Here is a 72,089-nt window from a genome sequence, read left to right on the forward strand (position 1 = left end):
ATCAACTGAGCTAGTTAATATCTACTAGCACGTACTATAATACTGTAGAACAACAATTTAAGAGGAGTAGAGAATGATGTACCTGAGGCCAAGACAAGCAAGAAAACAAGAACAAAGACTACAAAGGGCTTCATGGACTTCCTTGACTTATACTTGAGCAAAAGAGAACTTCGAATTGATTTAGGAAAATAGATGAACACTATTTAACTTATTTAGATTATGAATTAAACACTACAACTACAATTTATTTTATATGAGAAGAGATATTAGACAAATGGAGACGTTGGAACACTCTATGTGTTAACCAAGCTACACGTACATGCCATAACATCATATTTTGACACGTTTTTTGGTTCATCTTGAACCCATGTGAGATTGTGAGGTAGGCTTTGAAAAGGGATACTGATGCACAAGTTTCTAAACAAGTGAAAATTGTTTTCTAATTGCTGAGAATTAGTTCGCTCTAATGCCCGTAAAACGTCGCATCGTAAAATAAGGCTATAAAAGTAGTTAATTATTAGGTGTACTACGAATTAAAGTGAGTGTTCATAGATTGCAAGAATGGATTGTCCTCTTATCTTTGATAGGATATGGTGTTGTTGTGTAACAAGGCCTCTAGGAGAGTTAGATACTGTGAAAATGCATTGCCGTGCTCAGAATGGTTAAGACTTAACCTTCTGTAAAAGTTTAACAGTTGAACTTAGTAATCCGAGAAACACTTCTGGACCTAATAAGGATGGCTTGGATCTTACCTTATGTTCAGCAAGTAACACTAAGCGACAAATAAAGGAATGTGAATGCACACTTGTCTGAATGACAAGTGGGAGACTGAAGGAAATGTGTCATTCATCCAAGGTGCATTAGTCTAATATCAAGGTTCAGATTAATTACAAACAATTAATTCAGTGAGATCAAGTGATCGGAACAGCTAGCTGGAGCAATGCTTCCGATCAGTGAGTTCTAATCTATATTAGGCTCACAGCTTACTCTTGACTGAACCTATAAGGTCACCAATGGCATGTAACAGATCACCGTATTTAATGAATCAGAAATTCATTTAATAGCTTTTCGGGAATTAGTTTGGAAAAACATAAATATACGATATGACGTTGGATCGGAATCGTATATCGTATCGCGAATATTCATAAGCTAGACGAAACGAATAATCGCATCGTACAACGGTGATTCGTCAGGTACGATACGATAAATAATAGCCGTAAGGCGTTGGTCACGAATACGAGCCGCAACGAACCTGTCGGCCCATCGAGCCAAGCGCGCATGCGCGCAAGGCCCAACGAGCCAGCAGCTCGCATGCAGCGAGAAGCCAGCCCGCAAGGCCGGCTATGTGCGCGCGTGGAGTGCAGCAAGGCAGCGAGCAAAGTAGTGAGGCCCACGGCTGCGATGCCCGCGTGATGCTATGGGCTTCGGTGTGCGTGTGTTGTGGCTGGTTGAGGCCTTGTGCCTTGGCCGGTCACATTATATACTAAGGGTTATAACTTATAACACACAACACACAACTAATGTATTACCAACCCTAACCTAATTCTAATATTACGTAAGTTCAGTTTTGCCTTCGTTCATACTGTTTTTCCCAAAAAGCAAAACACTCTTGAGCATTGTCTAAGCTACGAATCTAAAGACGGATCTGAACGTGTCGGTGAACCAAATAGAGGAACGACGATTGGAGTTCTTTGTTCGTGTTCGTGAATCGATAAACTAGGGAAAACACGCTTCGAATGTAAGTTTGCTTAATCTCTACTTTATACATGCTTCCTGACTTTGGGGATTGTTCCGCACATGTTAATATGTATTTAACTGTATTCCCCTACACGTTCTGTTACACCATAATACTTCTGGCATTAAATCTGCCCATTTTCCCTTATAGTCTTCCAATTTCTATTTTAATGCCGCCATGTTTTGCTTGTTAGTTGCCTCTGCCTGGCCATTGCTTTGAGGATGGCAGGCTGACGAGTGTGCAAACTTTACTCTGTATAGCCCAAGGAAACATTGTATTGGTACGGTGCACAGTCGAATTGTGTTCCATGATCAAAGATTGTTGCTTGTGGGAAGCCAAACCGTGTTATTATATTCTACCATATGAACTTTTTCACCTAGTTAGCCGTTATCTTTGCCACTGGCTCTGCTTCGATCCACTTTGTGAAATAGTCAACTGCCACAATCATGAATTTACGTTCTCTTGTTGCCAAGTAAAATGGCCCAAATAGCCCAAATTTAGTGACACGAAAAATCCCAAAATTGACGTTTTGCAAACTTTGGGCTCTTGATTGATCTCAAGTCATAGAATCATATTCATGTTCATTCAATTTGACTAGACTCGTTTGATCCATATCACATATTTACGGGGGCCAGGCGGGCCTAATGTTGAAAGGGTTTTGAGTTTCAAATTTGGTTTCAACTCCAAATGAATTTGTTGTGACTCAATTGGACGACACAATTTAGATGGTGTATATGTATCATGGTGCACACGAAGCATAATAAACCTTAAGAATACAAGTGTTTAGCTAAAAGAAGATTACCTTACATGAAAATAACATAATTTATTTATATTTACGGAGTATATTTTTAATTAAGTAAAATAACACAACGTATATTTCTAGATAACAAAAAAGTGAATAATATATCACACGTTCTTATGTCATATTATTTTCCTTGTGTACATACTTCCTCCATTTTTAATACTCGCAACGTTTAGATTTTTGACACTGTTCACAAATTCTACTTTGATTATTGTTGATGATTTATAAGTAAGATAAAAACATAATCATGTTGGATCTTGTTAGATTCGTCTCAATGTGTATTTCTAAAATATCATTTTTTCTATAATTTTTTACTTGTGCATTGGCATGCGTGAAAGTGATCAGCGTTGCGAGTAAAAATAAACGGTGGAAATATATTATTTGGGTGTACCATACTTAAGTCCATAGATTGACATGGCCATAGTGTTTGCCCAACACAACATGAGAGGTCGTTACTCGTTAGTGAGGCACGCCAGGCCGTGGGTTGTAAAAGACATCATTTTTTAATTAAGGTGCCCGTAGACACTAAACACGTTTTCGTATGAGTCGTGATGTGTATGGGCCTGCACAATCTGACTTGACGTCTTGGGCCGCTTGGCATGAATTTTCCTTGGCCCATTTTAAATTCGGACCAGTAAAACATGTGTTCCACTAGCCTCACACCTCACACCTCACACCTCACACATACTAATCACTCCATTTATATCAAAGCACGTGATTATTGTTACCTTTCATAATCGTTGGATTCGTAGCCACTATCCTCGTGGCCTACTAGGTTAAAACTTAAAAGCCATTATATTCCCAAGCTCAAATGTAAAACATACTTCCTAATAATAACTAGTCTTTAGGCGAGTCCGGATCCTCTAGGGTTTTAATAAAACTCTACAAGGTAGAGTTGTATCTAAACCATACATTTTAAAACAGCGCGTCTCCTGTGAGACCAGTCACACATCAACTTGATGGTGTGACGAGCGCGAAACCAATAGCTTACCTCTCCTAAAGCTATAAAAAAAAATAACAGATCTAAACTATAGAAGTAATATACCTAAACTAAAAAAGTACCTCCTCTAAAAAATAAAAAATAAAAAGTAACATGTCTAAACTATAGAAGTAACATACCTAAACTAAAAATGTACCTCTCCTAAAACTATTCCGTATAAAAAAAAAGTAACATGTCTAAACTATAGAAGTAACATACCTAAACTAAAAATATACCTCATCTAAAATTATAAAAAAAAAAGTAACATGTCTAAACTATAGAAGTAACATACCTAAACTAAAAAAAATACCTCTTCTAAAATTATTTTTTTAAAAAAGTAACATATCTAAACTATAGAAGTAACATACCTAAATTAAGAAGGTATTTCCCCTAAAACTACTCCGTATAAAAAAAGTAACATGTATAAACTATAGAAATAACATACCTAAACTAAAAAAAGTAATTCCTCTAAAATTATATAAAAAAAAGTAACATGTTTAAACTATAGAAGTAACATACCTAAACTAAGAAGGTATCTCCCTTAAAACTACTCCGTATAAAAAAAGTAACATGTATAAACTATAGAAGTAACATACCTAAACTAAAAAAAGTACCTCCTCTAAAATTATATAAAAAAAAGTAACGTGTCTAAACTATAGAAGTAACATATATACCTAAATTCGCAAGTGTGAACTGGTCTCACCATCAGTTGATGGTGAGGGCAGTCTCATATAAGAATTTGGGTTTTAAAATCAATGGTTCATATTGATGTGAAAAAATAGGGAGAATTTTGGAAAGATAATATATGAACCATTGATTTTTCATTCAATGGTTGATATGCTCAAACTCTACTTTGTAAAGTTATTTTAGAACTCTAGAGGATCCAAAACCTCTTTAGGCCAATTTAGAACTAAAATAAAGAAATTATTCAAGGTACAAAATTATCCTAGTATTACAAATTATAGTCCGAAAATTGAGGATCGAATCATTGCTAATTTTCACACTACATTTTCACAAACTCTACTTATTCAAATCCTAGCAAAAATACTCATATCATTTAATTTGAAAAAAAAGTAATGATCCTACAATTGAATATCAATTTAAGGTTGTTTTTCCTTTGGTAATTTTTTTTCGAGTTTCTCTTCACTTGGTTGATGGAAAATGTATTGTATCTTTCGTCTTCCTGATTAATAGGTAAGGAATTAAAGCCCGTTTTACCCAGTTCAAGAAGAGCATCTTAAAATCTTCAAATCGCCAACATGTATTATTTTAGAAAATAGCTACAACTTTACTCAACATTCCAAACTATATGTATACCTAATTTGTATTTCTTAATTAACGGAACTAAACTGAGTCAATTCACCTACCAAGTTCCTCATGTTTTTGTTTTGATATATAAGTTTTCTCAGAGTTCAATTAGAAACAATCAATCCAACCAATTTCTCTAATCTCATATACTTGACCAATCTCAAATTTATCTAATCTCATATAATCATCTACAATAATTGCATAAAACACCCAAAATCTTCCAAAAAAATCGAATTACCTGCTTAAGATGCCTATTCTGTAGCAAATCCAGTTGTATGGGTTCCTGTAATCGTCACCAAATAATCAATTAATATAAATTCCATGAAAAATTCCCAATTAATCAATTTAAACAATTGACGAATAAGATGAATAAGATTGAAAAAGCAGTTAACATGACTTCACATAATTATAAAATTAAAAATAATAGTAAACATGAATTCACACAATCACCATGAAGTAAAAATTAAGATTAAAAAAAAAACCAACAAAATATGGAACATTACCTAATACTTACTGCACACATATCAACTCCCATAAGCTCCACATTCTAATAGCCTTACAAATCAAATAAATAAAATGGAATAGCAACCCATATATTTATAGCAGGGGGATGGATACAAAAGAAAAACTCAAAATACTTTGGATTAAAGTCTTTATTAATTAAGTGATTAATTAATTGATTCATAAATTAATAAAATTCTTGGTGCAAAACGGATGAATACAAAAGTTGGAGAGGGAAGGAGTGCATTATCATTGATTTTAAGGGTAAATTATATTAAATGGATTAAATTAAATGAGAGAGTAAAGGTTGGAGATGAATGAGGGGGGGGGATAGGGAAAGACTTAAGGACTCAAAAGGTTGGGGTGAAAACTGAAAAGGTTGGACATGTAGTAGGAAGAGAAGACACGTGGCAAGTAGAAGAATAGGATAGCAACAACAAAGTGACACATGGCATATATGGTTTTAGTTTTTAAATACTAGGTAATTGATATAGATATACGAGTAACTAATGTTTAAAGGGCTCCTAAATTCTAATGTTTCTTTTTATCCATCTAAAAAAAAAGTTATTATCGTCAACAATATTCATAATAATATAAATATTAATTTCCATTATACCCTTAAATTTATGTACGTGCAGACGTGCTACAACTTACAACTCCATTCAAGCAATATACTTTTTATATTCATCTAGCATATTTTGCGAGTATATTTAACAAATTAAATCAATACGTACTCGTGTAGTCATCTAGCATATTCTGCGAATATATTTGACAAATTAAATCGTACTCGTGTAGTCGTATAAATTAAGGAAAATGATACGATAAAAGTTGCTTTGTTCAACACAAACAACGATCGATGACATGACATTAGCTACGTACCCCTTTTAATCATAGTAAACGGACGTACAATAATATTATTGCATGATGTACTACAGTTATCTAGATTCATGCAATAAAAATAACACTCTTTATTTTTCACAAACACATAACATTCGGCCAGTACAATTTTCGCAACCCGGGCCGTTACATTTTCAAGACAATTACGTACTCTTTCCGTCCCTTTTTAATTAGCAAGGCCTAGTGCAAAAGCATCTCCGGCGAAGGCCTTTGCAATCACCTCCTGGGAATCCTTCAGTTTGGCAAACACTTTCACAGTTTCTGTTGGTAGCGCATGGTCCTTTGAATTTGTGACTTGGTGATTCGCATGTTCTGGCTTCTGCTACCCTTGGCCCAACGTCTTTACCATAACAAAAAAAAGGAAATTAGTAAATTGATAAAATAAAATACAGTCACTATAAGAAATAGTACCATTAACGATGGAAAATCCCGTCGCTAAATGCCAATAATCGTTGATTAGCGACGGGATTTTCTGTCGCAAATCCATCATAAAAGGGGTTGTCATTAATGAAAAATCTCGTCGTTAACCCGTTGTAAACGACATTTGTGACTGTTGTTCCCGTCTTTGTTTGGTGGTTTGTCCCCGTCGCAAAAGGCTTTTGCAACGGAATTTTTGACCCGTCGTTATTAGGTTATCGTTAAAGATACAGATTCTTGTATTGAATAAAATTAATAAAATTTTGCAAAAATCAAAGTTTCATTGCACAAACATTTGAGAACGTGACAACTCTCCTCGTTCGTTTTTTCTATAACAAGAGAAAGTAGAGTTTTGAAGAGTATAATATGTGGATTAAACCTTTTACGGAGTACATTAAACTCGGGGATTAAGATTAACCAACATTTGTATATGCCGATTGTTTTGTACCATGATATATTGTTGTGAACCAAAAGGTATATATATATTATGCTCCGGCCTCATCTTAGATCATTGTTACAAAAATCATTGAACATTTACAGTGGTGGATCTAGAAATTGTGCTAAACAGGATCACTATTATTAAAATTAATGAAAAAGCAACTAATGTACGGAGTAAGTACTTTTTAATATGAATTAATGAAAAATCAACTAAAATTATGCAAATATTTTTAGTTAAGTGGGTTCAAGTGACCCTACTTGTTATGCATTGGCTACGTCACTGAGCATTTGAACCATGAAAAAGAATTTCTCGGTATGTACTTATACCAAGTTAATAACAATAATTATATGAGTAGTAATATTATCCAAGGAGATTATGTTGTGCGTTATATCATAGTAATTAAATTTGACAAGATAATATTTGTATTTAATTTATTATGTTATTGATTTAATTTGTACCTGCGGCCAAGACAAGGAGGACGACCAGAAAAACAGCAGTGAAAGGCCTCATTATTGGCTGCTTCAAACTTATGCTCTAGAAAGAAAATATACGTCGAGAGAAAAATATGGAAAATGTGTTTATGTGATAGTGTGATACAACTCACGACTTCCATAGAGGCTTATTTATATAGGAAATATATTGCCCTAAAAGAAAAAGGGCCAAAGACCTAATATTAGGAACTTATTTAATGAAATTTCTATAAGTGCAACTTCATGCATGTGGACTCACCTAATCACTACTAAATTTATGAAAGTTAATATAATTGTTTAAATAGATAAATTTTCATTAGGCATGCAGTTAGGCTCGATCCTGATATTTTTAATGCAAATTGAAAGTTAAGAGTTCTATCATGTACATTTTGTTAACGTGTACGGAGTAAAGGATTTTGAAATCCTTCTTGGGTAACATCGGGCATGGGATAACGGAATAACGTGGTCATTAAACGCTTTGGAAATTATTCTAATTATTAGGTACAAAGTATATATATCTTAAAATACCACGACCTTATCATTTAAGGTACGACGCGATCGAATAGATTCCATAACAGAGCCAATATGATTCCGAATAAGAGAAATAATGAACCTCCATGTAAAAACTAATTTGAATTATATTTTAGCAATGAAGAGGGAGGAAAACACAATACTCCACTTTTGGGGTCAAGGCTCGACCATTTTGGTTTAGATTTGTTGCAGAGAGTAACTTGGACAACACGTTATGCAAAACGGCCCGATTTGCAGAAATACCAATGAAAGAACACATAAGGAAGATAATAGTGGCAACCCATAAGGAGTTGTGCGCTATCATAACGTAGATACCGATCATGAATTGAATGCCACCATGGTGCCATATAGGGATTGCATGAGTATATACACTTCGATCGACCAATAAATATAACATACGGAGTATCATGGTTCGAAACAATAGACATTAGACCATATCAAGCAGAACACACCGGCATTTTTTTTTGTTTGACAAAAGCACAACACCAACATTGACGTACATATATTATATACTATAATAGTTATCTTTTTGGTAGAATTTTAATGTTATTGTAATTCTATCCCTAATTCTACCCCTTATACTATTATTATCTTATTTTGACTCTTAGTAATGTTATTTGTTATTATCTTTTACCAATTTTTTATTTTTATTTTAATAAATATGTATTAGTTATATATTTCCTGACGTGTAAACCCTACGTGGACGCTCTCTTGAAAAAACTCCCCTTTGAAATTTTATGTTGATAGTGCGATATGGATGAACATATAAAGTCATATATTTATAACAAAAAAAATATAGTTTAATGTAAGTAAAATTCTAATGTAAATATCGTAGGATAAAATTTTCACACGTAGAATTAGAGTTCGACGTCTAAGTAAACGTCCTAAGAAAATGTACGTTTCAAACTGTTAATACGGAGTAATTGCGATTTGGATAGCAAGAGTGTTTACGTCATCTTGGGTTTTCATTGATTATGTCTATCTTTTAAAAGGAGTGTTTATGTCTAAAAGGGGTTTTCAATTTTTCATTGTTTAGGTGGTCTATCTTTTAAAAGGGGATCGGTTTTCATATACGGTAATGTATTTTTATTATTTTTGTTTTATTATTAATTAATTAATTTAATTATAATTTAATTATACTCGATGACGTGAAAATTCTATATGGCGCTCCGAAAATTCTTCAAAAAACTCCTATTTATATATATATATATTAAATTATAAAAAGTTGACATTTTGAAATACTATGCATTTCTGACTAGATAAACCTATCATGATATTAATTATTTGATTCAAAAAGAAAAAGAAAATGAGGAAAGAAAAAAGCAAGCCAGCCAGCCAATGTGGACTAGTGAAAAAGAGTGACTAGTGTTTTTTTTTTTTTCTTCCTGTTTTTTATTATTTTAAAGTGGGTTGAAAAAGAGTGGGCCTTACATTATGTCCCAAAAAAGATGGGTTGATTAAAACTAGACAAAGTAAGGTGCGTTGTCTAGGGTACGAAGTTGTCTTCATGCCTGCACCTTCACGAGTCCATTACTCGTGCATTATTGTGATTCAGTATCTAAACGGGCCCCTATCATTTAATCGTTTCCTATGTTTGATTACTTTTTCACCAACCCACCTTCAAATAATTCAAATTCATGATGAATCGGATTATAATCTCAAACTAGTATTTAGGCCCGAGCGATGTCCCGGATTATTTCGTGAATAACAATAATTATCATATTTTTTTAATGAAATTTTGTTTGAGTGTTTTCAGAAGATATTTTTTCTATATTATATTAATATTAGTGTTGAAATTAGAGATTGCAAGTTCGGAGCTTATGCAAACCATATATCTCTTTTTGAAATGAAAATGGATATAGCATGGATATCTCCACTAATTAAACAAAAATTTGTTTAGCCGAACTGTGGAAATGAGAGCACTTTAATTCTAATCTTATATTCTGACCTCCATTAGGTGAAACATCCTTGCAAAAAAAATTATGAATGGCCAAGATTTGAGAATTCTACCTCTTGTTCAAAACAAGCGTATTCAATCACTATGTCAAAAAAATTTAATATGTACATCCCTCGGTTCTTTTTACTTGCAACACCTTATTTTTCACGTTTGCCAATGCAAGACTTGAATAATTAATATCTTTAACTATCAATAAGTACAAATTATAAACAATTGACATATGAAAAATATATATTAAACTAACAAGATACCACATGAATATGTTTTTCCTAAGTATATACTGAGTATCATCTCTATTATATAAGGAAACGGCTAGGACGGTGTAAATACTCATTGGCCTATTTCACCCTTTACTAAAATTATAAAAATTAAAATAAATTTAATACAAAACTTTTTTATATTACAATGTATTACGTAAAAGGGAATCAATTTAAAAGATACATATCAAAATCACCAAATATTTAAAACTAAGAAAAAAAAATGAATAAAAAAGTAATTAACCAAATAAGTGTGATTGTGTGTGCGCTTTGAAATTATAAGCACGCATCACATGCATAGAAAATTAGTAAAAAATAAATATGGGCTGGGCCGTTTGGATGTTGTGGTGTCGTCAGAATGAAAAAAGGAGTGAAACAAGTCTGATATTGATAAACCGTACCACATGACCGGTTTGTTTTTTGGCAGTAGGCAATTTGGCTCCGTCTTGCCAATTGCTATAGAGCCCATAGAGGCATAGACCATAGTACACAAACTTCAGGGGTTCGCATTGATTTTTTTTTACCCTGTTTAATATCTACTATTATCTCCGTTCTTAAATGATTTTTATGTTTACTATTTACACGGTAATTAAGAAATATTTTTTTTTAACGCAAAAACGGAGAATATTATATTAGCATGTCATCGTTTATGGCTCTTTACAAAAGATTGTCGGGCAATACCCAAAAACTTGTAGCCCGATCCATGATAAAATGCAAACAACTATACTACCCAAATCTAGATTACCAAAAACTACCCCACCCTTTAACTTTACAATCCCTTCACTGCTTTGCATCCAAATAGGGTTGGGGGGGAAAGCTAAACCAACTACTCGCCCGTCCGCGAAACTTCTTGTCCATGTTGCTTGTCACGAACCACATTTAGAGTCTTTGTAGTAACTGTCGTTGGGATTGTGCCGAACATTATCTCTCTGGTAACTGTCACCACTGCATCCTCCTCTGGGGGTGTCTTTTCCAAATCAATAACTGATGCTGATTTTCCTTGCGTGTTAGACGATTGACCTTCATCCCTCAAGCCTCGCCTTGCTTGCTGAAAGCTCTGTCTGGTAATTAAGGAATATTGGTGAACATGTAATGGTGGATTGGTGGGGTAACAAATGGGGAAATGAGTGATTATAAATTGTACAACAATGTGAGAGGATGAAAATTAATATTTCGTATTAAAGTATTGCGAGTGGGTAAGCTATGGTGGATTCTTATAATAAAACATTACAAGTTGCATGTTAAAGTGAGCCAAATGAGAGTATAAATGTTTAATTTATATGTTAAAAATTGTATAAAGTAAAGTGTAAAAAACTTTCTAGAACATACTAAAACGGAAAACATAAAGAACTTTCATAAACGGAGTAATTCATATCTACTAAAGGTGAATATTCTTTATTTAAACTAGTGTTGGCGCAAATTATGTATGCTAAACACAATGGTGGATCAAGAAATTATATATTAAGTGGGGTTATTGTTGAAAAATTAAAGACAATAACGAAGGAATTAGGCATGGTAAAACCACACCTTTAATATCTATCTACTAAAGGTGAATATCTTTATTTAAGCTAGTGTTAACACGAATTATGTATGCGTAACACAATGGTGGATCAAGAAATTATATATTAAGTGGGATAATAGTTGAAAAATTAAAGACAACTACGGAGGAATTAGGCGTGGTAAAACCACAACTTTAATATCCTCATTTAAAATACAAATTAAATTGGACGAGATGATATATAAAATAGTGAGACGATTTTCTTGAGTCACACCTTGGCTATTCCTTGCTTAAAATTAATTTTATTAATTGATCCAACTATTTTTTATTGATAACTAGATTAGATCCCGTGCACGCACGGATTTTGATCATTTTTTTCACAAAATATTTAACTGAATATATCTCCCAAATTACTGCATAGTTATAACATTTATAACATACTCGTTTAAATGTATTCATATTCATCTAATTGCATATTTAAAATGTTAATATGGTAATTTGACCAAAATATTGAGTGATATATTTTCCATTACTAATATAGCGATTGACTAAAATATTGCCAATTTAGAATAATTATTATTACGTCGTATCTATTATTGCCATAATTTATAAACTAAATATATTTTGTTTCCATACATAAATAGTTTATATAAAAAAGGTAGAGAATAAAACTAAAATCAAACAGATACACTTTTTTTAGGAAAGTAATTTTTGACCGGAAAAAATCGCACCAGAAATTGACACGTGTCATTCCTGGTGTCTCTTTTAATATATAGTAATAGATTGATTTTTCCTTGTTACTTTTTATTTTCAAGGGAAAAGTTAAGCAACCGGTTTATATCACAACTTGATTTGATATAAAATGCATGCTTAACTTTTCTCTCAAACAGAAGTAGCAAAGCAAGTTGGTTTTTTTTGTAGTCGGAATGATTGTGGAATACATATTGGGTACGGTGGAGGCGGCAAGTGGTGGGTTCAAGTAGTCCGAATTTGATGTTGGGTTCAAGTTTAATTAGTTAATGCGAGAAAGTTTCATTGATCAGTGCTGGCATTGAAAATGTGAATGTTACAGTGACTAGATCGAACAAGCTAAAATTAAAGTATATGAAATACGAAATAACGTAATAAGTTAAAAAAGAACATTACGTTCAAACATAGACGTAACATAACTACATAAATACATAAGATAGTTAAATCAAGTTCTTACGAAATTACTTCTATCACAAATCTTTATATAACTCCAATCGAACTTCAAACAAAAAACACGTACATGCATCATTTCATTAATAGTAATCGATTGGGGTAGTGGTGATTAACAAAGTAACATACTCCGTACAATGGTACAACCGAGTGATTCAAACATATAGATGCTACAATTTTATTATCGTTCAACTAATAACCATACATATATGATATATCCACCTCTCAACTACAAGGTTAAGGATGGAAATTGCACACACTTAATTAACATTAATTATGTTAATTAATTAAACGCAGGGTCCCGTGCACATACATCTTCTGCGAAAGCCTTTACATTCACCACCTGAAAATCGTTCGCTGTTGCAAGTGTTCTCACAATTCCTGCTGCTAGTACAAATTCCCTTGAACCTATGACTTGGTGATGAACACATTCTTGCTTCTACTACTCTTGGCCCTATGTCTTTTTTATTCATAACAAGGAGAAAAAATGATCGAGTTAGATAACTACGTCACATACTGCTAAGTTACGGTAAGATGTCAAAAGATATGCTCGATATACTATAAGATACTCAGTATATGTTTAAATTTCATTTCTTAACACATCATAAAACAAAAACAAAAACAAAAAATCGTAAATGGTCAAGGAAATCAACATGTTTGTTTTATAAGAGACGGGGTTTGATAGATCCAATGTCTCTAGTAGTAGTACGGCCAGTGAAAATCCTCGATCATCATCTTAAAACATATTTCTAAATGAATAGTGTGAAAAGTCAAAATGATGCAGATATTAAGAAACGAAGAAGCATTAAAAATTTATGAAAGTAAGTGGTTAATTATGTGACATACACTATATAAACTAATTTAGAATTTATAGAGAAGACGTGATTAGTTTTCTTATTATTCGAACTTTAATTTGATACTTCATACGACGTACAAGGATCGAAAAATAATGACATTATAAGTTATAAGTTTTAGAAAGGAAGAGGAATAAAATGTACCTGTGGCCAAAACAAGGAAGAGCACAAGGAAAAGAGCAGCAAAAGGCCTCATTGATTGCTTCATAATTAAGCTCTTAATTAAGAAGATGTTTAGTGAAATTAACTTGTAGAAGTTGTATTTGGTGAGTGAGCAAGATAACAACACTAGAGGTTACTTATATAGGATTAGATATTTGTGGTTCCAATATTATAATTGTGATCACCCATCCCTTTTATGTGGCTCATATCAAAACTATTTCTTTTCCAATTAAAAAAGATAAAGAAGAAAAAATACTTTCTCATAAATTGTCAATTAATTGGCGGTAGGGTTGAGCACAACACGGTACCCTGTTAAAATTTCAGAAATCAGAATCATATCGGAACTTGTTGCAACAGGTTTCTAAAAATGGGAACCGGAATCGAAACCGAAACACTGTTGTAACAGGTTCCTGAAAATGAGAACCGGAACCGGAACCTGTTCTAAGGTTCTAATTCAGGGTACCCTGTCATTTAAAACTTCAAATAAAATATTGATAATTTATTGGACAAAATATGTACTTTATGCTTTGGGCTTTAATTGTTTTATAGATTAGGCTTAAATTGTAATTCTATATTTATATGTTCCAAAGATTAGCTTGGATTGTTTTATATTTTGGACATAGAAAACATTTTTATTTGTCCCGGTCCCTTATTTTGGGTACTTCAATTCATATTAGAATTGATATGTACAAGGTACCCAACAAGGTACCCATTCCGGAAATTGAGAACCGAAACCGGAACCTGTTGCAACAGGTTCCCGATTTCGTTATCCGGAACCAGAACCTGCACAACAGGTTCCGATTCCGAAACCTCAGGTTCCTAACAGGTTCCAATTTCGATTCAGGGTACCCTGACATTTTTTCTCACCCGGGTCATCCCTAATTGGTGCTACCGGGCCCATTTACCTTTGGTAAAGAATTTGAATGTACATGTGATCAAAATAAGAAGGTAATTTTCCCTTAAAAAGGTTAGAAGGTGGATAATTTTTTACCGCAAATTAGATTATGGACATATTGTGCACAATAATTATTACGCAATGAAGGTATACAAATGTACGTAGCATATGTAACTAAAAGAACATGCGATTATAGTAGATAGAAACGAGATTTTTTTTTATATGATTTTTTTTAAAAAAATATACAAAGTAATTCATATGATGCACTTTTGTCATAATATCATAGTGAGTATAGTGCACATATGTCCATAACTGAGGACATCACTTGTGCTCTTTTGCTAAACAATGAGTATTGTTATGCACCTTTGTTCATTTTCTATGTCTATAGTCCGGATTATACACCTGTGTTCATTTAATTTGCAACACAATGAGTATCATACACATATGTCCATATTCCAATCTATACACCTGTATTCATTTGCTACACAGTGAGCATCGTGATGTCCATGGTCCACGCTGTACATTTGTGTGCATTTGTGTGTATATGTCCATAGTCTAGGTTGTACACTTGTGTTCATTTCCTACGCAGTACATGAGTATCGTGCACATATATCCATAATCCACGCATTGAGTTTTATACCCCTAAAAATGAAGACTATTCAATTCTCATATTTCGTATTAACTTGTACTTTTCAAATATCTAAAATTTGCACGAAGTAGTTGTTAATAAAACGAAATTAAAGATAAACGTAAATAATACTTTCAACTTTGTTAATGAATTGTAGCTTTCATTAATTTATTAGTGTAGCATAGTACTACTACTTAATTTGCATATTGCAAAGTTACCACAACTATAATACAAGTATTAGTACACACTTTGTATATAAGATTATATATAGATATACATAGTATACTGCATCCACTCGATTGTGGATGAATGAAGATGATGTAAAGAGAACACGTGCGTCAAATTGCTTTTATTTTTAATGCAAATTTTAACCAATGTCAAGCTGATTATTGATGACGAGGAACGCGCACGTGGCACACCATCGGTTAATTAAGCGCAAGGCTTGGTGCACATACATCTTCTACGAAAACCTTGACAACTTCCTCCAGAAAATTTCACAGAATTGCAATTAGTTTCACAATTCCTGCTGCTAAAACATATTCCTTTGAACGTGGGACTTGGACTAGCACATATCCTTGCTTCTGCTACTTTTGTACTTACCTCTGCTCCCCATATACAAAAAAATGTGTTAGATTCATGAAAATTGGAAACAAATAGTGTATATGTACTGAGTATTAGTTTAGATGAATTTGCATCAGAAATGATATGGTAGAAAAATTAATGTAAATTGGCCTGGCCTGGCATGACACATGCCTGTTGTAATGGCCACGCCATTCCATGGACATCATTTTTGAAATTTGGCAAGAGCCCGACACAAGTACAATGAGCCGACACGCTTATTTTTTAAACAATAACAAAAAATGTCTTAAAATTAGTAAGAGAGTCAAGCCAGTTAGCTAGCACGGGACGATCCACCCCAACATGATACGTGGGACGGGATGTGCATACACCTCATTAATGAAAGAGAAGCACGAGCCCGACACTGACCCTATACTTAGACAAGTAGCTAACAAACAAAAGAATTCCTCCATCTTTTTTTGAATTATTGTTGCTTTTTGACATCATTGTTCTTTCAAAATAATATTCAAGAAAAGGAACTTGCAAAGGCAAAAAGTGACTAATGCTTTATTCTTGAAATTCTTTATCTCAAATGGATGCGTAAAACAAAAATATTAATTTAAAAGAAGGTAAGAATAGAATTATGAACCTGTTGTCAAGACGAGTAAGAACACAAGGAAGAAAGCAACAAATGGCCTCATTGACATCTTCATAATTTGCAAAAAGAATAGCTTTTGTTTTAAAATACTAATGTATAAAATTGTTTTGCAAATTAACTAACATAAACAAAAAATTATTTACAGGAGAAAATGATTCATAATTAAAAGTTACTACATTCCAAATTAATATGGAACACTTGTTTTACGGATTTATCTCGCTACCTAGAACACTAGAAGCTAACGCGTAAATTTAATCCAATCAATTAAAAATAGACCTTACATTATGGATTAACACAAATTAACTAGATTTTTTTTGATAATGTGGTTTAAAATTAACCTCTCTAGAGAAATTAAATCTGGAGTTTACTAAATTCGAGTCCGATCCAATGATCGGCAATAAATATGGAGTTTACTAAATTGGCGTTCCATCCCTAATTGTGGATGGGCAATAAATCTAGAGTACGGTGTCCCCAATCATCATTGGTGGGCGATATTCACAAGCATTTACAAATAAAAGGTTCTCAATTATACACAACAAAATTAAGTTACAATCCATAACATTTTTGTGTTTATAGACACGTTCATAATAAGTGTGGTACTACATGTAATTACATAGTACATTGTAATTATAAAATATACAAATTTATATTTATAAGTATTGAACAACTAACAAAATTAGATTATCAATTCAATATTTCATTTTGGATAAAAAGGGGAAAATAAGTAAAAATAAACAAATACGGATTACATGAATTTGAGTAACTAAAAAAATTGAAGGTAAAATCAAGTGGGGTCAGATATATATATATATATATATATATATATATATATATATATATATATATATATATATATATATATATATATATATATATATATATATATATATATATATATATATATATATATATATATATATATATGTCGGGTTAAAACCAAGTCAGTTCAATATTAAGCCGGTTAGATAATAATTCGGGTCAAATCAGATCGGGTCAAATCGATGTCGGTTAAATAACAGTTCAGGTCAAACCAAATCGGGTCAAATCATATACTTACTGGGTAAAATTGGTGTCCGTTGGAGTTCTGGTCTGGTCAAACCGGTATTAGGTGGAGTTTGGGTCAAATCCAACCGGTGAAGGGTGAAGTTCAGGTCGGATCAAACTGGTTATTGGTGGAGTTCAAATCGGATGAAACGGGTGTCAGGTAGAGTTAAATCGGTTAAAGATCGGGTTTGGGTCCTCGATTTCCGGGTCAAACCAGTTCGGTTATAGTTCGAAACATATGGTTTTTCCGAGTCGGGTCTACATCCGCCCCTAATTACGCAAGAAAGGTATACAAATGTACGTAGTAGTATATGTAGTTAAAAGAACATGGGATTATATTAGATAGAAACAAGATATTTTTTATAGGAATATTTTTTAAAAAAACATACAGAGTAATTCATATGATGCGCTTTTGTCATAATATCATAGTGAGTATAGTGCACATGTGTCCATAATTGAGGACATCACATGTGTCCTTTCGCTAAACAATGAGTATTGCTGTACACCTTTGTTCATTTGCTATGTCTATAGGCCGTATTATACACATGTGTTCATTTAATTTGCTACACAATGAATATCATGCACATATGTCCATATTTCAGTCTATACACATGTGTCCATTTGCTACATAGCTAGCATCGTGATGTCCATGGTCCACGTTGTACGTTTGTGTTCATTTGTCACACAATGGCATTGTGTACACATATGTCCATAATCTAGGTTGTACACTTGTGTTCATTTCCTACGCAGTACATGGTTTTCGTGCACATATGTCCATAATCCACGCATTGAGTTTTATACCCCTAAAAATGACAACCATTCTCTTATTTTCGTATTAACTTGTACTTTTCAAATATCTAAATTTGGCACGAAATAGTTGTTATTAAACGAAATCTAATATATGTATATAAAAGAGGCATATTTTCTTAATTATTAGAGCGCCATGTAGGAAATATAATGGATGGTTTCGGCCAATGAAAAATAAGATTTCTAATTTAATAAGATTTCTAATTTATTTTTGAATTAAAAAAATTGAGTGCCAAGTAGATAATTAATTAGGTGTCACATGGATATTTTAATTAATTAATTACCAATATATACAACTCCATCCAAAATCAAACACTCTAATAATTAAAAAATAAATCTAAAATAAAATTCATCCAAAATCAAATACTAATTAATCTAAATTAAAGTTCAATCCAAAATCAAACACTAATCAAATATTAGAGCGCCACGTAGGAAATATAATGGTTTTGACAAATGAAAAATAAGATTTCGGAATTATTTTTGAATTATAAAATTCGAGTGCCACGTAGATAAAAGTTAGGTGCCACGTAGATATTTTAGTTATTTAATTAATAATATTACGCATACACAGTTTTCCAAAATTAAACACGCTAATAATTAAAAAATAAATCTAAAATGAAATTCAATCCAAAATATAAAAAAAATCTAATCAAATATATAAAATATTGCATTTTTATTTTTAACTTAACAATTTAATAGAATTCGTGCATCACACGGGCTAAAATCTAGTTACTAATATATACAACTCTATCCAAAATCAAACACTCTAATAATTAAAAAAAATAACTCTAAAATAAAATTCATCCAGAATAGAACACTAATCTGAAATAAATTCAATCTTAAATCAAATATTAATCCAATATTAGAGCACCACATAGGAAATCTAATTGTTTCAGCCAAAGAAAAATAAGATTTCGAAATTACTTTTTGAATTAAAAAATCAAGTGCCATGTAGATAAATAATTAGGTTCCACATATATATTTTTATTAATTAATTACTAATATTACGCATATAAAATTTCATCCAAAATAAAATACTATAATGATTTAAAAATAAATCTAAAATGAAATTCAATCCAAAATAAAAAAAAATAATCTTACCTAATTTATAAAATATAGCAATTGGTATATATAGGAGTTTTATTTTAACTTAACAATCTAATCTAATCTATTAACAATCTAATCTAATCTAATCTATTCTCAAACCGCCGTGCATCGCACGGGCTAAAAACTAATATATATAAATAAAGGAGGCATATTTACTGAGCTATTAGAGCGCCACGTAGAAAATCTCATGGTTTCGACCAATGAAAAATAAGATTTTCAATTTATTTTTGAATTAAAAAAAATTGAGTACCATATAGATAATGTGTCATGTAGATATTTTATTTAATTCATTAATTATTAATATATTCAACTCCATCCAAAATCAAACACCCTAACAATTATAAAAAAAAACTAAAATAAAATTCATCCAAAATCAAACACTAATCTCAAAAAAATTTAATCCAGAATCAAACACTAATCCAATATTAGAGCGTCCCTTAGGAAATCTAATGGTTTCGGTCAATAAAAAAATAAGATTTCGAAATTATTTTTCAATTGCAAAAGTTGAATGACACGTAGATAAATAATTAGGTGCCACATATATATTTTTATTAATTAATTACTAATATTACGCATATACAACTTCATTAAAAATCAAACACTCTAAAAGTTAAAAAATAAATATAATACGGAATTCAATCCAAAATAAAAAAAAAAACTAATCTAATCTAATATATAAAATAAAGCAGTTGGTATATTGAAAATCTAATCTAATATATTAAAAATCGTGTAGGTTTTTTTTTTCTTTTTTTTTTTCCATTTGCATTTGCTCTTGTAGTGGTATTTTTTGTATTTTGTATAGTTTGTACATTGAATTTTGTATGTAAGTTATGAGAGCTTGATGAATCTTGTTTAAGACTCAAGAAAGTCTCTAACTTGTCCAATTTGTCAAGTGTGTGATCAACTAGGTTTGACTTGATCTTTTCATTCCCCCCCCCCCCCAAAAGGGGAGCCAAATCCTAGGTGCACACAAATGATGTAATTGAATTTGAACATAGAAAATCAAAGCTCAAAATATAAGAAAGTGCACAAAATACCCGTACAGCTTTCAAATATTAAACTTCGATGGATTCGCCACCAAACATTTTAAGGGTCCCGTTTGGAAGGACCAAAGTTGACTCTTTTTGGACAAGGCATTGAATCTTGAAACCGAATGTGTGAGATTCGGGTACGGGAACGAACCGCTTATTTTGGTAGGCTTTAGAAACACATTCAAACACAAGACAAAGATTGTTTTGCTAAATCCTAATTATGGCACTAGGTTGGTTGAATCATGCATTTAGAAACATTTAAAGTGCTAGTTGTACATGGTCACTTTTCTTTAAAGTTAATTCAAGGAACCTATGGCCGGTTTGTCCAAAAATTATCTTTGTTAAGCGTGATATAACCTTTTGTATATTTTTGTATTTAGCATGTTGGGTGATGAAAGCAATAAACACATAAAGCATCATCACAAATAGAAAATGAATTATTGAAATGCGTACAAAACCACATCGCCTTGGAAAGGCGAGTAAAGAGTGCGGTATTGAAATTGCGGTATTAAAATTGTACTATTGCATTTGATATCCGAACGCCAAGCAACTTCTTAATAATAAGTGTGCCCAACACGGATTCAATTCTCTAGAAAATCTAAAATATAATTTAATCCAAAATAAAACATTAATCCAATATTAGAGCTCCACGTAAGAAATCTAATGGTTTCGGCCAAAGAAAAATTAGATTTCGAAATTATTTTTGAATTATAAAAGTCGAGTGCCACGTAGACAAATAATTAGGTGCCACGTAGATATTTTTAATTATTTAATTATTTAATTATTAATATTACGCATGTACAGTTTCATCCAAAATCAAACACGCTAATAATTAAAAAATATATCTAAAATGAAATTCAATCCAAAATAAAAAAAACTACTATAATCTAATATATAAAATATAGCAATTGGTGTATATAAGAGATTTTTTTAAACTTAACAATTTAATAGAATCCGTGCATCGCACAGGCTAAAATCTAGTTAAAGATAAGCGTAAATAATACTTGCAACTTTCTTAATGAATTGTAGTTTTCATTAATTTATTAGTTCGAAATTTGAACATTGCAAAGTTACCACAACTATAATACAAGTATTAGTACACACTTTGTATATAAGATTATATATAGATATACATAGAACACTGCATCAACTCGATTGTTGATGAATGAAGATGATGTATAGCGAACGCGCGCGCCAAACTGTTATTTTTTTTTTTTACATATTTATGCAAATTTTAACCAATGTGAAGCTGATTATTGATAACGAGGAACGCGCACGTGGCACACCATTGGTTAATTAAGCGCAAGGCTTGGTGCACATGCATCTTCTACGAAAACCTTGACAACTTCCTCCAGAAAATTTCACAGAATTGCAATTAGTTTCACAATTCCTGCTGCTAAAACATATTCCTTTGAACGTGGGACTTGGACTAGCACATATCCTTGCTTCTGCTACTTTTGTACTTACCTCTGCTCCCCATATACAAAAAAATGTGTTAGATTCATGAAAATTGGAAACAAATAGCGTATATGTACTGAGTATTAGATTAGATGAATTTGCATCAGAAATGATATGGTAGAAAAATTAATGTAAATTGGCCTGGCCTGGCATGACACATGCCTGTTGTAATGGCCACGCCACTCCATGGACATCATTTTTGAAATTTGGCAAGAGCCCGACACAAGTACAATGAGCCGACACGCTTATTTTTTAAACAATAACAAAAAATGTCTTAAAATTAGTAAGAGAGTCAAGCCAGTCAGCTAGCACGGGACGATCCACCCCAACATGATACGTGGGACGGGATGTGCATACACCTCATTAATGAAAGAGAAGCACGAGCCCGACACTGACCCTATACTTAGACAAGTAGCTAACAAACAAAAGAATTCCTCCATCTTTTTTTGAATTATTGTTGCTTTTTGACATCATTGTTCTTTCAAAATAATATTCAAGAAAAGGAACTTGCAAAGGCAAAAAGAAACTAATGCTTTATTCTTGAAATTCTTTATCTCAAATGGATGCGTAGAACAAAAATATTAATTTAAAAGAAGGTAAGAATAGAATTATGAACCTGTTGTCAAGACGAGTAAGAACACAAGGAAGAAAGCAACAAATGGCCTCATTGACATCTTCATAATTTGCAAAAAGAATAGCTTTTGTTTTAAAATACTAATGTATAAAATTGTTTTGCAAATTAACTAACATAAATTAAAAATTATTTATAGGAGAAAATGATTCATAATTAAAAGTTACTACATTCCAAATTAATATGGAACACTTGTTTTACGGATTTATCTCGCTACCTAGAACACTAGAAGCTAACGCGTAAATTTAATCCAATCAATTAAAAATAGACCTTACATTATGGATTAACACAAATTAACTAGATTTTTTTTGATAATGTGGTTTAAAATTAACCTCTCTAGAGAAAATAAATCTGGAGTTTACTAAATTCGAGTCCGATCCAATGATCGGCAATAAATATGGAGTTTACTAAATTGGCGTTCCATCCCTAATTGTGGATGGGCAATAAATCTAGAGTACGGTGTCCCTAATCATCCTTGGTGGGCGATATTCACAAGCATTTACAAATAAAAGGTTCTCCCCGCCATTCTTGGCTCATTTGCGCCAAAAAAAAAAACAAAAAAAAGGTTCTCAATTATACACAACAAAATTAAGTTACAATCCATAACATTTTTGTGTTTATAGACACGTTCATAATAAGGGGAAATGATAAATCCAAAGAATAATTTCACTTCTTTCAAGGAAATCACCTTTAAAAAAATGTGGATTTCCTTGGAAGAAGTTAAAATTTCCTTGGATTTATCACTTCCCCATAATAAGTGTGGTACTACATGTAATTACATAGTACATTGTAATTATAAAATATACAAATTTATATTTATAAGTATTGAACAACTAACAAAATTAGATTATCAATTCAATATTTCATTTTGGATAAAAAGGGGAAAATAAGTAAAAATAAACAAATACGGATTACATGAATTTGAGTAACTAAAAAAATTGAAGGTAAAATCAAGTGGGGTCAGATATATATATATATATATATATATATATATATATATATATATATATATATATATATATGTCGGGTTAAAACTAAGTCAGTTCAATATTAAGCTGGTTAGATAATAATTCGGGTCAAACCAGATCGGGTCAAATCGATGTCGGTTAAATAACAGTTCAGGTCAAACCAAATCGGGTCAAATCATATACTTACTGGGTAAAATTGGTGTCCGTTGGAGTTCTGGTTTGGTCAAACCGGTATTAGGTGGAGTTTGGGTCAAATCCAACCGGTGAAGGGTGAAGTTCAGGTCGGATCAAACTGGTTATTGGTGGAGTTCAAATCGGATGAAACGGGTGTCAGGTAGAGTTAAATCGGTTAAAGATCGGGTTTGAGTCCTCGATTTCCGGGTCAAACCAGTTCGGTTATAGTTCGAAACATATGGTTTTTCCGAGTCGGGTCTACATCCGCCCCTAATTACGCAAGAAAGGTATACAAATGTACGTAGTAGTATATGTAGTTAAAAGAACATGGGATTATATTAGATAGAAACAAGATATTTTTTATATAGGAATATTTTTTAAAAAAACATACAGAGTAATTCATATGATGCGCTTTTGTCATAATATCATAGTGAGTATAGTGCACATGTGTCCATAATTGAGGACATCACATGTGTCCTTTCGCTAACACAATGAGTATTGCTGTACACCTTTGTTCATTTGCTATGTCTATAGGCCGTATTATACACATGTGTTCATTTAATTTGCTACACAATGAATATCATGCACATATGTCCATATTTCAGTCTATACACATGTGTCCATTTGCTACATAGCTAGCATCGTGATGTCCATGGTCCACGTTGTACGTTTGTGTTCATTTGTCACACAATGGCATTGTGTACACATATGTCCATAATCTAGGTTGTACACTTGTGTTCATTTCCTACGCAGTACATGGTTTTCGTGCACATATGTCCATAATCCACGCATTGAGTTTTATACCCCTAAAAATGACAACCATTCTCTTATTTTCGTATTAACTTGTACTTTTCAAATATCTAAATTTGGCACGAAATAGTTGTTATTAAACGAAATCTAATATATGTATATAAAAGAGGCACATTTTCTTAATTATTAGAGCGCCATGTAGGAAATCTAATGGATGGTTTCGGCCAATGAAAAATAAGATTTCTAATTTAATAAGATTTCTAATTTATTTTTGAATTAAAAAAATTGAGTGCCAAGTAGATAATTAATTAGGTGTCACATGGATATTTTAATTAATTAATTACCAATATATACAACTCCATCCAAAATCAAACACTCTAATAATTAAAAAATAAATCTAAAATAAAATTCATCCAAAATCAAATACTAATTAATCTAAATTAAAGTTCAATCCAAAATCAAACACTAATCAAATATTAGAGCGCCACGTAGGAAATATAATGGTTTTGACAAATGAAAAATAAGATTTCGGAATTATTTTTGAATTATAAAATTCGAGTGCCACGTAGATAAAAGTTAGGTGCCACGTAGATATTCTAGTTATTTAATTAATAATATTACGCATATACAGTTTTCCAAAATTAAACACGCTAATAATTAAAAAATAAATCTAAAATGAAATTCAATCCAAAATATAAAAAAAATCTAATCAAATATATAAAATATTGCATTTTTATTTTTAACTTAACAATTTAATAGAATTCGTGCATCACACGGGCTAAAATCTAGTTACTAATATATACTACCTCTGTTCCTTAATGTTCTTTACGCTTTGGAATATGTGTCTAAAGTATGAAAACTTTGACCGTGGATTCCCACTGTTACATACATCAAAATGTTATCATGTAAAATCTTGTTAGATTGGTCTCGTTATGTATTTTCAAAATATCAATTTTTTATAATTTTTTCACATACGAAAATGGATATATAAGTCGTTAAATATTGCATTGGATTCCGTGCAAATAGTAATCGTAAAGAACATTAAGGAACGGAGGTAGTACAACTCTATCCAAAATCAAACACTCTAATAATTAAAAAAAATAACTCTAAAATAAAATTCATCCAGAATAGAACACTAATCTGAAATAAAATTCAATCTTAAATCAAACATTAATCCAATATTAGAGCACCACATTGGAAATCTAATTGTTTCAGCCAAAGAAAAATAAGATTTCGAAATTACTTTTTGAATTAAAAAATCAAGTGCCATGTAGATAAATAATTAGGCTCCACATATATATTTTTATTAATTAATTACTTATATTACGCATATACAATTTCATCCAAAATAAAATACTATAATGATTTAAAAATAAATCTAAAATGAAATTCAATCCAAAATAAAAAAAATAATCTTACCTAATTTATAAAATATAGCAATTGGTATATATAGGAGTTTTATTTTAACTTAACAATCTAATCTAATCTATTAACAATCTAATCTAATCTAATCTATTCTAGAACCGTCGTGCATCGCACGGGCTAAAAACTAATATATATAAATAAAGGAGGCATATTTACTGAGCTATTAGAGCGCCACGTAGAAAATCTCATGGTTTCGACCAATGAAAAATAAGATTTTCAATTTATTTTTGAATTAAAAAAAATTGAGTACCATATAGATAATGTGTCATGTAGATATTTTATTTAATTCATTAATATTAATATATTCAACTCCATCCAAAATCAAACACCCTAACAATTATAAAAAAAAACTAAAACAAAATTCATCCAAAATCAAACACTAATCTCAAAAAAATTTAATCTAGAATCAAACACTAATCCAATATTAGAGCGTCCCTTAGGAAATCTAATGGTTTCGGTCAATAAAAAAATAAGATTTCGAAATTATTTTTCAATTGCAAAAGTTGAATGACACGTAGATAAATAATTAGGTGCCACATATATATTTTTATTAATTAATTACTAATATTACGCATATACAACTTCATTAAAAATCAAACACTCTAAAAGTTAAAAAATAAATATAATACGGAATTCAATCCAAAATAAAAAAAAACTAATCTAATCTAATATACTAAAAATCGTGTAGGTTTTTTTTTTTTTTTCCATTTGCATTTGCTCTTGTAGTGGTATTTTTTGTATTTTGTATAGTTTGTACATTGAATTTTGTATGTAAGTTATGAGAGCTTGATGAATCTTGTTTAAGACTCAAGAAAGTCTCTAACTTGTCCAATTTGTCAAGTGTGTGATCAACTAGGTTTGACTTGATCTTTTCATTCCCCCCCCCCCCCCCCCAAAAGGGGAGCCAAATCCTAGGTGCACACAAATGATGTAATTGAATTTGAACATAGAAAATCAAAGCTCAAAATATAAGAAAGTGCACAAAATACCCGTACAGCTTTCAAATATTAAACTTCGATGGATTCGCCACCAAACATTTTAAGGGTCCCGTTTGGAAGGACCAAAGTTGACTCTTTTTGGACAAGGCATTGAATCTTGAAACCGAATGTGTGAGATTCGGGTACGGGAACGAACCGCTTATTTTTGTAGGCTTTAGAAACACATTCAAACACAAGACAAATATTGTTTTGCTAAATCCTAATTATGGCACTAGGTTGGTTGAATCATGCATTTAGAAACATTTAAAGTGCTAGTTGTACATGGTCACTTTGCTTTAAAGTTAATTCAAGGAACCTATGGCCGGTTTGTCCAAAAATTATCTTTGTTAAGCGTGATGTAACCTTTTGTATATTTTTGTATTTAGCATGTTGGGCGATGAAAGCAATAAACACATAAAGCATCATCACAAATAGAAAATGAATTATTGAAATGCGTACAAAACCACATCGCCTTGGAAAGGCGAGTAAAGAATGCGGTATTGAAATTGCGGTATTAAAATTGTACTATTGCATTTGATATCCGAACACCAAGCAACTTCTTAATAATAAGTGTGCCCAACACGGATTCAATTCTCTAGAAAATCTTAACTTTAGATGAGTTGCTCATCTTGAAGCATCATTGATTTTGAATACCGAAGTAGAACTTGAAATGAAACTTGAACTTGAATATAGAACTTGAACATTGAAATTAGGAGGTTTAATTCTTAAAGATTGGACCTTTCCATGTTAAAATGCCTCACCTTTAATATGCTCCATGACTTGAAATTGATTCTAGTTTAAAGAGAAGTTGATCTCATTTAAACATCATTGAATATTGAATGTAGAACTTGAATATTTAACATAGAAATTGGAATGTTCATGTGTTCTAGTTTGGAAAATGGTCTGCACTTTCCCTAACATCCTTGAACTTGTATAAATAATTAATTACTAATATATACAACTCCATCCAAAATAAAACACTCTAATAATTAAAAAATACATCTAAAATAAAATTCACCCAAAATAAAATATTAATCTAAAATATAATTTAATCCAAAATCAAACATTAATCCAATATTAGAGCTCCACGTAAGAAATCTAATGGTTTCGGCCAAAGAAAAATTAGATTTCGAAATTATTTTTGAATTATAAAAGTCGAGTGCCACGTAGACAAATAATTAGGTGCCACGTAGATATTTTTAATTATTTAATTATTTAATTATTAATATTACGCATGTACAGTTTCATCCAAAATCAAACACGCTAATAATTAAAAAATATATCTAAAATGAAATTCAATCCAAAATAAAAAAAACTACTATAATCTAATATATAAAATATAGCAATTGGTGTATATAAAAGATTTTTTTAAACTTAACAATTTAATAGAATCTGTGCATTGCACAAGCTAAAATCTAGTTAAAGATAAGCGTAAATAATACTTGCAACTTTCTTAATGAATTGTAGTTTTCATTAATTTATTAGTTCGAAATTTGAACATTGCAAAGTTACCACAACTATAATACAAGTATTAGTACACACTTTGTATATAAGATTATATATAGATATACATAGAACACTGCATCAACTCGATTGTTGATGAATGAAGATGATGTATAGCGAACGCGCGCGCCAAACTGTTTTTTTTTTTTTTTTACATATTTATGCAAATTTTAACCAATGTGAAGCTGATTATTGATAACGAGGAACGCGCACGTGGCACACCATTGGTTAATTAAGCGCAAGGCTTGGTGCACATGCATCTTCTACGAAAACCTTGACAACTTCCTCCAGAAAATCTCTCAGAATTGCAATTAGTTTCACAATTCCTGCTGCTAAAACATATTCCTCTAAACGTGTGACTTGGACTAGCACATATCCTTGCTTCTGCTACTTTTGTACTTACCTCTGCTCCCCATATACAAAAAAATGTGTTAGATTCATGAAAATTGGAAACAAATAGCGTATATGTACTGAGTATTAGATTAGATGAATTTGCATCAGAAATGATATGGTAGAAAAATTAATGTAAATTGGCCTGGCCTGGCATGACACATGCCTGTTGTAATGGCCACGCCACTCCATGGACATCATTTTTGAAATTTGGCAAGAGCCCGACACAAGTACGATGAGCCGACACGCTTATTTTTTAAACAATAACAAAAAAAATCTTAAAATTAGTAAGAGAGTCAAGCCAGTCAGCTAGCACGGGACGATCCACCCCAACATGACACGTGGGACGGGATGTGCATATACCTCATTTATGAAAGAGAAGCACGAGTCCGACACTGACCCTATACTTAGACACGTAGCTAACAAACAAAAGAACTCCTCCATCTTTTTTTGAATTATTGTTGCTTTTTGACATTATTGTTCTTTCAAAATAATATTAAAGAAAAAGAATTTGCAAAGGCAAAAAGAAACTAATTCTTTATTCTTGAAATTCTTTATCTCAAATGGATGCGTAAAATAAAAATATTAATTTAAAAGACGGTAAGGATAGACTTAGGAACCTGTTGTCAAGACGAGTAAGAACACAAGGAAAAAAGTAGCAAATGGCCTCATTGACATCTTCATAATTTGCAAAAAGAAAAGCTTTTGTTTTAAAATACTAATGTATAAAATTGTTTTGCAAATTAACTAATGTAAACTAAAGATTATTTATAGGAGAAAGTGATTCATATTTAAAAGATACTAGATGCCAAATTAATATAGAACACTTGTTCTACGGATTTGTCTCGTTATCTAGAACACTAGAAATTATCGCGTAAATTAAATCTAACCACTTGAATATGGACCTTATATTACGGATTAACACAAATTAACTAGATTTTTTTGATAATGTGGTTTAAAATTAACCCCTCAAGAGAAAATAAAAATTTATTTTAAATAAATATTGTGTTGTCATTTTCTTCTAGAAAAAAAATGGGAATTTTTGTTTTGCAAATTAAAGATGTTCTACCAATATATGGCTCTGCCTTAGTTATGGGACTGTGTTGATTGGTGTAGGCCCAATGCTCAAATATTGACACATCGTGTGAGTTGTCTAGATGACTAGTGTAATAATATCCCACCTAAACGTTAAAACGTTGTGGTGTGTGACTCTGTGTGTGTTTCATCACTTTCATGTAGGTAGACTTTTCAATAATTGATTCGACTCGATAATTGAACTCGATCCTCTAATATCAAAATTGATTGTAGGTTGTGTTTGGTTCATCTATGTAAATTCGACTTAAATGGTTAGTTACGTCCATATATGAGAAGATCGAGGTTTTATTGATATTGATAAGTACACATCTATTACTATATATATTAAAAGAGACGACACGTGTCAATTCCTGGTGCGTTATTTTCCCGCCAAACCACTTTTCCAAACGTGTATTTATTTTATTTTATTTTTATTCTCTACCTTTTTTATTTAACTATTTATGTATGGAAACAAAATTAATTTTATAAATTATGGCAATAATAGCTACGACGTAATAATAATTATTCTAAATTAGTAATATTTTAGTCAAATCGCTAAATTAATAATAGAAAATATAGCACACAATTTTTTGATCAAATTACCATATTAGCATTTTAAATATGCATATTAGATGAATAAATTTAAACGAGTATGTTAAAAATGTTATAACTATGCAGTAGTTTGGGAGATATTCAGTTAAATATTTTGTGAAAAGATTGTCAAAATCCGTGCGTGCACAAGATATAATCAAGTTATATAATACAACTAAGTTACAACCTAAACAACTATACAACACTCTTTAACCGATGCGGAAAAGCCTAAAAAAAATAAGTTTAAAATAGATAACCCTAGTTCAGAATAACAGATCCCCGTATTAAGGCATTACAGATTAACTAATTCAACATATTCTAACATAATGGATATTATTATCAGGGCCAGCTAAATTAAGACGTTACTTAATTGGGATATTGCTAATTGTGCCATTTGTGATAAATTGAGAAGATAACACTAGAAGATGTTGTCTTCTTTATGGATAAGCTAAGGACCGCACAAGTGTAAAAATGTTACGCATATTACACCATATCTTTTGGTTGTTACGAAAGGGTAATTAACAAAACAAACAATGATCCTCTACTCCAAACCGTCGGTGCTATGTTTAGGTCTAAACTTGTGTGCTTCAAACTTCAATTCACTCACGATTAGTACTACAACATAATTCCTCCTTTTACTAGTAGGTCACTCTCCAATGTTCCAAAAATCTATATCTTATAAAATATGTTAAAAGTAACTATGAATCACGAATTATGAAATTACTTTTGGCTTCAAAGCTAACACAAATTCTTATTTACAATGGATGTACAATAAATATTGTACACCGGAGTAAAAGTTAACTCAAAATGCTTAAAAGTTAAGCATATATATATAAAAGTTATCTATTTTTCAGTGATATATTTTTTCATTTTAGTAAAACTTATTTCTTCAAAATAACTAATAATGTATAAAATTAATCATTTAACCCTTTAAAATATTTATCTATCAAACTTTTTTTACTAATATAAAAGTTAATCAAAACTAGGTTAAAGTTACAAAAAAATGGTTAAAGTTATCTTTGTACAATAAATTTATTGTACACCTTGTGCGCGCAAGACCTTTTGCAAAACTAATTATAAAGCACGAGTTACAAAGTCTCATTTAACAGTCTTCACATAAAAGTTTCTGCAACAGATCAACCATCAACACGTTTTTATAAAAGTCCTAAACTTAACCACTAGAATGGAATATTCACTAGACTTATACGGAGTATATTAGTTACCCTCTCTCCACGTCATTATAGGCCAATTTTTGTATAAGTGCTTCTCAACAATATCAATATATCGCACCATATAATATCGATCATCTCCCATCTCCGATTGACTTTATTAATAAAGAGAAATTTTTTTTGAGGGATATTAGTAATGAGATTTATAATTAAATGGATTCTTTAGTTTAAGTGATTATTTCCCTAAAAAGTAAAGACCACTCATTATTATCTTTTAAAAAATAAAGCTAGATATACTTAAAATCTCCATTAATCATAGAGAAGATGGGACTTTATTTCCACTTTTAACAAAGGGACTAGAAACTACTTTAGCAAAACAAATTGTTCACCATGTGCCTTACTTTATCGCACAATAATCAACAATTTACACGAAAAGGTAAAGTCCCTATTTTACCAATATTTTGGTGGAAGAGAGACTTATGTCGACATGCCGCGTCACCTAATTTTCACAAACCTATCTTATGTGATGTATCATGTATGGACTTGTCTAAATTTATTAGAATTTATTTTAATTATAAATTGTACGTAATAATTATTTTCCTGAATGTATCTTGTCTGAACTTATCTTATATTATATGAACTTATCACTACAAAAAATTGTATCATTAACGATGGGATATTCCGCCGCTAAAGACCAATAATTGTTGATTAATGACGGAATTTTTTGTCGAGAACCCGTCATAAAAGGGGACCGTCGTTAACCCGTCGTAAAATACATTTGCGACAATTGTTACCGTCTTTGTTTGGTTGTTAGCCCCGTCGCAAAATACTTTTACGACGAGATTTTTAACCCGTCATAATTAAGTTGTCATTAAAGATACATATTCTTGTAGTGTATTTTCCTAAACTAAGGTGAACAAAACATAATCTAAGTGTCTTTACTCTCTAGTGATCATGATGGAGACTTCTCTTTAGTGATCAGTTCATATTATAAAGCATCTTTAGTGACTCATATCAATTTAGTTATAAACAATAAATTAATTGGTCGAATACTTCTAATTTGTTAAAACTCATATCACTTCAAAAATTTGTATCTTTAACGACAACCTAATTACGACGGGTTAAAAATTCCGTCGTAAAAGCCTTTTGCGACGGGGCTAACAACCAAACAATGACGGGAATAACCGTCGCAAATGTCTTTTACGACGGGTTTTTGACGGATTTACGACGGGATTTCTATTAACGACGGCCCCCTTTTATGACGGGCTCACGACAACAAATCCCGTCGTTAATCAACGATTATTGGCCTTTCGCGACGGGATTTCCCGTCGTTAATAGTACAATTTCTTGTAGTGTATCATGTACGTTTCTCCCTCTATTTTTTTGTGAGTACGTGCCTCACCCAAATTACAGTGAGAACTCTTTGAAGGGGTGATTGTTTCACAAATTCTAGGTTTGATATATGTAGTATGAGTTTAGAATGTTCTAAATTCATATCATGTGTTTGATTAAACCTTTTATGTAAACTTGTGAATTGTGATATGATGCACTTAATTCTCCGACAACGTAACTATATACTCACATTATATAGTTTACAATATAACATCACATTATTCACATTATCACAAGTTTACAATCGTCAATGTATATATACGTACTCCGTATAAATATAACAAATTGACTAGTAAGAATATTAATTTAACATATGATGTGTAGGATATTCATTAAAGGGTACGGTAGGCTCAAGTCCTGAAAGGCTCCGTTCATGCAAACTCTTTTATTTTACAACCATAACTTGGACAACGTACAATTGCCAATACATTACATAGAGGTCGAAATTCACAACAAGTCCAACAACAACAACAACAACAACAACAAAACGATAACAAGAAACGGTTACAAGACCGAGCAAGCTAGATAGATAGTCACACACTCACACTCACGTACTCCCTATCTTCGTCCAGGTTTAGTAACGTAATAGTTCAAACTAACGTGACTATTAATTCTGGATAGATAGTCACACACTCACACGCACGTACTCCCTATCTTCGTCCAGGTTTAGTAACGTAATAGTTCAAACTAACGTGACTATTAATTCTGGACAAGCAGAGTACACGACATTGAGGGTTATTCGTTTAAGCATGTGTACAACAAATACATCTTCTACGAATACCCTTGCAATCTCCAGCTGGATATCCCTCATACCTACAAGAAGTGTCACAGTTGGCGTTCCTTACACAAGGTCCCCTGAATGTTTTACTTGGTGTTTTGCATTTCTTCGAGCTGAAAAATCCAGCGTCTGCCTTTCTTGGACCCATTTCTTCTGCAAACAAATCACATATTTAGGAACAACTTTGTTAATTTAATTGCCGGAGTTTTAGCTAATTAAAACTAACAAAACATGATTAAGCCAACATTATACGGTGTAATCTACTTATAACTAACAATGTGCACTTTAAAGCTGACATAAACAGTCTTATGCATATGGCGGTCTCATAGAAGACCTACTCAAAAGTAATCAATACTTAATAGTAACATGCATGTACGATATTACGTACTTATTAGATCAAAGTTAGGTTGTAAAATTAAAGGGATATATGTCTAAAATCAAAGCATAAACGATTCCAATTTAAGGAAATTAATGTCTAGAAGTACGTATGGTCTCGTTTAAAAAGAACAACATTAGTATAGTATGGTCATGGACAGAGCATTAGCAAACTTTATCTATTTATTGCTCTTAATCATACATCAAAATAAAATAAAATATGGGGTTATATAAGAAAGTTTCCAAAATAAAAATTTGAAAGACGGTAAGGAAGTAAGGATAGCATTAGTAACCTGTTGACAAGACAAGTAGGCACACAAGGAAAACCACAGCAATCGACCTCATTGACATCTTCATAATTTCTTTTTAAATTTATTGATGAATATAAATGTATAAGATTGTAAATATGTTATGCAAAACTAACACAAACTATAGATTATTTATAGGAGAAAATGTTCACTATTGACAAGGGTATATGCCCAAATAATATGGGACACTATTGCATTTGTCTTGACGCTAAAAGGCTTCTTTCTGACGGGGCTTGTGTTTGAAATGATTTCTTACCGACATACCTTGTGTGGTCTTTAGATCACTAGCTGGAAATACCGCGCCATAACATATTAACATATGATGTATCACTAATTGTCTGTTGGTTCAGTGGTGATTGGGGCTGAATTTAGTAGGGAGAACCCTGTGTTCGATCACCCTCACCTACAATTGGGAGGGGGAAAAAATCTATCCACTCAGAACTCGCTCCGAATCCGGATTAACCCTAAGGGCATGCTTGGATTGAGGGTAATTTATTAAAGGGGTAATAAAAGTCAAACTAAGGTAATTGATGGTGATGATGAGGGGATGAAGTGGTGGCAAAGGAAACAAGCTAGTGTTGGCAAGAAAAAAATAAAAGGGGAGGGGGAACAAATACCCTCATCATGGAGGGAATAGTTACCCACCATCCCACTAGGGTGATTATTACCCTCATTTGGGGGGTAAGTACTTCCCCCTTCCTCCCTTCTCCTCACAACACCACCACTACCACAACTTCTCATCACAATACCACCACACCACCCTCCTTGCAACCACCTCAATTCACCTTCATTGTCCTTTTATTATGGTGGTTTGACTTTTATTACCCCTATACTCCATTACACCCAATCCAAGCGTGCCCTAAAGGTGAACCGACTAGTACACCAAGAAAAACATATGGTGTATCACTGTATGTGTTTAGACCTACTAAGTGGGTTTTTATGGACATGGTTCAGATAATTTTATGTCATTCTTACTTTAGATCGGATTTGGGTATAAATCGGATTTATTCGAATTTTGGGATTAATTAGGTTAATTTGTTGATTGTTAAAATATTTCTTACAAAATAATTATATAGGGTTAAGCGTATACAATGTGATCGAGTTTATTAATTGGATTATGATAAAGATGTTAGGGTAGTGATTGACAAGGGTTACATTTTTCACATATTTACAAGTTAATTTAGGTGATTCTAGTCTTCTATACTACTCTATCACTCTATGAGACTATGATCGAGAAGATGAGACGTACATAGGACATGGACAAATATACCAAGTATAATAATATTGTTTTAGTTATGAAAATTTGTGTTATTTTGTTTAAGCTATGGGTAAATTTGAATTGTACTTCGTTTCGGATTAGATTTAGGTTGATTCAAATTTTACAGTTATTTCGCTACGGTTTATTTTGGTTTCGAGTGAAGGTCGATATAATGAATTCAGTTCGGGTCAATTCACGTATCGGATCATTTCAGACCAAATCAATTCCAGGTCCATTCCGATTACGAGTCAGGTCAATTTGAACTTTGGGTTGATTTTTAGTTGTCTTTTCTGATCAAATTAAGTAATGGATCGGGTAAATTGGATCGGATTTTCAGATCTGGGTTCGTTTTTCCAAGTCTAGCTATATGTGCTTCATAAATGTAGAATCCATGACCCATCAATAATGGTAATTGATCCGGCTTGAGAACCAAACTCGACTCTAATCAAATTCGGTTAACATTATTTGAGTTAAAAAATGAAATTTCGTGAAAGTTAAATTCAAAACTAGAAAGGTAAGTTTTACGTAGTACTGTATATGTTTAAATTGACAAATGTCTATAATTTCATTGAATTGAAGAGCCGGTTCCAACCTAACCCGAGTTAAATTTAATTTTTTTTTAAGTTACATGAACTGTTCATTTCATAAGATTAGATTCATTCGACTTGTTTGAGAGGTCTATTTGCATATCGTAAATTCAATATGAAGTATACTCCATACAAATACATACGACTAGCAAGAACAATACGGAGTACTCCCTCCGTCCCTTAATACTCGCACCGTTTTTCTTTTCGGGCCGTCCCTTAATACTTGCACCGCTTCTATAAATGGAAATTTATACCAATATTATATTATTTCTCACACTTATTTACTAACACCACCTACACCCCTATTCTCTACAAAAAATCATTAAAAAATTCACACCCCCACTCACCACTCACCACTCCCCACCTCTTACACATTTCCCACTAACTATATTAAAAAAATATCCCACTATCAACTAACACCCATTAAATAAATAATTCAATTCAAATGTCTTAAACTCCGCACCGGTCAAACCGGTGCGAGTATTAAGGGACGGAGGGAGTAACATATTACTCCGTATAAGCAGGATACTTCACATTGAAGGAGACAATATATGATGGTTATCAATGTAGTTAAAGGAACGTGGAAAATCCCGTGGAAACTCCATTTTGTCATTCAAGATATCCCGGAAATAAGCAAACGTTTTGACACTTGGAATATCAAACATGTCTACAGAGAAGCTAATCGAGCAGCAGATTGGATAGAAAATGTGGGTCATCTAGTTAGCAACACTATGTGTATTGAAGCTTGTAATAGTCCCTAGTTAATTTCCATTTTAGATAGTGACTACTTAGGAGAACTCCTCGTGCAGAGGGGCTCCTAATGTATTATTCTCCTTACCTTATAAAAAAAAAATATATATTTAACATATACGAAGTATATATGTAGTACGAAATACGTAATACTCCCTCCGTCTTGAAATACTCGAACTGTTTTGACTTACACTGGACATTGTTTAATGCAATGTAATTAACTTATTATTTAATTAGATGGTACTTCAGTTAATAGTGGAGTACTTCTTTTTTTTTAATATAAATAGTGAGAAATATGTGTCAACTTTTTAAATGAGTATTGAGAAATGACTCACCTTTTAATATATTTTTAATGAGTAGGGATATAGGTGGGTGCCGTGGGCCAATGAGTAAGTATAATATCAAAAAAAAATGACATTTACAAAAACGGTGCGAGAAATTTGGGACGCCTTTATAAGAAAAGCTTTGCGAGTATTCCGGGGACGGAGGGAGTAATTAGTAGGATACTCAAAAGACTAGGCTCAAGGTCAACCTGAAAGTTAGCTAGGCTTCATTCATAATCAAAACAGTTTTATTTTACAACACCATAACTTGGACAACGTACAATTGCCGATATTTTTACATAGAAGCTAGCTAGAATTCACCAATTCAACAACGACGGACGACGACGACGACAACAACAACACGATAACAAGATACGTTCATGGCTACAACACGAAGTAACATAGATTGATATATGTGTGTACGTACTAGCTCCCTAACTTAATAGTTCAAACTAACGTGACTACTAATCTAGGACGAAAGGTGTACACGACATTGAGTTTGTTGATATTTCGAGTTTAAGTATGTGTACAACACAAGCATCTTCTACGAATACCCTTGCAATCTCCAGCTGGATATCCCTCATACCTACAAGAAGTGTCACAGTTGGAGTCCCTAGTACATATTCCCTTGAACGTTTTACTTGGAGTTTTGCATTTCCTCGAGCTAAAAATTCCAGCTTCTGCCTTTCTTGGACCCATTTCTTCTGTAAATGACACAATTCACAACAAATTTGTTAAAATTAATTAAACAAGACTATATGTTTCACTAAAATTTGTGTCAAATCTACGCACTTAATTAGGGGCCGGAAAAAAAATATTAGACAACATTAATTTGTGATCCTGAATTAGTCAGCCATTTAGTTAGATAGTCTACTTTACAAGATCAGAGGAGGCTACTCTGCTTTTTATCAATTTGGGACACCACAATATGATGTTTCGTGGATCAGATCTTTACATTAATGAAATAATTATAGAAATTTAACCAATTCAAATTAACTATCAACCATGATTAATCGATCTCAAGTCTTAACCATAAATCCATAATACTGTGTTTCTATTATGATACCCAAATCATCAAATTGAAAATGCATGTTAATTATTGATATTTAATTATTTGTAGCCATTTTTTAAAATCAAAACATAACACGTAAGTAGTGTATAGTACTAGTTATTTGGGATGAAGACGTACGTAGTTAGGCATCTATGATCACCTCACGTGCAACATTCATGCATGCGATCACAGTTTAGTACGTAATTAAAATGGATATATGTCTAAAATCTAAGCATACACTATTTTAATTTAAGGAAATTAATTCAACAATGCGTATTTAGTATATACTCCGTAGATTTTACTAATTAGCACCCATACAAAAATACTAAATATAGTTGGTTACCTTGTATCTAACTATCTACTCTATATATGGTCTGTGTCAAAAACGAAAAAGAAAAGTAACATTAATATGGTCACGGACGGAACGTTAGGGGATGGCAAACCAAACTCTAATACGGTCATACCATCATTTAGCATGATGGTTGCCCCGACAATGTAACCGTGGATGTTTTGATTATTTTTGACGGAATGTAGTAAAACATTTTACTTGGTCCCTCTTACGGAACAAATTTTATCTATTTATTGCTTTAAATCGTACATCCAAAACAAAATAAAATGGAGCCATATAAAAAAAATGCGAAAATAAAAATTTGAAAAACAGTAAGGATAGGATTAGGAACCTGTTGACAAGACAAGTAGGCACACAAGAAAAACCAGAGCAATTGACCTCATTGACATCTTCATAATATTTTTCTTTGTAAAAAAGATAGCGAAGTATAAATGTAAATTTGTTATGTAAAACTAACAGAAACTATAGGTTATTTATAGGAGAAAATGTTCACTTTATTGAAAGGGTACATACCCAAATAATTTAGGACACTATACATTTGTCTTGATGCTTAAAATCTTCTGACGGGGCATGTGTTTAAATTGATTTAATTCTTACCGACATACGTTGTGTGGTGTTTAGATCACCAGATCAAATATTGCGCCAAAACGTATGGTATACGTGGTTCATGGATGTAAACCCATGACCCATCAATAATAATAATAATAATAATAATAATAATAATAATAATAATAATAATAATAATAATAATAATAATAATCGATCCAACTCAAGATTCAAACTATACCCTAGTAAAAAAAAACGATTTAAAAATTGACCTAAATTCTGAATTTCTTCCAATCTAACACGAGTCAAGTAAAATTCGAAGATGTTAAGTTTTATCAAATGCCTATGTCATACATTAAAATTAAAATGATCAACGCTGACGTAGTTTTAAAAGACATTATCTCCCTCTTTAATGTTGATGAAAGCTATTTATATTAATCTATCATCGTAATATCTTATTTCAATGAGAACTATTGTGGCTCTACCTTAGTTCATGCCTTATGTATAAGCTGTCAAGTCCTCGATTTTAACCACTTTACCAAAACCGGCCTTATTATCTTAGTGGTATGCTATTACATTCTTGTAATTACCGATAAGTAAAATTAAGAAGATTAATAAGGGATAAAAGTTATTACTAAGAACTAACGTAATGCATACTTTTTTTGTTGTTGAAACTTATAAAATAAGTTTATACGAAGTATTAGATATAATTAAATTGCACCACCTATTAAACGTTTGACGTGCGCTACGTGCGACAACATAGAAAACTTGTTGATTTTTTGGGGGGAAAAGAAAAACCAACAACAAGTTTTCTATTAATTAAGTATAGGTTTTTTATAGTTGTTGTTGATAACTATATACTTCCTAGAATATACGAAGTAGGTTTTTAATCTAGCTTGTGTATATATGTCGGTAATCAAGATTTAGTGCTCCTCCTATTTACTTTTAGTTTTAGCTTGGATAAATGCATTTATTCCCCCTTATTTATTTTCCTTAATAAATCTCCTTATAACCCTTGTTTCTCATTTTGTCATTTTCTTTGATTCTCCACCCAAAATTTTAAATGTTTTCAAACCTCATATTTTAATGTGACATTTAATAGCTGAACGAAGTAAACCTTATATGTTAGATCCACCGGGTCATTTTCGGGTTCAAGGGGGTGTATTCCTTTGGGTTTTTTTTTAAAGGATACAGAGTTCAATTTATTTAAATGGGTTACTACCAGTAACTTACTAGTAGTAACAAGGTTGATGACCTTTGATTTCAGTTATTTGAAAGGGATACAACAATAGCAGAAATGGTGGTTACCAAATGAAGCACGATGAAGATGATGTAGTATGATTTAAGTTTATTTACCTGCCAAATTAAACAAATAACACAAAGTAAAAACAAAAATGTCAAAATGAACCTCCTTTTACAATCAAAAAATTGTCAAATTACAATCTAAGGTTAAACATACGAGCATGGAAGGTGTTTGATTTTTGTTTTTATTTTATTTTACAGCAGATGAAAAACAAAAAGGGTTTAACTTTGGGTGAATGGATATTGAATGAATGACGTGTACCAAATTTTTTAGAGAGAAACTAAAAGCCCAAGTCCAAGTTTGCAAGTGTTTACCATTATAACAGGTTACCGGTTTTTGGGATTGTTAAAAGTCATTAGGGGTAAAAGTTTGGATTATTAAAAAAAAACCATAGTTGGGATTAATAAAAGTGAAACGTTCAAAGTTGGAATTTTTCCAGTCAATTATTCCTATTACTTTTAGGTTTGATATTTTGTACACGTTTTTGTCATCTTGTATATCAAGTTTATTCTTTCATTGGATGTTTTCTCCTAGAGTCCTTGGACACAAATAAACACACCATATGTCCATATATCTTGCCACCTAACTTCTATTCTCCCTTTTCCTTTCTGGTCGAGTAAGTTTCTTATGACCTTACCATACTCATAAGATCGAATATGTCAACAATAAAAAAAATATAATTATGTGATGACAAAGCGTAACTATTTGATAAGAAAGTATAATTATTTGATTGATCAATTATAATAAATTGAACATAATTATTTGATGAAAATGTGTAATTATTTGGTAAGAAATTAATCTTATACATAAGACCATTATATAGTATAAGTTTTGTATTTCTTTATTTTATTTCCATTTGCTCACAATATCTTTTTTACACTTAATTTCTTCATTCAAAGAAAGTTTCATTTTTCTAAAACCCGCTTTTTATCTCCTTTTATAGGGTCTGTTTGGCAACACTAGCTGAAATTAACCTGAAACTGATAAGGCAACTGAAACTGATAAGGTAGTACCTGAAACTGATAAGGTGCTGAAACTGATAAGATAGCTGATTATATTGTCCGTTTGGTAGAACTAATTTTATAAGTAACTGAAATTTGTAGTAGTTTGATTGACATTCTATATATTTTAACATCTATAATTATTTTAATTGATGTATTACTCCATAAAAGTTAGTAGTACGAAATAGCTATTATTCTTAACTATAAATACTTCATGCTTTCAAAGTTAAAGATCCAAAATCTTACCACCAAATCAATCACATTGCTTCAAGCACACCAAATATAAACAAGATTAACACTAAACAAACAAAGTTAACGTTAAACAAACAAAAATAACGCTAAACCAAGCAAAATTAACACAAAAATAATTACCATCATCAGCAAAAAAGGGATATACAGGGTGGTCGCTTTCAAACACCATTATTCACCAAAATCATACCACCAAATTATTCACACTGCTTGTAGCAGACTAGCAGACCAATGACAAACACAATTAACACAAAAACAACAAAATTAACTCTAAACAAACACGATTAACACAATTCTGTTTTTTTTTTTTTTAGTTTTGTAATTGCGTCAATATATGTCCCAGTTTGTAAACAACTAATTGCAACAATTTCCCAGGTTGTAATCAACATTTTTTGGTTCTTTTAGTTGCGTCAGTGATCCCAATTTGTAATCAAATAATTGCAATAATTATAGGTTACGATTGAACCCAAAAAACTCCAAAACAACATCTAGATTTATAATTAAAAAAAAGATAAGAATCAAAGTAGTAAAATTGACAACAACTCATCATATAATTTACAATCAAAAATCAAATTCAAAGAAAAACAATAAGAATAAAGAAAAATATAGAGAAGTAGAAGGAATCATCACATACCGAATACGACGTTTTATTATGGGTTTTTATTTTTTGAGGGTGATTCTATTATCAATTTTTTTTAAAAGAAAATAATAATTTCAGGAGCTGAAACTCAAACGTTAATCAGATTAACGTTTCAATATCAGTCACTTTTTCCACCTTATATTTTATTTCAGCTACCTGCCAAACACTCCTAATTGTTTAAGGTGACTTATCATATTAGCACCTAATGATTTAAGGTGACTGAAATAGCTTACCAAACAGACCCATAGCTTTATGCATGGTATTATGGACATCCCCCAACAAGTTAAAAATAGATGGTTTGTGAAAACTTTAGGAATGTAGGTATGTCCGAGTGTATGTCCTAATTGCTAAAAATAAAGCATTGGTTGGTTACTCCATCAAGGAATTGAACAAGAAAGGCAAGAAAAAGAAAATACGTAAATTACAACTAAAACAAAATTGAAGTGTGTTATTTTCTTAAGATAAAATACGGAAGTACCTTAACCCCAAATTTTGACAAAGTTTGGGTCCTTAACGTTACTTAATCAATTACATGGACGGAGACCGGGGTCATTTTTTTTTATAAAAGAACTGATATATTATTTTTAGTAAAGTAATAAGTAAAAATTACTGATTACATATATCACTAACACTACAAGAATTTGTATCTTTAACGACAACCTAATTACGACGGGTTAAAAATTCCGTCGCAAAATCCTTTTGCGACGGGGCTAACAACAAAACAATGACGGGAATAATCGTCGCAAATGTCTTTTACGATGGGTTTACGACGGGATTTCTATTAACGACGGCCCCCTTTTATGACGGTTCGCGACATGAAATCCCGTCGTTAATCAACGATTATTGGCCTTTCGCGACGAGATTTCCCGTCGTTAATAGTACAATTTCTTGTAGTGTAATGATCCTTGTCTTAGTGATTATTTCTTGTTTAATAAGTCATGTGGACATTTCGGTTAAGGATTCAAATCGTTATTTTATACAATATAACTAAACCTTTTTTCCGATTTTTTAATTACTTCTCGTCCCCAACATAAAATTTCTGACTCCGTCATTGCTCCATTAAAAAACATACAAAGTACTTATCACTGAGAATGCGATTTTAATTTTGAACTATCCTTATCATTGAGAATTACTCACTAGTTGCAATTGTTTACTTGTATTATTTAACTTATCAATCAATCATGAGAAAATAATTATTAAAATCAACTAAAATCGAAAATGTGAAAGTTAGTAATAGAGAGCAAAGGTGACAAGTTTGTTGCATGCTTTTGTTTTTCTTCTTTGTTGGCTACTTGCTTTTTCGTTGGATAAACAAGAGTCACAAGTTAGTAAACTTATATGCACATAAAGTCATAAACCTTATCTTGACGTGATCTACGGATGCAGAAAATAAACGTAGTACAATAATTGTCAATGAAGTTGTGATAGGGTCTATTCAATGGCTCTGAATTTAATCGAACTTAACTTAATGAACCTAAACTGAAATAATAAACTGAATTTAATGGATATAAAATGAAGTGTAAACCAATACTTAAGCAGTTTGATTTCCATCTAAAATGCATGAACTTACTTTTATATGTATAATTTAAAATTTTAAGATTTTCAATTACTAACATATATACCATGAGTTGTCTACTTGTCCTACGTGTTTTTGAAATGCAAAGCGCGCTTGCTAGACTTACAACGCTTGAGCCTGGGAGCTCGTTTGTTTAGAGGGATAGTGAGTGGAGATAAGAATTAGTTATCACAAGTTTTCCTTATCCCATGTTTGTTTAGATGGAATTGATGTTTTTGTAAGGATAAGGACAGGGATAAAAGAGACCCTTATCCCTCCAATTTTGTACCTGATGGGGGCAGGTACAAAGATGGGGATTTCTCATTAAAAGGTAAAATGACATTTCCACCCTTAAAAAAAGCTGATTTTGTTTCTATTGATAAACATTAAAAGGGTAATATGGTAAGCTTGTTGTTTTATCCCTAATACATACCCACCATCATGCCAAACAAAGGATAAGGATAAAATTAATGAATTCCCATGATAAATTCCCTATCCTCGTCCCAATTTATATCCTTATCCTTATCCTTCTCTCATACCAAACGAGCCGTGAGTCCTTCCATTATTTTTGTTCTTTTTTCTTATTTTTTTTCAACGTTTTACGACTTTCATTTACATTTTCTCTCTGACAAAAAAATTCAAAGACGAATTCTACTTAAAAAAAATAGTTAATTTGACCGATGGTGAAGCCAAAGGAAATATTTAAGTATGAAAATGTTAGTTTATACGGAGTAATCAATTATTTTAATTCCTTAAATATAGAGGATTATTACCCTGTATTAAGATTGAAAATTGATGTTGGAATCATTAGGGGGAAAAAATTGTTCTTCTTTTCAAAGATTTTGTGAGACAAAAACTAATTTAAAAACTAAAATTTGAACGACTCGGAATAGGTCATTTAGGAATTTTCAGCCTTGTGATATAACAAGTGAGAATAACTACGGTAAAACTTCTACACTTTCATTTTTCTTTAAACATCAACTCAATTTGCATTAATTTAAACAAAGTTTCTCAAATTTACAATAGTACTTTAAAACAAAGAAACTCGATGTTAATACTTGCCACCCTTTAAAATTTCATTTTTTTTAACTAAAAAGTATTGTGACCCCTAATTCATATATACGAGTAGAATTTATAAGACTTTAACATTTAAAATATCCCCCATTCGCCAATGCTATTTCTCTTAATTATTTTATCGTTATTTCAACTTCTATGTATATCGACCCTATTATCTAAAGGGGATTTTTATTTGTCGCACCATTCCGTTAAAATCGCCCCAATTTGTTGTGTAAATGTATATTTTTGCCCTTTAAATTGATTTCACCCCTTCCCCTTATCACCCATTCCCTTCCTCATCCCTCCCCCCTTTCCCTGTACTTTACACAGACACCAACACCACCCCTGTAATTTACACACCACGTACCACCACCCTTGTACCTTAATTCGCCCATTCCTCCATCACCGCACACACACAACACCCCCTTTACTCATCCCTCCCCCCCTTTCCCTCCTTCACGTCGGCACCCCTGTCTACACCCACCACCACCACACCACCACATTTTCCCTCCATCACCGCACGACTGCTCCCTCTTCACCCATCACCGCGCGCGAAAATACCACCACTACTGCTCCCATTCCAGTTCAAAATTCTTCACACCACCACTGCGGTTGCTCCTCTTCCGGTCCAATTAAAAAAACATTAAAAAAAATTGAATTTCAAAGAAACTTTCCTCACACGGACTTTGCAAGGTGGACATGGGAGTGGCGCACGGAATTTACATGGCTTCCATGTCCACGGCACAAATTACGTGCACCACTTCCATGTCTTCTATGCACAGATTTCACGCTAGTTATTTAATTACCGATGTATACCTGTTGTTAATATTCACAAAGTGGCTTCTTGTTTGAAAGACCTTTGCTTCCGACGAATCTCTCGGTTTCTTAACGAAGGATGGGTCTCATAAACATATTCTTGAAAGGACTCCTTGAGTACATACATGAAACTAACAACGTAATTAACACCCAACAACCTTTAAATAGATGTTTTTCTATCTTGTATTCCCGACTCCCCAATTACATGTTTTCTCGTTCACGATAGCAGGACCTAATTATCATTTGCATGAGTATTTATCCCCAACTCCAAGTCATCATTGACAACATGTTTGCATTTGCTATGAAGTTTTTTTGCACTGATCTTTTACGTAAACCAATTTACGTAACATATTTTTATATCTTGGAGGAGAGTGCACATTAACGCACGGGCCAATAACTAGCGTGAAAAATAGTAAAACAGACTAAAGTACGACAAGTTTGTTGCATGCTTTTACTTTTTTTTTTCTTTTTTCTTTCTTGTTGGCTTGTTCGTTTCATTCATTCAAAAGACAAGAGTCACAAGATAATGGAAAACAATATAAAGTTATAAAACCTTATCTTGACGATATCTAGATTCAAAAGTTACAATTATTCCAATCGGACTGATTCCGAAATTGTGATAATTCGAAATTTTGGGACCTAGCGAGTAAACTACTTCATAATCCGAATTGAACTAGTTTGGGTCGATTTTAGACTATTTTTGAAATGCTTTAGACATTTTTTTTTTTTTTTTTTTTTCAATTACTACCTAACTTTTAAGGGAATTTGTAAATATATATTACTACCTAGATTTTTTTAAAAAAAAATTAACAATTACAACCTAATTTTCTAACACATGATGTCAATTGCTACCTTAATCTATCTTCAGGCCAATTATGCCGACTAATGACATCATAATGACCCTAATTAGAAATTTCTCCTATGCATGCAATAATTATCAATAACGTTTTTGAATCAATTATTAACTTAAGCGGGGTGAGTATTTATATCAATTTTACATCCAAGTTACAAAGTTACGTTAAAAACCATATTCATATACTTGGTATATTCTTTTTCTATCATGTACGGAGTACTCCATATAAATCAAATTCTTTAATTAACTTTTTTTTTTTTTGAGGGACTTTAATTAACTATTTTTACTATCATGTATAAATCAAATTCTTAAATTCATTTATCACAATTAGCATTTTTTTTTGAGGGACAAATTAGCGATTTTGAGGTAGCCCAGAGCCCCCGATACGTACCTTAGCTCAATCATCTTAAATTCTTAATCTCTTATTTATATGGTGCCATGCCATTGCATTTAAAAATCAGTGAATTTTTTAAAAAAACTAAAAATTAGTGTATTACTAGTATTGAAGCCCGTGCGATGCACGGGTTTGTCAATTTTCATACATATCATCGTATAGAAATAGGTATTTTATAAATTATAAGTATAATAGAAAGTAGAATTCTATTGTATGCTTAATAATAGTTATTATGATTTAAATTTATGATATGAATTAATCCAAATATTGAAGGTTTAATATAAATAAAACTCTATTACATATTTAATAATTATCTAGGCATAGAGTGTTTTATAGTTTTACGAATATGCATAATCTCTATAACGAATATGCATAAGTATGTAATGGTATAGAATGAAGAATTGTATAGAATGGTCACATAAACTCTATTAAGGATATGCATACGTATGCAATTGTATAGAATGAAGAATTGTAATTATATCTACTTTTCTTCGTTCACTATTCTATCCACTCCCAATGGTATTTTTTCTTTGTGAAAATTCACTATTTGTAATTCTATCTTATTTTTTTAAATAGGATAATTGTATTTTTTTCTGTTATTTACTTAGTACTTATTTATCTTTTTTATTCTTAGTAAAATTTATCTCTTATTATCTTTTATTAGGTGCTTATTTATCTATTTTTATTTTAATAATCTGAAATATATTATTCAGAGATTTGATGACATGGAAATAACGCATGCCCATCCAAAATAGTCCGCTATACTACGTATCAAAACTAAACAACGCTTTCTAATACATATGAACCTAATACAAAACACAAATACGATAACTACTCAAGACATAGGCATTTAAGTTTATAGACATAGCAAAATCATGATTGACCAAAAATGTGTGATATGCCAATAGCCCATAAAGAGATTTATGAGAACAAAGCATATAAACTTAGACGACATGGTTAGCAAGATGTGTCACAGAAAAACCATCAAAGAAACAACACAACATATCAACTGTTTCCCACGAATCAGAATTCACACCTTAAGCTTCATCCTCTCATGTTCTGAAACAATAAACAGACACCCAAAAATAACAACACTGGATAATAATCTCATTTGTCCCCGGGGTATAATTAACACCACATTGCGTCACATTGCATATTTTATCACAAAAACGTAGAAAGGAAGTAGGATAAATTCCCATCAAAAGCTTATATGTATATATATAAAAAGGTTGAAGAGAAGTAGGATAAATTTTAGTTGGAATCTATCTTATCATATTATCTATCATCTTATCTTATTAAGTGGTCAATCATGGCAAGACTCTAATATTCTTTATTTAATTAATTAATAAGTTAATAACATGTGATGACGTGGAAATCCTACGTGGACGCTCTAAATGTTCTCCAAAAAACTCTCCTTTATATATATATATATATATATTAGATTAAAACAAGTAAAAGATTAACAAGAATGTCAAAAAAAAAAAAGATTAATAACAAAAATTATGATTACATTGCATTGATATTTAGTGGAGTACACGTTTAGGTTTGATATTTTGTACACCTTTTGTCATCTTGTATATCCCACGTTTTTCACACCATATTGCGCTATCTAACTTCGATTCTTTCCTTTTTATTTAGCTTCTTTTCACCTCATTCTTATTGTTTATTAGATCAGAATAAATCAGAAAAATCAGTCCAAGTTAATCCAGAAAAGTCAGACTAAACAGAATATAAAAGGATTTAATTATCACTGATCACATAGTCACATAAAACATTTAGACGTAGGGCAGCAGACCAGATCAGACCAGACTAAATCAAACACAAAAAACTAAAAAGATCAGACAAAATCATGCGCAGAGAACAAAGTCTTAGTACCACGTAGTACTACTACATTGTTTCCAATAACTCACAATATTTGGTCTAATTTCTTCTTAAAAAGGTATTTCAGTAGCTTTTAATTCTAAAACAACTAATACGAAGTATATATATAGCTTCATGTTAGTCAGGGGCGAGGCCGGGGGTGACTGGGTAGGCCCAAATCTACTCTTTTATTTTGGTATTTAAGGTATAGATTGCCCTCCTAACAAAAATTGACTGGCTTTGCCTCATTGCTAATTATATGTAAAAATTATTGTATTAGATCGGAGAAATTATTAAATAACGCGTATATCGCATGGGTGTATAATCCAGTGACTAGTAATTACAATGAAAAATCTCCATTATATATCAAATATCAAATTCATTTTTTGGTTGCAAATGAGTCACAAGGGCAATAATAAATTACATATGAGGGAGGAGATTCGAACCTGAGACCTATCATACACAGACCTTCAGTCTTAATTAACAATTGGGCTAAGACATCATTCGTAAATACCAAGTATCATTGATTGGCCTAAATTGTGTGTTGTTTAAATTGTTCAGTTAAGGGTTTGTTGTGTTCGACTTATTTTAGACAAAGTAAATTCAGATAAATTCAGATAAGTTAAAATAATTTAAATTAAAAAAAAAAGTTTTTCCCAAATGTTTTTACACAAAAAAATAAGTTTATTTCATATAAGTTCAGATAAAATAAATTGACTATAACGGAGTTAAGTTGAAATTAAAGTTCAATGATAGTGTTTTTGAAGGCTACAATTATCATTGTAACCATGAAATCTCTTATATGCATCCATGAACAAAGTGAATGAAAATACAATTCGTGTATCACTTTTTTCATTAGTAGACTTACATTAATGTTAAAATACAATTGCACTTGGTTAACCAATTTTATTTTCATATCTAAACTTACATTAATGTTAAATAATACTCCGTAAGAAAAAATGACACATACGTGGTACACAAATTATGGGACAAAAGATTAAGACTCGTCTGCCACTCTGCTTACTGATACCCTAGTAGGCTACTTAATAACAACATGTTTAAGATTAGTTAGTACTATCGTGGATAAAAAAATGAAGGTTGTTAGCCGGCCATGAGCTAATTAGCATTTTTCTAGTACCTATTACTTCTATATAAAGGCTTGTTTCTTATGAACTATACTCCATAATTAAACAACAAAAATCATAATTCTCCAAACCAAAAAAAAAAAAAAAAAGCAAATTTGATTTGTTTAGATGGAGATTAAGGGAAAGTATGTGTTAACAATAGTTATGCTTATGCTAATTATAGTAATTACCTCTGCAAATACCATTGATAATAATGGTAATGAGCTTATTTCTCTACCATCAGCTGAAAACATTCTGGTGCAGCTTGGTCGTGTCATACTTCCTAACCATAATCTTGGTTGTGCTGCTTATTTTCAGTGGTGTGATGGGGTTGGCACCAAATGTTGCAATTTCTTGAAGTGTAGCCGACCCGTTTTTGGTGGCAAATGTTTAGTTGAATGAATATGTTTAATGTTACTCCGTATTACGTAGTACGTACGTATAAATGTATAATATTGTTATTATGTTTGCGTGGACTCCTGGTAGCTGTTTTTGGGCTGGTTTGGTTCTGGACCGGTGCACAATCCTATAGGTGCGTGTGTCGGTGTGTCAGTGTGTGTGTTTGAGAAGTCATCAACTTTAAGTTGTAATGTTATTGGAGTGCCCTTATTAAGAGGTGTCTTCACCGCTCCCCTTGTACGTTGGGAAGTTATGGCGTACCTATATTTTCTACTTCTTTGTTTGTCACAATCAATAAAATACGGAGTATGATTTTTACATATACCTTTGTCTCCCTTTTTCCTTTTGGAAAAATTAGCAGCAACAATCTAATATATATATATATATATATATATATATATATATATATATATATGGGAGAGATCATGTGAAAATAGGTCCTTATGTGAGTATACTACTATATATGAGAATGAATCTAATCCGTAGGATTAGATACGATCTAATGGTTAGGATTAAATGATGAAACAACCATCCATCTTTCCTAAATAAAAACCACGTTTCTTTCATAAACCCCAACCACTTTCTCTCTCTAAACCTCCCTCTTCATTTTCTCCCTCTCGCGACTCTCTGTTCTCTCTCACCGTTTTCTCTCTCCTCTCGAAAAAACCACCATCGAAGCTCAAAGAACCGCTGATCAACCTCCTTCATCGCCGGTGTATTGTTGATTTAAGGTAAATTCAATCTCAATTGTTCTATATTTCTTCTCTCCTTAAACAAATTTCCCTAATTTTAACCTAATTTGTTCAATTGAGGATGACTGGAGCACAAAAAAAAAATATAAACGACGGAGATAAGAAAAATACACAAACTGTTAACCTAATTTCAAACTTCTTTCTTTGTTTTCATACATTATTGAAGTTAATTTTTGTTAAATTTTGATTTTCAGCAAAAAAAAAAGCACGACAAACTAGCAAACAATCCAGAGAATCCACAAGAGTAAGTATTCGGTGCTTAATTTTAGTGAAACTTATTTATTAATTTTCGAAATTTTTGTTATTATTTTCGAAATATTTCGAAATTGATTTTGTAATTATTTGGTCTGTGAAATTGTGGATGTTTCTAACGATTTTGTGAATTTTTATGTTCCATATATTTAATGTTTGTTGCAATTGTGGATGTTCTGAATTTTATGAACTTTTAGTATTTTTTTATAAGAATTTAATTTCTGGTTTTGAATTAACACAAATTCTTATTTATAATGGGTGTACAATAAATATTGTACACCGAAATAAAAGTTGACTCAAAATGATTAAAAGTTACATTTATATGTGTAAAAGTTATCTATTTTTTAATGATAATTTTTTTCATTTGAATCAAAATTATTTCTTCCAAATCCCTAATAATGTATAAATTAATCATTTAACCCTTTAAAATGTTTATCTATCAACTTTTTATTTTTATAATATAAAAGTTACAGAAAAATAGGTTAAAGTTACAAAAAACTGCACAAAAGTTATCTTGGTGTACAATAAATTTATTGTACACCTTGTGCGCGCAAGACCTTTTGTTGAATTAATTTGAGAATTTCAAAATATTTCGTTATTTTGATATTTTATGATGTTCTAAAAGTAATAGTTATATGTTCTGAATTTTTAAACAGAGAAAATGAGAATAAACACGCCAAAGCAACGTAGCCAATCGTCCGCCATCACTTATGAACGCAATAATGAACAATTTAGAGTAATATTTTATACTCTCAATACTTCAGAACATGAAGGTTAAGAATTTAGAACATCATAGCTCACTATGTAGAACATCATAACTCACTGTGTAGAACATCATATCTCGCTGTGTAGAACATCATAATTGCATATGTTCTAATTATAAGTACACATGTTTTGAACTTGATGAGATTACTTCTATAGGCTTCTGCATCTATGTTTTTAGTGACATTTTCTGAAGACTAATGTGGGTACAAAGATGTAGGCTCATGTTTTATGCTTATAGTGCATTTGTTATTGACCAGTCTATATTAGTGGTTATATTTTTTTGTTAGAACATATAGCTCAACTGATTAGAACATGTAGCTCAACTGACTAGAACATGTAGCTTAACTGATTAGAACATATAGCTCAACTGATTAGAACATGTAGCTTAACTTATTAGAACATGTAGCTTAACTGATTAGAACATATGTGAATAATGATTAGAACATATAGCTCAACTGATTAGAACATGTAGAACATATAGCTCAACTGATTAGAACATGTAGCTTAACTGATTAGAACATGTAGCTCAACTGATTAGAACATGTAGCTTAACTGATTAGAACATATAGGAATAATGTACAAAACATATAGCGTATCTTGTTAGAACATATAGCTTATCTGTACAGAACATACAGGAATAATGTACAGAACATATAGCTTATATTGTTCACGGTTTAGAACAAATATATTTAGTACGTGGCTCATAGAGTCTATCGATTTTTTGGATCTAGGCAATGGTTAATACTAGTTGTGGCTCATGTTCTGACTTTACTAACCATCAATTCAATGTGGTCCACTTATGAGATATGTGTAAGCTCTTGTTCCTCTCTCCACTTATATGCGAATCATTCAAATAAAATCTTTCATATCTTTTTTGACTACACGTACCATATGGTAGAGCAGGGGAAGTTTTGAGGGTAAGGTTGGGATAGGAGTAGAGGTTGGGAAGAATGAAAAGAGACTTGATGTTTTATATAACAAATATATACGGATCTTAGTTTCGTTATTTAGTTTGTTCATAAACTATGTGAAGAGTTTTCAACATGCCATATTTTAAAGCACGGCAGAATATAGAGAAGGTGCATCAAAATATATATTGGTAGAATATATTGGGTAGAGTAGAAGGATAATTTTTTTTAGTCTATTGCCTTTCTTACTTGTGTGTACATTGCTTTGCAGAACATATAGCTTAAATTCTTAGAACATGTAGCTTAAATGCTTAGAACATATAGGAATAATGTATAGAACACATAGCTTCACTTGTTAGAACATATAAATTCAATTGTTAGAACATATAATTTCTCTTGTTAGAACATTAAGTTTCACCTTTTAGAACATAATTTTTTACTACGTATTACTAGTTTATAAAGCGATAAAACATCAGCGCCGGAGTCCATTTGTAGTCCAATTGTCGAAAATACACTTTTAGGTGACATCCTTTCAAATATTGCTTGATATTTCATCATCTCAATTCTTTAGAACATGAAGCCTCACTTTTAAGAACATTAAGTTTCACCTTGTAGAACATAATTTATATTGTTCCTTCATGTAGAGAAGCTATTATTTATGGATATTTTATGTTCTAAATTTCATAACAAGATGTTCTGAAACTAGAAAGGTATGTTCCAATGTTGTGGTTGCATAGCTGCTTGTGCACGCTATTTCTTTTGCAGGGAGGGTTGTTGCGGGTCAGTCTGGGGTGGGCAGTGGTTCTGCTATGTTTGGTTGCTGCTAGAAGTTTTGCGTGTGTGGTGTTAATGCAAGTGATGGTCGTAAATGCTTGATGTTTTGGGACAATGCCTATTAGATCAATTGGTAGAGCTTTGTGCGATAGCACAATGATGTAGGTTCGAATCCTACATAGGAAACTCTTTGCATTCCATTTATGAAATGTAATACCCCGAATTTTTAAAACTCGATTAATTATGCTTAATTATTTTTATTTAACTTAAAATCATTTTAAGTCCTAAATTCGAACTTTATTTTAATTAACGAAGTTTTATTTCGCTTGAATTTTTAATATTGTTACACGATTTCTTTTTCAGTTTATAATTTAATTTCAAATTTACGAGCTTGAGCTATTCTTTAAATATTAATTATTTCGTAATTTATTTTGAAAATCGAATAATTTCGAAACGTTCTTATTCTATTCGGAAACTAAATTTATTTTTCGTTAAGGATATTTTTTTTTTATAAAGAATTATTTTAAAACTTGATTTTAATTAAACATTTCTATTTTTATAAATTTCTGAAAATTACAACATTTTCTGAATTTTTTTTGCCTAATATTGTGAAATTACGAAAATGCCCTCAAGGAACCAAAAATTCACTTTTTCCCTCTTCCCTTGCTCTCCACGTATAAACCAGGAAGGAAATTTCCTTCCCTCCTTCCCTCAATTCTGTCCAAATTCAACCCCTTGGACCCCAAGTAAACTTTTCAATATTGATATACAAATTGCATTTCCATTTCAGGAAATTCAATCAAAAACAAATTCTGATTTTCAATTCTCCTCCTCCTCTCTGCTTCGAACCATCACCACCATTAACCACCACAACAGCCACCGACCACCACCATTCCCACCACTGTTCGACCACCACCCCAGCACCACTCGGCCAGCCAGAAACACCACCGCACCTCACCGCACTTCCCTTTCCCCCTCCTCGAAGCACCGCACTCCCCTATTCCTTTCCCCTCCTCCTCTGCCTCGTTGCACCACCACCGTCGCGCTCCACCACCTCCAGTCACCCTCCTCCTCTCTCCGGCCAACCTCCGTCTCAAAACCTCGGTGCTCCGCCCTTATATCCTCCCAAGACCCGAACCCAGTGCCACCCTCCTCTCCCCTCAACCTCCCCTGCTTCCTCCCTTTGCTTCGCACTCCCTCCCCCTTCCCTCGCCTGTACCACCACCGCACAAACCACCATAACCGTCGCCTCCGGCGCGGATTTGCGCTGCTGCGCCGCCCAGCTCAGTCATCCTTCCCTCCCTTCTCTCCTCCTCTCCTTCGTGCCCCTGCTTCGCACTCCCTCCCCTGTTCTTGCCTGTTTTCCCAGGAAACCGAGAACAAAAAAAAAAATAAGAAAGAGGAATCCAATTCCTAATTTTATAGCCTTGACTTTTATCTTCCCTCAAACCCAGTTTTAGGTTGGGCCATTTCTCAATTTGGGCTTTTTGGGTGATTTAAGGTTGATTTATAATTATCAGATTTTAACATATCAATGCCTATGATTTAATAAAATGATTAATTACTAATAAAATGTTTATTATTTTTCAGGTTTTATTATTGATTTTACGAAAATAAGTTACTAGTTTTATTTATTAAAAACGGAATTTAAATAATATTTTCATGAAAACCGGTTTTATGAAATATAAATATATATATTTCGATTAAAATTTCATTCAATAATAATATTTTCATTAAATTTCGAAATTATACTTTTTATTAAAATTCGTTAATTAAATTCTTTATTTATAAATTTATGATTTATAAAATATTGATTTTAAATTATTTATCGTCGTAATACTAATTCAACAAATTTAATATTTTGAAAGAAAGCGGACTTGGAGCTCAGGAAGAACGATCCATCAGACGGGAAATATAAAACTACGGTTGAGGTAACGGCTATTGCTAGTACCCGCAATTCCCTTATAAATGTGATTATGAAATTACAACATATGATTGATTTATCAAATGAATGTTTTGACATGTTTTATGAATTGCGGGAAATGAAATATGATTTTATTGAATAATTTATTATAATATGATTTGATGGAATTATTCCTTATTTTATGATTGATTATAAAATGCTATGATGATTGATTGAATTTCTTATAAAATGCTGGTTATAAGAAACCAGGAAAGAAAGGATGTTTGATCTTATGATCCAAAGGAATTATGTTACTTCAACTGAAGTAAAAAGACTAAAATGTAAAATTAAACGAAACATGATAAATGAAAGTGAAATTCCTAGTCCGTTTGGCAGTATATGTTCACAGGTTACGATTCTCGGTCATGCATGTACCCATGGGGCATCCGCCCATTGAGCCAAGGCTCTCATGTTTTCGGGCCAAGGCCCCATGTTTATGGACAGCGGTCCATCGTGGAAGACGTTCCACCATGTCATACTTGCCACGACTAGCATGTGCACCCTAAAGTTGAAAATGAATTAAATAAAGGACTTTATAAAATATTTTACATTATTCTATTCTCCCTGTGTTATTAAATAAAATGAATTGAAATGAATTTACGTTGCTAGAATAGTTCGTTACTGAGTCTTCGGCTCACCGTTATTTTGTTTTCTGTTTTAGGTACCGCTGGGAACGATGGGAACGAGTAGTGGCGAGGATTTCACTTTAATAATTCCCACCTAGTTTATGCCTTAAGTTTTAATAGTTTAATTAAAGACTTTTAGTAAGTTATGTACTTTTATTTTGAGAATATAAAGGATTATTATACTAATTGGAGGTTTTTATGGCTTATGTATGATGTTGCCTTGTAATTTTCAAGACGGAATTACGGCAGGTAATGTCCCGACCAAATTAGGTTAATTCCGCTGCTAAGTATGCTTTAATAAGTGATTTAGAGGTCGGGGCGTTACAGTTTGGTATTCAGAGCCAAGGTTCTGCGACCATAAGTGCTAAACCTTACGGGTTTTGCACATAATAGAATTCATTAGGCTTTAAGCAAAGAGTTTTAAGGAATAAGCTAAAAAGGAATATGATAAAATCATGTTAAGTTAAAATGAAATGAGTGTGAGCGTAGGAACACACGGGATAAAAGGGATTCAGTTCTCCTGTTATATATGTTTTCTTGATTGAATATGTTATGCGAAATATCGATTATCAAGGTACTAATGATGCCACGAACGAAGCTCACATCAAAGCGCAACATTCACGATGACGTCGTCCACAATGATGTTTCCCATGACGATTTCTATGACGACCAATCTATAGTAGACCCCAAGGAGATGATGGAACGATTAAGAACTGCAAGAATGTTGTCAACTGAAGTGGTCAAAGATTCTCGAAAAACGAAAGTCACTAATGCAAACGAAATTGCGTCACTAATCACCCTCGAATCCACCAATCTATGATCGCAAGCCAATTCAATGGAACTTGAAGACTAGGTCAATCATATGGATCAACTACTCGAGATTTTCAAAATACTCTAACGAATGGAATTGAATATTGTGCTAAAACGAATACTTTTTATTTATGTCAAGGAAAAGATTATTTCGTTAAAGAATGTCCTAAACCACCTCCAACGAATATCGGAACATCAACCTCGACCAATCATGAACGAAGCAACAACAATGCTAAATCCATCACGCTCGTCAACATACGTAAGAGATTACATGATAAAGGACAAAGATGACGCCAACGCCGATATTATTTTGATTTAGCTCTCTCTCGCTTTAGAATCGAACTTCCCTGGATTTTATGTTTACCGTCACATGTCATGTTATGAGTTTTTCTATCTTAGATAAACTAGGCAAAGTTTAAGCATTTCCTTGGAAGAAGTTAAGTTAAGCACGGTGCGAACTCAAAGATTTTGTGGATATGAATTGTTTTGAGGAATTTTCATGGTTATGAAATCTTTAAGGATAGAATAAATATTATAGTACCAAACGAGACCAAGGATGTATTTCATGAGTGATGGATCACTAATTAAGTTGAGGTTATTTTAGGTTTAAAGTGTTCAAAGTTATGAATGATATTGATTCTAGGGTTACCTCCCCGTGTTAGTCATGACGAATACATTAATGTTTATGAGTACTAAAGTCTATTATCTAGAAGATGATTGGTATGCCTTATGCCTCTATTAAGGAAGCTAAGGAGTTATACAGAAAAGTTATGAACCCAACATAAGTTATGATAAAGGACCTATTTGAGTTGACACATGAATAAGATCTTGAGGATTTTACCAAAATAAAGCTATCAAGAATTAGTCTGTCAATAAGGTTAAAGGATAGATTACCGAAAGAGCATGAGTTTGTATGTTTATAAGTGGCGAATCACCAATTAAATTAAGGTTATTCAAGGTTTAAAGCGTTCAAGTTATGATTGATTTATGAGTTACTTTTCCGCACCCTTCATAATGATTGTTTTGTGGTTGTAGGTACCTAAGTGTGTATTCATATATGTTAAGGAAGCTAAGCTAGAACTTTTAAAAGTTATGAAAGAATATGATTTATGGTGAAAAGATGAAATTGAATGTACACATGAAGTTCTGAGAATTATACCAAAACAAGTAATCAGGAATTAGTATGTCAGTTACGTTGATGGTATTCTTGGTTTACCTTTTCGCGCCTTTAATAGGGAGTATTTTTGTGTATTTATTTAAAAGGATACTTGATAATCTCCATAAAGGAAGTTGAACTAGAGAATGTAAGGTTTTGCAAAAATGTTCTGAGGAAAAGTACGATTTATGGCGAGGACATGAAATTGAGGTTGCATATAAAGCATTGAAATAAGTTATCAAGAATTATGTCTATCAGGTTGATGATATTAATGAACGTTATGAAATTCGAAAAGAGTTATGAATGATTGAGGAATGAAATGGAGTTGAGAATAGAAATTGACAAAATGACATGTTTGTAAAACCAGGTAGGATGAACTAAGTTTTCTAGAAGCTAGATTGTTTATGATAAAGGCATGCTTGATGGCTTAACATTCTTCGCAAAATATGAGATTTTTCGACCTAAGGATAAGTAACGAAGTCATATGTCTAACGATATATTTCTAGTCACGTGATTGGATTCGAACCCCTGCAACGATCGCAGTTAACGAAGTCACTCAACATAGACGAAAGACTGGAGATCGAAATCAAAACGAAACGAATAAAGAAAGACAACGACAAGATTCCTGCAGCAAAGAGGCTCAAGAGCAAAACGAAAACGCAATATGTCCAAATAATCGCCTAAAAACGATATGATTTACGAATCACGATGTTTTATGAATAAGGTTAATTAATGATGAAAATTTTGGAAGCGATATGCGCTAATTGAGTCTCAAACTAAGATGTGTTACCATCACTAGTATATGAATATTATGCTTATGTTAATTGTGCACGTTTCAATTAAGAATTATTTCTTTATGATATGCTTTATGGATTATGTTTACGCTGGCATGATTGTGTTGATAATAACTAATGGTTATACATGGAAGCCGTCTCCAATGGAAGTTCTCCCGAGCTCAGAGTACGAGATTATTATTATAATAAATAACTTTTACAACTATTTGAGTCTTGCAATTGATAGATAAATATTTATTTTCATTATATATACATATATTTTCAGAATTATAATTTTGCATTAAAAACTACTGTTTTGGTGGAAAATATTTTCAAACAGGATATCGCAAAGTAAAATAGGAGCCTAGTCTATGCTAACAAGTTTGCCCCTTTTTTCGTTCTTTGCTCCTCGATCCTATTATATGAAATCAAGTGGAGATACGAAAGACGATAGCGAAATGTAATTGACCTTAATGACGATTAAGGATCAATATATAGTTTTGCCCCTTTTGCATTCTTTACTCTTCGATTCTAGGTCTCGAGTTGAAGCGGAGTCCTAAAAGATGATGGCGGAACGAAGGCTAGACATTGTCGGGATTGAAATAAAATTGTGAGATCTTGGTTTTAAAATAAAACATCATGCCTTTATTCAAGCGTTTTCAATTTTCAGCAATCATTTTATAAATCTAATTTTTCAAGTTTCGAGGACGAAACTTTTTCTAAGGGGGTAAGAATGTAATACCCCGAATTTTTAAAACTCGATTAATTATGCTTAATTATTTTTATTTAACTTAAAATCATTTTAAGTCCTAAATTCGAACTTTATTTTAATTAACGAAGTTTTATTTCGCTTGAATTTTTAATATTGTTACACGATTTCTTTTTCAGTTTATAATTTAATTTCAAATTTACGAGCTTGAGCTATTCTTTAAATATTAATTATTTCGTAATTTATTTTGAAAATCGAATAATTTCGAAACGTTCTTATTCTATTCGGAAACTAAATTTATTTTTCGTTAAGGATATTTTTTTTTATAAAGAATTATTTTAAAACTTGATTTTAATTAAACATTTCTATTTTTATAAATTTCTGAAAATTACAACAATTTCTGAATTTTTTTTGCCTAATATTGTGAAATTACGAAAATGCCCTCAAGGAACCAAAAATTCACTTTTTCCCTCTTCCCTTGCTCTCCACGTATAAACCAGGAAGGAAATTTCCTTCCCTCCTTCCCTCAATTCTGTCCAAATTCAACCCCTTGGACCCCAAGTAAACTTTTCAATATTGATATACAAATTGCATTTCCATTTCAGGAAATTCAATCAAAAACAAATTCTGATTTTCAATTCTCCTCCTCCTCTCTGCTTCGAACCATCACCACCATTAACCACCACAACAGCCACCGACCACCACCATTCCCACCACTGTTCGACCACCACCCCAGCACCACTCGGCCAGCCAGAAACACCACCGCACCTCACCGCACTTCCCTTTCCCCCTCCTCGAAGCACCGCACTCCCCTGTTCCTTTCCCCTCCTCCTCTGCCTCGTTGCACCACCACCGTCGCGCTCCACCACCTCCAGTCACCCTCCTCCTCTCTCCGGCCAACCTCCGTCTCAAAACCTCGGTGCTCCGCCCTTATATCCTCCCAAGACCCGAACCCAGTGCCACCCTCCTCTCCCCTCAACCTCCCCTGCTTCCTCCCTTTGCTTCGCACTCCCTCCCCCTTCCCTCGCCTGTACCACCACCGCACAAACCACCATAACCGTCGCCTCCGGCGCGGATTTGCGCTGCTGCGCCGCCCAGCTCAGTCATCCTTCCCTCCCTTCTCTCCTCCTCTCCTTCGTGCCCCTGCTTCGCACTCCCTCCCCTGTTCTTGCCTGTTTTCCCAGGAAACCGAGAACAAAAAAAAAAAATAAGAAAGAGGAATCCAATTCCTAATTTTATAGCCTTGACTTTTATCTTCCCTCAAACCCAATTTTAGGTTGGGCCATTTCTCAATTTGGGCTTTTTGGGTGATTTAAGGTTGATTTATAATTATCAGATTTTAACATATCAATGCCTATGATTTAATAAAATGATTAATTACTAATAAAATGTTTATTATTTTTCAGGTTTTATTATCGATTTTACGAAAATAAGTTACTAGTTTTATTTATTAAAAACGGAATTTAAATAATATTTTCATGAAAACCGGTTTTATGAAATATAAATATATATATTTCGATTAAAATTTCATTCAATAATAATATTTTCATTAAATTTCGAAATTATACTTTTTATTAAAATTCGTTAATTAAATTCTTTATTTATAAATTTATGATTTATAAAATATTGATTTTAAATTATTTATCGTCGTAATACTAATTCAACAAATTTAATATTTTGAAAGAAAGCGGACTTGGAGCTCAGGAAGAACGATCCATCAGACGGGAAATATAAAACTACGGTTGAGGTAACGGCTATTGCTAGTACCCGCAATTCCCTTATAAATGTGATTATGAAATTACAACATATGATTGATTTATCAAATGAATGTTTTGACATGTTTTATGAATTGCGGGAAATGAAATATGATTTTATTGAATAATTTATTATAATATGATTTGATGGAATTATTCCTTATTTTATGATTGATTATAAAATGCTATGATGATTGATTGAATTTCTTATAAAATGCTGGTTATAAGAAACCAGGAAAGAAAGGATGTTTGATCTTATGATCCAAAGGAATTATGTTACTTCAACTGAAGTAAAAAGACTAAAATGTAAAATTAAACGAAACATGATAAATGAAAGTGAAATTCCTAGTCCGTTTGGCAGTATATGTTCACAGGTTACGATTCTCGGTCATGCATGTACCCATGGGGCATCCGCCCATTGAGCCAAGGCTCTCATGTTTTCGGGCCAAGGCCCCATGTTTATGGACAGCGGTCCATCGTGGAAGACGTTCCACCATGTCATACTTGCCACGACTAGCATGTGCACCCTAAAGTTGAAAATGAATTAAATAAAGGACTTTATAAAATATTTTACATTATTCTATTCTCCCTGTGTTATTAAATAAAATGAATTGAAATGAATTTACGTTTCTAGAATAGTTCGTTACTGAGTCTTCGGCTCACCGTTATTTTGTTTTCTGTTTTAGGTACCGATGGGAACGATGGGAACGAGTAGTGGCGAGGATTTCACTTTAATAATTCCCACCTAGTTTATGCCTTAAGTTTTAATAGTTTAATTAAAGACTTTTAGTAAGTTATGTACTTTTATTTTGAGAATATAAAGGATTATTATACTAATTGGAGGTTTTTATGGCTTATGTATGATGTTGCCTTGTAATTTTCAAAAGAGAATTACGGCAGGTAATGTCCCGACCAAATTAGGTTAATTCCGCTGCTAAGTATGCTTTAATAAGTGATTTAGAGGTCGGGGCGTTACAATATCAATTCTCCTATTTGATGATTCTTTACTTTTAAATCCTATTTACTTTTGAATCTGTTCAACTTACTTTAGAATATATGTATAAAATTCAGAATATATGTATAAATTTGTAGAACGTTAGCCTTAATTTTTAGAACATGAAATCTAACACTTGAACTGAAGGCAACAATTTGTGGAGAAACTAGCCAAGGAACAGGGAAGCACGAATGAGATGTCCAAGATGTATAACCAACATAATTCCTCATTGGCGGAGTCTGATAAGAAAGCACAAATTATCACCAGTTGGTGTCGATATATTTTGGAGGGTAACTCTCTTGTAGGACCTATCCATATAAACACAATGGAGCTAAGTCGTGTCTTGTAAACAACCTATGTAGGATTCGAACCTACATCCATGTGCAATGACACATTGCTCTACCATTTGAGCTAATAGATTTTAACAAAATATTCAAGAAAACAATGCATGTAGTATTGTCTATAGCAAATACAACAATTAGACCATATACAACCATAATTACAACATATGCAACAATAATTAGAACACATGCAACTGCTTACCCTGCCAAATAAAATGGGATCAACCACATTCATCATTTACCCCTGCAATCATTAAAATAAACTGTTGGCGAGCATTTAAGGGAGACAAGCCGATAAGATTATAATTAGGGAGACCACATACATCATTGATCACTAGGAGCAGCAAAGCATGTGACTGACATAGGAGTATCACCTGTTACGATTGCTCCATCTTTGGGATCAAGATCAGGCAAAATCGAGAGACTCGAGATGCTAGCAAAACCCCTTGCTATAAAAGGGGTCTTAGAATCTTCAGTTTCTTTGTCCACACCATGCCACTCAGCTTGGTCCAGTAAGGGATCATATTTCAGGAACAAACATAGGACCTTAAAAACAACAACACCACCAGGGAGCTTTTATAACCGTTCTTGTGCCTTCTCTTTGTCAAAGGTAGAATTACTATTCTCCATAGAAGTTTTAAGCTGCAACATAATCAAAAGATTCAGAACCAATCTCTAGTTTTATTGTTTGTAAATTCTACAGATCACACATGTATTCAAAAGACTTAATAATTGAAGGGAAAATAGACACTAGGCTATTATTAAAGATACTGGACACTAGGATGAGGGACTGTGACATTCAGGTTCAAGGCTTAAATCCTCACATTGCTTCTCCTTAGCCTTGTACTATTATTTTATAATGCTAGTCAAATTATCACCAATGGTCCATTGCCTTTCTTTTTTTTTTCTTCCTAATTATCATTAAGAAAACTACAACTGGAAAAACTAATACTCCAAGTCTCCAACACAAAAAAAGTATGAACATACATGATTGCTATAAATCAATAAAATTCCAATATTCAATATTTGAGTCAAACTATTTCTGGAAATTATCAAACGATAAACAGATCGAAAACATGAATCTAAAAATAAAGAAATTAACATTACATAATTGAAAAGTAGCCCCAAATTTGAATTTGTACCTTTCATTTTAACGTAAATAAGACAAAATTCTAGGTATTTGGTGAAGATATGCAGTAAATATATAACAAAAATACAAAGAATGTAAAGGAATTCACAATTTTGGTGATGATCATTGAAGTTTTAAGTATTAGAGAGAGGGAGAGAGGAGAGAGTTGCTACTACATTTTGGAGAGAGAAAAAACAGGTCAGAACATGTACAACAATAAAATAGAACATGTAAATAAAAGTTCAGAACATGAAGAGCAATTATACAAAATATGTTAATAAGAAAACTCACCAGATTCAATTCAGCGATTGATGATAGTAGACTATGAAGAACTGTTAATTCCTTAGCTCAAGCAGATAGAAACCTGAAATTAAAAAGAATGAAAGACACAACAAGGATCAAACAATATGTAGACTCAGATCAAAGAACAACATAAATAAATAATGAAATTCGCAAATACATGATTGAATTTCACACAATACAATTTCGCTAAATATGCTCGAATTCGAAAAAACACAAAATTAAGAACGAAGTTGAATCAAAATACAAATAATCATTCCAAATTACAATCAAATTCAACATAATCGGTCCAAAATCATAAAATTAATCACATAATCATGAAAAAAAATTGAAAAATTAAACACAAATTTGAAATCAAACCTTTAAACACACAAAATCTGAAAACTCGATGAATATCTTTGAGAATAAGGAGTGAAATCGCAACAATTAGAACAAAATTGAAGCTAAGAGCAATCTCAGCTTGATTAATGCTCTAATGGAGGCACAGTGAAGAGAGAGAAAATTGAGTTGTGGAATATTTGAGAGAGGAGTAATAACGTGAAAGAGGAGGAAAGTGATTGGGGTTATCACTCGCGAAATTACAAAACTGCCATTATTAAGCTATTGATTTTGAGCTGTTAGATTAGAAGGGAACCAAAGACCCAGATTTATTCTCACATAAGATTGTGTTCTTACATAGAGGGGGTGTTCTCACATGAGCCTTCCTCTCTCTCTCTCTCTCTCTCTATATATATATATATATATATATATATATATATATATATATATATATATATATATATATATATATATATATATAAAAGAGACATATTTGCTGAGATATTAGAGCGCCACGTAGGATTTAACTAAAATCTGACGAATGAAAAAAGAGATTTGTATTTGATTTTAGAATTAAAAATATGTAACTGACACATTAGTAAAACGGACGAATAAGATTAATTAGAGTGCCACATAAAATTGTCATATCATTAAGAGTAATTTAACATAAATACTATGTATCTCTATTATATAAGCCAAGAGGGGAGGGTTAAATAGGTAAATACATTTTTCGTGTCCACCTTCGAAAATACTAAATTACCCTCAGTCCTCACCAACCCCCGTGTTTTTCCTTCCTTTACGCCTCTTCTCTCACCAAACCAGAGAAATCGAAAGAGGAGAGAGAAAACGGAAAAAACCTAATTCAATTCATTTTCTCTCTCCCTAGATATCAACAACTACTGAAATGCGAGATTATCAGGTTTGAACCCTATCCGTTGAAGAATATGATGATGATTTCATTCCGAGTCTCTCACGACTTGACGACGGCCGCGGAATTCTGGTAAAAGAAAAACAAAACCCGGAAAAATTCAAATTTTATGATTTTGTATGTGGAATTTTATGTATTGAAGATTTACCTTAGAACTCTTTTGTTTGTTTTTGTTAATTTGAGCCTTTGTTGATACTTTGTGAATGACATACGGCATCAAAATTCGAGGATTTGATGTCGCTTGGGTTTAGGGGTGAGGCTTTGACAAACATGGATAATGTGGTTCATGTGGAAATTGCATGAATTTAGTTAAATTGGTTGGAATTATTTTTGAGCACCAAGTGTTTGATGAAATGCCTCTCAGAGAGATAATGTCGTGGTTTGGTAATAAATTATAATGAAGTTTTGTTGTTTGTTTTAATTGTTTCAGGGTGTATTATTAAGATGGTGTTATGGAGATTTGGAGAATGAACCTAAGCCTTCTGCTGCTGTGGAAGGGACACAGCCCCAGGATATCGGGTTGGTTTATTTTGAGAAACTAATATGTTATTTTGATGTTTTGGTTTGGTTCATATTACTGCTGTTTCTGCGGATTTGGGCACTCATAGCTCACTGTTACTGCTATTATTTATGGTACAGGATCAGCGGGTGCAGCATTAAGTTCAAGAAATGGTTGGGATGAGGTCTTTTGGATGCTGGTAATTGGAGCCCTAATTGTTGCCCTTCTATTTTCACGCCTGGTAAATAACATAAATCAGTGGCATTCTCAAGAGGAAGCAATCTCATAATGCACAACATACACAGGGTATCTTTCTTGCTCTTAAATTACTGTAATATTTTTAACTGAGTAAAGTTTGATTACTTTGTCTGATTTTCTTGGTATATAGAACCAAATAACACATTTATTTTTTGTTGGTTCTCAACACATTACTTTAAAAGTAGGACTTAACGCACAGTATTCAAATGTTATTTCAACAAAATATATGCGGCTAAACACCATCAAAATCGGGACTTTGTTTATTTAGACAAAGTACTCTCACCTACTAAAATAAAATAGTTTCTTTAAACTCGGGAGAATATGGAGTAACAATGGTGCAAACACTAATACTAAGTGTCCTCTGTGAGTCTATGCGAAGTCTGAACCAATTTATTTTCTTGATTGTCGAAATATGCGAATCAAGGGGAATTTCCGTAAATTTAACACTATATAAGCAAATTTACCACGGAGTATCTGAATATTTTCTCTTTTTTCCAAATATCAATTGAACTGTAAATATCGTTTTAGATCGTATATTATTTCATTATATTTGTAACAATGGCACTTGATGCCTTGATGGGTATAGTTCGCCGATCAAAGAGATTCTTTAGCAAATTATCGAGTATATGCACTTCATGCAACTTGAACTATTTGGTTCTCATTTGGGGTTAATACATTAAGGAGTGCTTATTTGGAGCTATCTAAATGAAAGACCGATAAGTAAACAGCTATGGGTTTCCTGTTAGGCCGTATCTCTACATGAACCCGAATCTGCCTGAGTGCATAATAGTCGAGGTCTTGAGGAATACCATAAATGCAATACACTGGATGTCAACAGAAATATAACAAGTCTGATGTTCTCCATAAGTTCAAATATCCACATCAATTTGAGGTTGTGACTAAAACCATTTATTCAATTAACTCTGTGACACAATTTAGAAAAATGCAGCACCATCTTATCTTCCAATGTGATCAATAAGGTTAATAAAATTCAGTCTCATCTTGCTTATTTATTATTAAAATAAGCACTCCTTTGCAATTTATGTTGACATTCAATGTCTTCCAATGATTCATCACAACTTAAACAGTTACAGCTACAATCAAAGGGGGACAGGTTAGTGCATATTTAGGAGTAGCTAATACATTTTTGGAACCTGTTAATCCTAGATGTATCATGAGCTTTATATCCATGTTCATTTGTGATTCGTGTTTTTGGTCAGGCATAACTCCTTTCACACAAAGTACCGATGCGGACATTAGGCAATTATTTGGTTCAACAGGCTGAATTGGGTTGTTATTTGATCATCCAGGGGTAATGATTTGATTATCCATGTGAGAAGAGTAAGAATTAGGGAATTATTTAACTGTATTTCTCGAATCGACTTTAGACATAGACCAAGATTGCACCCTCCCTCTGTTTGAAATTGTGTGTTTGGTTTCTGAATTGTATGCGCCACTGATTTTGTTGATGGCATACTGATTTTTGAATCTGCTTCAATTGATATTGTGTTTGGTTTCTGAATTGTATGCTCAAATGAGTTGTCTATGCAATTGACAATTGAAGATATAATCTGTTAAATCATGCAACGGATCAGACTGTATAACTGCTCCTACTAACGTTCATCAAATTTGTTTGAGTATATTTTGGAGTCACATTGGCCTGATTTGGATCTTTTCACATGCGAATCTGTGTCAATGAGTTTTTTATGATAAAATAGTTGTTATTAGACACGTTGATTGTGGTCAGTTTGGGTCAATTCGGATAAAGTGAAAGAGTTTGGGTTTCAGATCAGGTATTTGATACAAGTCAATTGTGTCAGGTCCATTACTGGTGGCTCTTGAGTTTGTGTTGAAGCTCAACACATACTCTGCTACCAAGGAGGGAGTATGCATTCGATGCGGGCTTCCTTAGCATTGAAGTGGAATCAGATGGTCTCAAAGTGATAAACATGATGGGAAATGCTCAAAAAGGAAAGAACTTAAACCGGTTGTGGTGGATGATATATTAGCTTTAAAAATGTAACTTTGATATTCTATTGTATCATAAAATAGAGTTTTACCGTAAAATAAAAGGAACAACTTTGATGTACTTCTTTTGTAACATTTTTTATAAGTTGTTTGAATTGGTTTCTGATAAACTTCCAGGTGACATTTTACATTATGTTTGCTTAAGGGGATTAATTTACGGATTTTTCATGAAATACCCCCGAATTTTGGCGTAATTCACCAAATGCCCCTCGACTTTCAGAAATTCACCAAATGCCCCTCACAAATGACTTAATACCCAAAATACCCTTACTAATGATGCGCCGTTAGTCCTCCGTTAACCTAATTTTCAAATTCACCAAATACCCCTATTTTAATACTTATTTCACCAAATACCCTTATTAAGAAACTTAATTCACCAAATACCAATAACTTAAAATTACTCATTTTGATGCTCAACGGCTAGTTTTTGTGTTTGAAAATTAGCCGTTGCTTATTGTTTGCTTATAAATACTCTTTTTCTGACGGTTTATTGTAGTTTTCCTATTATTTTGTTAATTTCATATCATTTTTGTCATGAGTTTTCTTTCAAAATCATCATCCACACCCAATGAGTCCACATATGTAAGAGTCCCAAATAAATTTTGTTATCATGGGAGAAAATTTGACATCCGAATATCTGATACAACACTCAATCTGAAGCTCCGGTACAACACTAAAACAGAAAACACTCCTAAAAACACCTCAAAACGTCGCAACTCTTCAAGAAAATAGCTACTTCTTTTGTACCTTATTCTTTATGTGACCAATTAATTATATTTACCACGCAATCGGAAGGTATTCCTTTTTCAATATGGGAAATATCTTTAACATATGCAAACAGATTAAAAATAAAGCTCTTATTAATTTTATTCTAACGCATATGTTCCAGCTACCTCGGCTTCTATTGCTTCCATGCCACATATTTAACGTTAACTCCCTTTTGTCTCCTGTCTCTACTGCCTCCAAACATCTTTCTTCAATCTCCTAACTTTCTCTCAACCTTACAGTCGAGGCATAAAGGTTTTTCCACTTTTCTTTTGAGCTAGGTCCTATTGACATGGTCAGATTTATGGACAAATGTCTATTTTTGGATTTGAGGGAACAAGAAAAAAAAAAATGAAACTAAGGTATGTTCCAAAGCTCATGAACCAGTGAAAAAACATGAATCTTGGCACAAAGATTTGCCTCCAAACTCAAGATTTTCACATCATGAATCCAAGTTGAAATCGAGGTTGTGATAAAAATGTATGTGTTATTGAACTTGATTTCTTAGTTTCTTTACCATTCGGACAATAAGAAAATTAAGGTGTTAGCTTTAGATTGAATTACTTCAGCTTCACTTACATAAGATCCCTTTGAAAATGGGGTTTTTTGGCCTTTTGCTCAGCTAAAGTGCATTGTCTTTACTGGATGAGGCCTGAACTTATTGGATCATAATTGAAACTTACTGAGTGTTGTATCGGAGCCTCAGATGGAAATTTCCTCCCATAATATTAGAAATTGTTTGGGACTCTTACATATGTGGATTCATGGGTGTGGATGATGATTTTGAAAGAAAACTCATGACAAAAATGATATGAAATTAACAAAACAATAGAAAAACTACAATAAATAGTCAGAAAAGGGGTTTTTATAAGCAAACAATAAGCAACGGCTAATTTTCAAACATAAAAACTAGCCGCTGAGCATCAAAATGGGTAATTTTAAGTTATGTGTATTTGGTGAATTAAGTTTCAGAATAGGGGTATTATATGAAATAAGTAATAAAATAGGGGTATTTGGTGAATTTAAAAATTAGGCTAACGGAGGACTAACGGCGCGTCATTAGTAAGGGTATTTTGGGTATTAAGTCATTTGTGAGGGGCATTTGGTGAATTTCTGAAAGTCGAGGGGCATTTGGTGAATTACGCCATAATTCGGGGGTATTTCATGAAAAATCCGATTAATTTACTTTTTTATATTCGCACGCATCGCGTGCATATAAGACTAGTAAAGTAACATGATAAGAGAAGTTGTTAATCCTGTGGATAGACCGATTAAGTTACAAGTTTGATTAAGATTTTATAATTTGCAAAACAAGCAAATAAAAAAATAAAAAAATGAGGAGTTGGAGTTAAAACACAATACTAACCGTCCAACATATAGCCGGCTGAAAACAAAATTTAAAGTTTTGATTCATTATCACATATTTCAAGATAATTGTTGATAATTTTATGTTTACAAGTTTTGGTTCATTATCAAAATTTTAAGTTTTGGTTCATTTTAAAGTTGCCTTCTCATCGGGTGAATTTTTTGAAGTATTGAATAAATGAAGAAACTTATGTCTTATAACCCTATGTGAATACCCATTACTCTTCGTGAATACCCATTTATTTCATATAGTATGTTGCAACAAAGTGTATGTATCTAAGAAACAAATTAAAGTATACGTAGGAGTATATATAAAGGAGGCATATTTGCTGAATTATTAGAGCGCCACCTAGATAATTAAAGTTTAAGTTTACCAAATATCAAATTTATTTTTGAATTAAAAAAATCGATTGTCACGTAGATAATTAATTAGGTGCCACGTGGATATTTTAATTAATTAATTTCTAATATATACAACTCCATATAAAATCAAACACTATCATAATTAAAAAATAAATCTAAAATAAAATTAATTCAAAATCAAACACTTATCTAAAATAAAATAAATTCAATTCAATTTCAAAATCCAACATTAATCCAATAGGCATATTTGCTGAATTATTAGAGCGCCACGTAGGACTACTAATGGTTCCGGTGAATGAAAAATAAGATTTCTAATTTATTTTTGAATTAAAAAATTCAATTTCCATGTAGAAAATTAATCGGTGCCAAGTTGATATTTTAATCAATTAATTACTAATATATACAACTCCAACTAAAATCAAAAAATCTAATAATTAAAAAATATATATAAATAAAATTCATCCAAAATCAAACACTAATCTAAAATAAAATAAATAGAATTCAATTTAAAATCAAACATTAATCCAATATTAGAGCGCCACGTAGGAAATCTAATGGTTTCGGCCAATGAAAAATATGATTTCAAAATTAATTTTGAATTAAAAAATTCGAGTGCCACATAGATAAATAATTAAGTGTCACGTAGATATTTTTATTAATCAATCAATCTATATATATATATATATATATATATATATATATATATATATATATATATATATAAAGGAGACATATTTGTTGAATTAT

At 32.1% G+C, this 72,089-nt stretch overlaps 1 protein-coding gene and 6 long non-coding RNA genes across 9 annotated transcripts; 3 read left to right on the plus strand and 4 right to left on the minus strand.

Annotated features, from left to right (window-relative positions):
- Positions 1-6,129: 6,129 nt before the first annotated feature.
- Positions 6,130-7,698, minus strand: LOC110794460 (defensin-like protein). Its single transcript, XM_021999445.2, has 2 exons — positions 7,537-7,698; positions 6,130-6,562 (listed from the first exon to the last, which is right to left on the minus strand). The coding sequence occupies exons 1-2, from the start codon at positions 7,586-7,588 to the stop codon at positions 6,393-6,395; spliced, it is 222 nt and encodes a 73-aa protein (XP_021855137.1). The 5' UTR covers positions 7,589-7,698; the 3' UTR covers positions 6,130-6,392.
- Positions 7,699-21,746: 14,048 nt separating this feature from the next.
- On the minus strand, positions 21,747-23,058 carry LOC130460876 (uncharacterized). The gene is made up of 2 exons (XR_008921061.1): positions 22,810-23,058; positions 21,747-22,204 (listed from the first exon to the last, which is right to left on the minus strand). It is a non-coding gene; the product is annotated as an uncharacterized lncRNA (long non-coding RNA).
- Positions 23,059-28,567: 5,509 nt separating this feature from the next.
- LOC110794504 (uncharacterized) lies at positions 28,568-30,584 on the minus strand. Its single transcript, XR_002535048.2, has 2 exons — positions 29,632-30,584; positions 28,568-29,026 (listed from the first exon to the last, which is right to left on the minus strand). It is a non-coding gene; the product is annotated as an uncharacterized lncRNA (long non-coding RNA).
- A 2,788-nt stretch (positions 30,585-33,372) lies between these two features.
- On the plus strand, positions 33,373-34,179 carry LOC130461034 (uncharacterized). Its single transcript, XR_008921325.1, has 2 exons — positions 33,373-33,809; positions 33,902-34,179. It is a non-coding gene; the product is annotated as an uncharacterized lncRNA (long non-coding RNA).
- A 3,641-nt stretch (positions 34,180-37,820) lies between these two features.
- On the minus strand, positions 37,821-39,670 carry LOC110794503 (uncharacterized). Its single transcript, XR_002535047.2, has 2 exons — positions 39,348-39,670; positions 37,821-38,320 (listed from the first exon to the last, which is right to left on the minus strand). It is a non-coding gene; the product is annotated as an uncharacterized lncRNA (long non-coding RNA).
- Positions 39,671-50,463: 10,793 nt separating this feature from the next.
- LOC130461261 (uncharacterized) lies at positions 50,464-58,043 on the plus strand. Its single transcript, XR_008921690.1, has 5 exons — positions 50,464-51,543; positions 51,759-51,808; positions 54,227-54,428; positions 56,132-56,194; positions 56,888-58,043. It is a non-coding gene; the product is annotated as an uncharacterized lncRNA (long non-coding RNA).
- Positions 58,044-65,883: 7,840 nt separating this feature from the next.
- LOC110781389 (uncharacterized) lies at positions 65,884-69,002 on the plus strand. 3 transcript variants are annotated; one of them, XR_008921141.1, is made up of 5 exons: positions 65,884-66,136; positions 66,495-66,583; positions 66,704-66,869; positions 68,042-68,133; positions 68,642-69,002. It is a non-coding gene; the product is annotated as an uncharacterized lncRNA (long non-coding RNA). The 3 variants fall into 3 exon arrangements; XR_002531693.2 differs by lacking the exon at positions 68,642-69,002 and having other exon boundaries at positions 68,042-68,624; XR_008921140.1 differs by lacking the exon at positions 68,042-68,133 and having other exon boundaries at positions 65,888-66,136.
- Positions 69,003-72,089: the final 3,087 nt, after the last annotated feature.

This window comes from Spinacia oleracea, chromosome 5 (assembly GCF_020520425.1).
Source record: "Spinacia oleracea cultivar Varoflay chromosome 5, BTI_SOV_V1, whole genome shotgun sequence".
NCBI lineage: Eukaryota > Viridiplantae > Streptophyta > Magnoliopsida > Caryophyllales > Amaranthaceae > Spinacia > Spinacia oleracea.

What these genes read in the sequence shown, in the direction of transcription:
- LOC110794460 (XM_021999445.2), bottom strand. Translation starts at nt 7,588, where the DNA reads ATGAGGCCTTTCACTGCTGTTTTTCTGGTCGTCCTCCTTGTCTTGGCC. An exon ending in CCTCCTTGTCTTGGCCGCAG is followed by an intron (nt 6,563 to 7,536) that starts GTACAAATTAAA and finishes GTTATGGTAAAG; the next exon opens with ACGTTGGGCCAAGGGTAGCA.